The sequence below is a fragment of the Ylistrum balloti genome, unplaced genomic scaffold, assembly GCF_031769215.1.
Source record: "Ylistrum balloti isolate Yb309-2 unplaced genomic scaffold, AGI_CSIRO_Ybal_v1 Utg370294, whole genome shotgun sequence".
Taxonomy (NCBI): domain Eukaryota; kingdom Metazoa; phylum Mollusca; class Bivalvia; order Pectinida; family Pectinidae; genus Ylistrum; species Ylistrum balloti.
In genome coordinates, this window is record NW_026782222.1 from 622,597 (window position 1) to 694,685 (window position 72,089).

The window sequence follows — 72,089 nt, forward strand, 5'->3', positions numbered from 1 at the left end:
AATCAAGTTGAAATAATTGGATACATTTATCAATGTACCTAGTACATATAGACCATCATATATCCATTGTCACCAACTTCTGGTCAAATAATATCTGGTCATAGCCTTAAAAATCAAGGGTGTCAGAGAGTCAAACTGTCACCAGGTAAAAATACCTCGTTATCAATTGTGTTGTATAGTTGTCATATCTGTATGTATTTAGGTGATTTTCTATGTTATGTTTTAACAAAGCTTTGACTATATTGGATCCGAAAATTGAATTTGAGACTTTAAATTCTGGTCAATTGTAAAGAAATACCAGGTGATTCCAGCATTTTTCACGATTTGAGCAGGTCATGATATGGCCGATATCAGGTTAACCTGAAAAAAATTAGGTGAGTTGGTGACACTGCATATCAGGTACTTGTATTTTTGAACTCGTGTGCAATATGTAATTCAGTAGTACCCTAATCACCATGCAGTCACTTTAGTTCTCAAAACATGATTTGGAGATAAAAACAAAAGGTTTGAAAATAATATTGTTGCTAAGATTATCAGAAACCCTGCATTAATAACAACACATCAATGTATACTAATTGAAGCATGTACAATTGATTCCTCCTGGGAGTAACTGACTCAAAAAATAGAATTTAAGTTGTTACACAAATACTGCTAACATGACTACACATTTTACAAGTTCACAGAATCAAACATATTAGTGACAATGTTCCATCAATGTCATTATATTCTGCAACAATGGATACAATAATTGTTTTATCTATCATAAACACATTTATAAAACATACAAATCATTTCATATCCTCAAGACACTGGGCACAGCATTGCTAATTAAACTACTTTGGTACATATGTACCACAATCTGTGAAAAACACTTCGGTTGACAGAAAAACACCAGTGATAATGTCACTTGTGTTACCTATGGCAATAGTGAGAATAATATTAAAGGTGAGTTCCTGAAATATCAATCATTTGCATAAATTTGAATGATTACATATTAAAGGTTGTATTTTTGGAGCTGAATTGCTCACTCACACATGAACTTACCAGTTCATATTAACAGACTATAAACCAAATAAGATCAAGGAATATTTCTATGTTTACTTTTTTTTCAGAATCTACAATAGTAACAAACACTATCACAATCACTGCAGTGATAACTATTTTAGAAACTTCTGTCGTCTATTCTACAGATCATAAATGTATAGATAATTTGCAATGCTTCATTCAGACCTATAACACTATCTGACATTGATAATATGTCCCACTCCACACTAGAGGCTAAACTAGCCCATAACCAGTACCTATATACTGTGTGGTCTATATCCTGAAACACGCCCAGAGTGCCAACTTATAGCCTTCCATTCAAAATAAGGAGATGAGCTTTTCAAACGGTATTCAAAAAAATATTTCTACTTAAATTACTAGTTTAAGATACAGGATATTTAACAATGTCCAAAGTAATAACAAATGTGATTCATGTATGCTGCTAATATTTCATAGTCCTTTCTGAGTGCATAGCACATCTAAAGATCCCAAGCAACATGAGTGAAAGATATGTTATTTCTGAAACCACTGTTAAACATTCTGTTTATTACATTTAATTTGATTTGTAATTTTGTATCAGGCTTTTAATTGGTCAATTTAAAAAGATGAGATGTGTTTCCCATTTTCATTGGTCGAATATTCAAAAGTACTATAGTGAAAAATAAAATACATTGTAAATAAATCATGCTTCCTTGTTGAAGTATTTCACTGATGAAAATGTAATACACAAGACTTATCAGCAGGCACGGGGCCTTATAATTGCTGAATATAATAAATGGATGATGCATCAAAAAATCTGTAGTTGCATTTATTTTTTATTTTTTAATCAGGTCAATGATTAACATCAAGTTTGTGTGTTTTTTTATCTACATTAAGAGAACATTGGTGTGGAATCGCTCAAATCCTGCAAATTTTTTCATATTATTTCTCCATCATTTTCTGTCCAACTACAAGACACAGAGATATTGATATAAAACACAATCAGAAAAATTGTGAATCAATTACTTTTCCTTCAAACAAGATCTAAAGAAATTTTTGAAATTCTAAATATCAATCATATCGTTTTTCTTAATTAACATTGTAACAAAATTCAAATTCTATTTATCTCCAATTAAAAACTCCCAAAATACTTTAATAATGAATCCATATCTAATCAATATATACGTTGCTCTTTTAGAAGGAAAAAAAGGTAACATCTTGTGAAAGTGAGAAAGATTATAACATTGCCTAAATCAAGCTTGAATTAATATACCCTTGAAGTGATTTTTTACACAAACTGATAAAGATAAAGTAACAATAAGTGTCAATGACTGTGTGGGAGACAGTTGGCTGCCTGCATGTTTCAATAGAAATGGTAAATTAAAGGGAATCTTGAAGAATTCAATTAAAAAAGATGAAATTTTGAAATAATAATTTCTAAGTCTGGCTAAAGAAAATCCATGGTTGCAGGATTATATTATAGCATATTTTATTAAAATGTTTATGTATAACATGCTAATCCAGATTCTTCTTTTTAACGTCACTTATAAATATATAATTTCACTGGGTTATATTGTGTGGAAAAACTGAACCTTCATGTACATGTACTAATAATTGTAAGTTTGGAATAACCCTAAACGTATTCAACAGAATGGTGAAAGGGAAGTTTATCAGCCGTCTGAGCATGGAGTGAAGGTCTATTATGGTGAAGGAATCCTTAGGCCCCCTCTGTGTCGTGCCATTGGTCTATACCCAGGTCTCGAGGCGTCATGTCAGGACATGTCCTGGACATTCCGATCAGGATCTGTGAACTTTACTGTCAGAATGTAAAACAAAACTGGAAATGGCACCAATGCAATTAGTGTCCCATAGAACCTGGGGTCATTCAATTGTGTCATGGCAATTATACCATATGCATGAAGAAACCAATGTCCAGCAAGAATTGTCAGATTTCTCAAATTCAGGAATGCTTCTTTCAGCAATGGCTTCACTTCCTAGAATAAAATAAAAACCCAAATGATAAAAGAAATTACAAAAATGTATAAGTCATACAACAAAGACCTACAGAATATGTTAAATTCACTGGGACAGAAGGCTTGACGATAAGCTGAGATATTACTGTATCTAGCATCTAATTTGTGACACACAAAAGTAAATGATCTGATGTGTTTTGTTCCACAGGCTAAAATCTATGATGCAAGTAACAATATTAGTCACCAGACTAGAACAAACTCTTTAGTAGGAAGATTATTAACACCAGTCTATAAGAGGGATTTTGTGGCATATGGACATCAAGTTTCTGTCAATACATAATATAAATTCCTAACCAAATACATTTACCATGTACTGATAACTGATAGCAAAATGATTTTTACATTCAGTCACTTAAAGATAAACAGGAATATAGCAAAAACATTTCACAACTTAGATATAAATTTTAACAACTTTATCTTTATTCACTTTAAATGGATAAAGAATCAAAGCAATACATAATTTATTAAACACATGGTCCCATCAGGGTTCAGTGAAACACCATTTACTGATAGGGGAATTTAAAAAATATATCCAATTATACAGTACAGCTCTAGACTATCTGTTCCTACATTCTGGCAATCTTTATTTTCAGATGAAGACAAGACTTACCTGTTCGGAAATACTGGACAAAAACACTGCATTTGTGATTATAGAAATTACTATCACAATGTACGGAAAAGCATAATCTGAAAAATCAACAAGAAAAATGTGTGAATTATTCACTGTATTGTGCTTTTTTAATCTTTCTATAAAACAAATCATAAGTATCTATATTGTAGAAACACACTGTGGAAGATAGTATTTCTTCTAATATTTTTATTTGCTACAGTGCACAATAGCGTTATCTTTTATTTTCAAATTTATAAACATTTTATTTCAATCATTCTATAAAACCACATCAAAAGACCAAGGATTCCAAAAATTGAGTACCTAACAAATATCAAAGTTCTGAAACAGCATTACTTTTATACTAATAAATCATAACATATATATTTATATAGAATGGTAAATCTATCATAGCGAAAAGATCTTATACGAGCAATTTGAGCACTTACAGAGGAGTCCCCCAAACACTGCCTGTAATACGATGAGGATGGGAAGGAAGTACAGAGCAGCATATATTGACTTCGTGCCTCGACTCTGGACAAATGTGTAGGACACGAAAGGTCTCACCAACATCAGTAACAGCAGACAAAAGGCATAGTAGATCATGGATATTGTGTACCTTCAATTAAACCAAAGACGTTTGTAACAATCAATTCTATAAAATGGTTTCAATATGCATACATGAATAACTTGCAACAGATTTAAATTTGTACTTTTAGCAGTTTAAAGTTAACAGCCTTCCTTTTTAGAAGAAAGGTAGTGTATATGGTGATAGTATTTATTTCATGGTAATAACATTACAACAAAATGATTTCCAATTCAACTTCATAGTACAGTAAAACACAGGTAAGTCAAAATCGACCAGACCAAATGAAATACCTGACATCCCCTGGTTCAACTTAGCCATGTTTGTATGAACAATGTATGAACAATGTACAATGGAGAGTGGAGTTTGGACTCATGTTATCAGGCTGTCAACCAAGTCTTCTTCAAAACGTAGGAGGAATATAGGAATGTTTCTTAAGAAATATATGAGTTTTTTGCTAGTTTTGAAGCAAGATATAAGAGTTTTTTGCTAGTTTTGGAGGCAAAAATATAGGAGTTTTACGAACGAAAATTGTTTCATTCAATGGCATTTATACTAACAATTCTAACCTTCACTTACTGTTTATATTAATCAATGATTAAAAACTACCTTAAAGTAACCATTCGCTTCAACAGCATCACAATCCAGGCAAAGAACTGTTGCATAATTCATCATCATCATCATCTGAATGAACACCTAAAAGGCCAATATCCTGTTGTACTGCCTTGCAAGATGCCCATACAGGCAATAAAAAAATGCACTGAAGCATTTTCTGATGGCTGGTGATGCTGTTTAAGACTTAAGAATTCTCAAAAAATAAAAAAAAAATAAAAGCAGTATCAAAGAAATATTTACAATCTCTACATTGATCGGCGACAAATTTCCTGAAAAATATAGGAATATTTTTTTCAAAAAATAGGAAAATACAGGAATATAGGAAGCAGTTGACAGCCTGTGTTACTTACTAGTGGGTAGACTATTTCCTGTGTACAATGTAGGGTGGTGGTGTAGTTTGGACTCATGTTATGTTACTTACAGTGGGTAGACTATTTCCTGTGTACAATGTAGAGTGGTGGTGTAGTTTGGACTTGGGTTATACAGCATGGTGTACCAATCAGACAGCTCATGGACCATGCATGACCGGATATTGATGGATCCCACCGGATCAACAAGTAAAAGGGTGAGAATGGCCGCCAGTATACATTCTACCAATGCACTGGCATGTAGTATGATCAAGGTCCTGTAATAAAGGATGGTACTTAGTTAAAAACTTCTTCATGGTTAGTGTTTGGAACAAATGAAGTTTCATTTTAAACACTATCAATAGTATCACATTCACACAAGTTTAAAGAAGGTATATCTAAGTATTCATAAAAAATTCACTGTACATTTAAATTGACATCAAACATCAGAAACTTGCATAGATATTGTCTTGCACACTGAACCCATGATATCGTTATTTTTATGGTTTTTATATAATGGACATATTTAACCATATAAATATCATAGACCTTACACAATGGATTCTTGGTAAACATTCATTTATGTCGCCTAATGTAGTGTTATGTTTAATTACAATTAAACACCAACTATTCTAGTTGTACCACAGTATACCTCTTCCGTTTATTTGTGAAGTCTATGAAAAACCAATGGAAGACAAGAGACAGCAATGCCATGAAACCAAGGTACAGCCAGTCATAGAACTTTGGTGAGTCCTCACATCGTTGACAGATGGTGTCAGGATCTGGCTGGTAGCCTCTGGGACATGCCTACAAACACCCATCAACAATACACATCTACATTTCAGTACTGTACTATAAAATAGGGCTTCAATGATTCCAAATACTAACTCTTACATTTTATAACTGGTGTAAGTTACAATTGCCTTACCCCACTCTGTCATTTATTCAATACTTAAATTACCCACTTTGTACAACATTTTCCCAAAATGAAAACAAAAAAGGGAATCATTCGCAACTTAAAACACATTCCAAAATGATCTTACCAAAAAAAGTTGCTGTAAAATTTACCAAAAACAATTTGCTTATCAAAAGAGAATGTTATAGCTCAGTTTGGACTTGGGTCACTTTACTTACAGTAAGCAGACAACTTCATGTGTACAATGAAGGTGGTGGTGTAGTTTGGACTATGGTAATGTTACAGTGATTCAATTCTAAGTATGATATCGGTGTAGCCAATTTGCCCCACATTCTTGGTAGGTATGTGATAGCTGACCTATGCACATTCTGAGTATGTTACAGCTTACTCACATCACATTAAGAGTATGAGTATGTTACAGCTTACTCACATCACATTAAGAGTATGTTATAGGTGACTTACCCCACATTCTGAGTATGTTCCACCTCCTGTATCCTTCCGTCCACAATACATTCCAGGACATTTTACTAGTGAAACTAAGGATTAAAAATAACAAAATTTGAGAGTACATTTGTAACAGATCAAGACTTAAGTATGGTACTAAGCCATAATTTAGAACTGTATTTTGATTTTTTTCAAAAGAAAACTATTGTATGATTCTGAATGCAAAGGTAAACTGTTTCAAATGGAAAAATGGAAACAAAATTACAAATAAATATACTGGGGAATAACTTCTAGTGCCTGATAACAAGAATCCAATTTGTCCACGAGAAAGAGCAGCTTAATCAAAGAATTTGTTTACAGTTTTGTTATACATTTTGAGTGAATGAGATTTTTTTCATGCACTTTTCTAATTCTTGCTTTTAGACATGTGCAATCTCCCAAAATGAAATTCAGTATAGTTGGCAGGCTGGCAAATATATATATATACCAGTATATATATATATATGAGTGTTATAGAAAAGAGAAATGTCTTTCCCACATTGGAGCTTGAAAAAAGTTTTAACTGGGTTTTCATAGCAAGGTGACTAGTACTTTCAAATTGCTTTCACATATTCTGGGTGATATTTGTGAATACTGAAGATTTTTTTATCCCTTATACCATTTTATTAAATATCTAAGACCTAAAAATAACACCTATATTTCCAAAAGCAAGATTGATCATAAATATTTGAGCTTAACCTTTTTTTTAAGTTTTCAAAAGAGACCATCAACTAAAATTTCCCTCTCTATTTACTGGAAGTGTATATCTTCATCAGTAAAAGCTATGTAATTAGAAATGAAATGCCATCCAACTTTTTCTAGCATGTTATCAAGAACCTGCAATATATTCATAGGCCAAAACATCAAAGACCAATTGAAGTGGTCAACATCACCATATCTGTTACACAAGCATTCTAACGAGAAATAAAAAAAATCAGCTTTACAAATAAAACGTTGCACCAATAAAACCATCAAAGTATGCAGAACACAATATTTATAGATTTTCAATTGCCGCTAACAATTTTTGATGCAATGAAATATTCAAAAAGGGTATATATGTAATGAAATTTGTAATTATCGGCACTGAAGTCATATTGTTGTCTTTAGATAATGGATCCTGGTGGAAAAATACATATCCAAGTCTGAGGGATTCTTGTGTAATCTTGGCTTTAAAACATAATTTATATTTTTAGGAATGCCTCTTATTTTGTTGAGCCAAAATTATAACATTTCTCAAATTGTACATACAATAATTGTATTTCAGAATGTGTTGTAATCTAATAACAAACAGTATATGTTAAAATGCCATGTGTTGTTTAGTCTGTTATACAAGTATGCTATAAATTTTGATTAGTTTAACCTTACTGACAGTACAGGCCTATTAGTTATTATGTACCGTTTAAGGGATCAACTTCAATATGCTTAACTGTTTCATTATTGTCTTTATAATTATAGTTTAAAAATTACTAATAATTGTCATGATTGCAAAACCCTTGTGCATCCTCTTAAAACCAAGAATGTTCTTAACTGCCTGAACATGAAGATATGTTTGTAAAATAAAACAAAACAGGAATATCAACTCAACAAATTCCAAGTTAGGCCTAGTTAAAATCTCACCATGTAGCCACATACCTTTTTCCGCAAAAGAGATACCAAATACCGCCATAAGGAAACATGATTTCAGAAATTCGCTGTATGGCCTACTTTTGGCCACTGTATCTAATGACATTATGTCATTTTCTTCTTTTTCCTCATCACCGTCGTTTCCTTTTTCATAAGATTCTTCGTAACTTAATTATATAAATGCTTGTAATTTCGACATACAGTGTTCACTACAAATAAAACATTCGTCTGATTACGGTTTTTATTTCGAACTCTTCTACTTTGGAGGTTTTTTATGGTCTCAACTTCCGGTGGCTTCCAATGGTCGTTGATGCTGGTGAAATATGACATCATCAGCATTAACTAAAAATAATTATGATTGTACTTCATAATGACTAGTAATTTTACGCCTACGTGTCCAAATCACAGCGACTTGAATCCACACCTTGTATGAAAACAGGTATTTTGGTCCACTCCAATCATTTGAGGAGTTGGGCCTGGATGCAACATTTTATCATGAAGTCCATAACAACAGTACTGCTGGTGCTGATGGTGTTTGGCCTTCTGCTATCATTTTCTCCAAATATATTTGATGTTTTGGAAGAAAATGCGGATGGGATCGCAAGGAACAAACGCAAGCAAGCAACGTTAGGGACTGCAGCTGATAAATTGTTTTGGTTTGTGCAGGTAAGTGATAACATGTATATATCTGGTACATTTGTAATTGGGATTAAAATTCTGACCTGCGGCAGTTAAACACCTCCTAAGTATATTAAGAGGGACATATGATTTACAAAACATAAAATGACAACAGAATTGACATGAAATTTGTACATCCATGCACTGTACCTAATATATTGCTACTGTATAGTTATTATTATAGTCCTTGTATGCTTCTTGAGAGAATTGCTTTACATATTGATCAAAGAAAACCAAGAAAACATATTCATTTTATGCATCTATCCCTTCGTTTTCACCATTCCTGTGATTGCACGATTTTTGTATACTATACTAACAGGTATCGGACATCCACATCAGCAAATTCTATGATGCCAAAAGAGCACCTGATCTGCTACAGTTTTGCCAAGAGCAGTTGACAGTAATAAAGCCAGATTTTGTTATAGCGTCAGGTAATGTTACATGGAAAAGCTTACTATGACATAAGAGGCCACTGGTCAGCCAATTGTCTGATGTTATTGTGCAGATTGCATCAAGGCACCTGTCATACATTTCTTGCCTTGAAAACCTCTAACACTGAAGGAAAAGTAAAGATATAAAGACAAGAGCATGTTTCCAATCACCTGTAACTACCTATTTAAAATACATATGAAGATAAATCAAAGTATTCATTTAGTGTAGTGTTAACACATGTCACTGGATTGGTTTGATATCACACTAATGACAATGAGTCTGATATTTAGGTTGTATCCTGGAATGAGCAGAAATCAACAGGATGCCAGGTATCATAAAAGTTCAGCTTAACTGGGAAGCTGGTCTAGATTTGTTTCTGAAACATGTTCATATATATACCACATATACATAAATAATGTTTATATCTTGTAGGAACAATACTGTTGAGATTGGTTATTACAATCTAATAATATCTATTGTAGGAGATCTGACTGATGCAAAATTACCTGATGGCAGAGGATCAAAGCAATATGCAGAAGAATGGAAATTATATCAGGAAACTGTGCAGAAGTGTCATGATATTGTTGGTAAATGGTTGGATATCAGAGGAAACCATGGTAAGAAAACACAATATAGCTGGTTACTTTTGCATGGATGATATTTTCACTAATTTGCAGTACTGTAACATTTTTATGAGTTATGTGTGTATTTGATGTTATTCTACATTCACATAGTAACTTTTTATGTATTAAATATAATTTGACCATTTTTTCACTAAAGCAGGAAAATATTGATCCATGAAAATGACATATCTATCAAACTGGAAGAAATTCAGCAGAAAAATCTTATTCCTCTGAGAGGTGCTTTTATAGGTTCCTATTGTGAACAGAAGTAGTTATTCTGACTTTAGTGTTAAATGATGATTAGTACCACAGCTTAGGTTGTTATGTTGGAACCTGCCAAAAGTTAAAGGAACAGATGATAAATAAAAAATGAGAGTGGAAAACTTGGAGTGCGTATAGGTCCAAAATATGAATGATATGCAAATGTTCAGTTAGGGAAACATACCTGATGAAAGACCATCTACAATAACTAGAAAAAGGACACAATATAGATTTATTTCAATTTTGCTTCTTTCATATTTCTAAATTTCAGTTAGATTCTCTGATATACTCTTTTTTCTTCTGCAGATGATTTTGATGTGCCATCAGAAGATGACAAAAAGAATTATTTCAGGTATATCATTTGATTAGCAACAACCAATTGCTGAAGAAAAACTGCAGATAAAGATAAATGCCATAGTGCTATGCTTTTGAGTGGAATATTTTTGTCTTTTCTAATATTTAGAAGAAATAAACAATAAGATATTCTTGTCTTTCCATTTACTGACAAGATTAAACTCCCTGGTATACTTGTCCAGAAAAGAAAAAAAATATTTGCTGTAAATTTATCAATAAACTTGTTTAGAAAATAAGAAAATATACCATCAACAATGTGTCAAAGTCATTGCTGATGTGTAATTTGCTGGAAAAAAAAATCTTTATATGATATTTTTCATCAGGAATTACTCAATCCAAGGACCTAAACATCCTAACTCCTATTTGTATCACCACAACAAACCATGGGGTAGATATTCATTCATCGCTATGGATGCCTGTCCTGAACCTGGACCAAGGAGGCCTTTCAACTTCTTTGGCTATCTCAAAAATGTATGTCCATTCTTGATTCTTGCCCTTATTTAAATTTCACAAGAAATCGAAATCTAATCTAGTTAAAAATATAGTTTTTTATTTTGAAATCCTAGGTTTGTTTTCCTGAAAATTATATAGCACTGCCACCGGCTCTGGTTCAATTATGATAAGAAAGCAAGAACATAACATCAAGATTTACTTAAAAAAAAGACCTATTAATTTCAAACTTCCAAATTTCATGTTATAAATGTTAATTTGAAAACAATGGAAACTATCGATGAACAGAACGCTAATTTTAATGCAATTTCATTCACACACAATTTTCTTTACTTATCTTAATTAAAGAGGAAGATCAAGCGCCTAATAGAACATGAGAAAGAAACAAATGGAAGCAACATGACAGTGTGGTTTGGTCACTACCCAACCTCCTTGATAATCTTGGAAAATGGAACAAGAATTAGGTCTCTCATGAGGTAAGCTGAACAAATTTTTATTCCATGAATGTGTTTGTTTATCACATCTATTTCACAGGAATATTTTTTAAGTTTGAGGGAGTAGGTTAACTCAGTGAATATGTGTATTTTTAGAGTTCTAAGACTTTCTAAGTATCATGAGCTATTGAGAATACTTGATTTTTTATTTGTTACTGATCTTTGTACTTAATGTCGTTTTGATTTCTTATTATGTATTCTTAGAAATGCTACAGCATACCTGTGCGGGCATCTCCACACCATGGCTGGACTTGTCCCAAAGATGCATGCTCGACACAACACTGGCATGCTAGAGTTGGAACTGGGTGACTGGAAAGATAATCGACTGTAGGTTTGTTGGAAAAAAACAAGAGCAACCATTGCATGCAAAAAATCATTTTTTTTACCAGTGTTTTCTTTCAAACAAATTTGCATGTGATATATACTATTCGCTAGTAAACAGTTGATATTTAACAAAGAATTATGTGTCATGGTATTTCATGAATATGAATCGTCATTATGGTTAAATCTATGTTTATCTTGGGTTAAAGTCGCTAAAAATAAAATATGACTATATCAAAGAACATGATGATTTTTATGCCATTTTGTTTTGTTGTGGGGATGAGTGTGGGAAGAGCATATGATGTTACCCATGTTTGTCCATGAGTCAGTATTAGATTTTGAGACCCTCTCATCAGATTTCATTATTTTACCTCTTGGTATGATAACATCATGTTTCTAGCCTTACAAAGGAGTTAGAGCATTAATGTCTCACAGATCTTTTGGAATTGACAAAATGCTAGCAAGCTGCAGGTCATTTAAGATCTGTTTTGGTTTTCAGCTGAACATTTTTAATCTTAACGAGCTGTGTGATATTGATATGATGTTGAACCTTTGAAAGTGAACTTTTTGTTAGTGAATTGTTGTTACATTTCAGTATTTCTGTGTTTCTAAAACAATTAGGAATGTTTATGTCTGTCACTTTGATATAGGGTTGCAAAAGTTGTTCTGCTCCACATTGTTCTTGTTTTGACTAGTGAACTACTTCAAAATCTCCATTTAAGACACTATTATTGAAGACATATTGTAACAATTTTTAATGAGTATTTAATAGTAAACATCATATTACTTATTTACAGATACAGAGTCCTGGCTATCGACCATGACATGATCTCTTTCACTGATGAGAAAATTGGCAATTGGCCTGTGATATTGGTGACCAACCCCAAACATGCAATGTATATGTCTGACAAGGAGGCCCTTGATAGGCCAGCCAACTCAACACACATCAGGTACAGTTCTATGTCATACAGGTAAATCACTACTCATAATAACATAGAACAGACTGAAAACATTTACATCCACATCAGAGAAGTCTTAGCTTTAAAAAACAAACCTTGATGTGATATTTTTGTATTAAAAATGATATAAGAATTCAGTTTACTGATTTAGTTATAAAGGATTTGTTTTATTTTTATCATCATCATCAGATGGTTGACCACTCGAATTGCCCTATGTTTATTGTCTGTTTTTTTGTTGTCTGTCCACTGTCTGTCCAAAAGCTGACGGGAGGCAAGAAATCATAAATTTTGCCAATGAATGATGGGTTTGATAATTTCATGGGAAGTACTAGATGATTTTTTCTCAAATTCAAAGTTTGTATGTTATATGGACCATGGTCCATAGTTATGGCCTTTTTGATTTTAGGACTGATCAGAAAAACACAATAGCTGACAGGCAGACATCTTGGATTTTGACAATGAATGTTGTTATCATATTTCTTGGGAAGTAATGGATGAATCTTTATCAGCTATCTTATGTAGGTTCCCCTTGGTGGCTTGTTGAAAAACATAATCACTGACAGGCAACCATCTTGGATTGTGACAATGAAAGATTCTATTTTTTCATAGGAATTTTTGATTTTCAGTAATTAGGAGCAAAAACAGGGGAAAGGAGAGAAAGAATAGAAAATATCACTTTTAAAGAATGAGTAAATATCAAACAGACAATGATGTGCACTAAGATCTCTCTGGGATCCCTTGTTAATTTGAAATCCAAAAGTTCCAGGACCAACAAATGATGGTAATGGAACAAACCCAAAATGAATACATTGTATGTATAACAAATGGATCAGAAAATGTATCACAGTTTAGGTAATTTATTGGGATAAAATTGTAAGTATTGGAACAATTACACATCAATTTTGCTTCACTAAAGTGTCAGCATTGAAATCATTTTTAAAGAAATTATGGTTAACTCATTTCTCTGAAAGTATAAATATCAGACAAATGATCAAAGTGACAAACATTGGAGATCCCGTAGGTGTAAAATAAGAAAGATCTGTGGATTTTGAAAAATGGTCAGTGCATCTGTCAGTTATGGAAAGAATCCCTATTTTCCAGATGTTGCAAGTAATCTATATATATCTATTAAAATAAAGTGATAATTAGTTTTGGGTGCATTGATTAGCATTTTAAGTTGTCTGCCTTTAGGTTTCGCACACCAGCAATGTCATAATTATATAATTCTGAACATTGAGTGTGACAAGATTACAGTGTGAACTGATTACAGATCACCTTCATCAGACAAACAACCAAATAGCATACAAAGAGTGTACAAGATGGTACGGAATTGACAATTTTTTAGGCTGCACTATAATCCTATGTACGCTAAGGTCGAAAAAGAGTGTGACAAGATGTAAACTGATGTGTACATAGGATTATAGTATAGCTGAAAAACCTAATGAAGGTGACCATATTGTCATTGAAACATCACACTGTAATCTTTTACTGGTTGTGTTATATGAAGTTCTATTCTATTGAAGTTAGTAACCTGAAGAAAATGTTCAAAAATATACTTTCTGACAATTATTTTTCCATTTGTCCCATTTCAGAATTCTGATTTTCTCCCCTGATGATATAACCACAGCAGATGTATATATAGATGGTATGTTCGTGGGACCAGCTCACCAAGTGCAAGGACCACTGTTTGTGTTACCATGGCAACCTAATAAGTACAGGAATGGTATACACAAATTGAGAGTGGTTGTACAGGTATCTACCTTATAAGTCTTTAGAGTTAATAAAGCTATGAATGCCACAAGTGATATTTATGTTGAAGTTTTTAATGATCTGTAATAAATATCTTTTTATTTTAAATTTGCATTTTACTTTATGGCTATTTTGATGAAATACATTTTTTTTTTTAAATTGATGTATTATTATGAATATTTTTTCCCTAAATACCATCAAATATGTTTATAATCATAGTGTTACTAGTATCACTATCAAATAAGGTATTAAGCTCAATAAGCTGAATGTTAAACTTTTTAAGGATGCTGCTCAGAGAGGTCGTGATGTGACCCAGCCATTTACCATTGACTCTAAAGGATTAGAACTCCCTTCCTTTCCAGCCTATATACTGACAGTCAATGTCCACAACTTGGTAGGTAATTTTCAATAATAGATGGTTTAAACATAAACAGGTCATTCAATTTTGTATAAAGTGTACGTAATTCAGAAAAGGGGAAAAGGAGCTAACACCTTGCTTTTTCATGGTGGTGTATTGGGTTTGTTATCTAGGTGTGGATACCTTATAGTGTGCAGGGTGATTGCATACGACTTAGACATACAATTAATGAAAAGGAAATGTTCAGAAGACTTAGAGCTGGAGTCAGGTATTTATACCTGCACTTACAGGTCCCATACTTCAGAACAGCCAGCTGCCAACAGTCTCAGTTTTAATGATACACATTACCTTCAATAACAAATAATGGCACCTATCTACACCATCTTATTTATGGACTACATTGAAATCTACCTTCTCAAAATGGTTCGCAAAATACTCACAGTATGGCGGAGATATTTAGATATCTTTCTCATTTGACCACACTCACGAGATGATGTAACATCATTCACCCCGGCATCAAACCAATACCATGACACTGTCAAACTGGTTACACAGATTAGTGAACAGAAGTCAACTTCTTAGACACTACTGTTTTCATAAAAATGGGCGTTCAATAAATGATGCCGACTCATTACAGAATTTGTTAATGTAATGGTTGTTCAGAACAGGTAGGTATGAAAACAGCTCTAAAAGTTGTGTTTATATATTTTCAGGCGAAGCTTCTATTCTGGTTTTTGTCATGTACCTACATCGGAGTGCTAATACTTCTCAGAAGTTGTGATAACATCAGAACCATCTATATCAGAGGTTGGATATTTTTTCAATGTTTTGTCAATTTGAACAGATATGATATTTGAAAGCTGAGGAAGTTAACAACAGTTAAATAAAAATATGTATAATAATATTGGCATTCACAAGAGTGTATTTTGATGTGAACTGCACATGAAAATTGTATTGTGTTAAAATATACATACATTTCCATTGAAGAATTCACATCAATTTATCCATTAATATGTTAGATCATTAATTTGATTGATTTGAAGTGATGTACCTTTATTTATTTCCATTTTAGGTAGATATATCCTGCCTATGTGTGGACCAGTGGTCAGTTTCATCAATGGTTGGTTACTGCGGATCTGGCTTGTCTCTCGCATCTCTCCTCTTTTCTATCCATTGGTCAGCTACACTCTTTACATCGGTATTGGTAAGTCGGTGATGTTTTTTGTTGTCTATTAGCTGTTCTTCTTAATTAGTACTAACGATCTTTTAGATAGTTACCTACATGACTAACAGACAGTTGACTATCTAATCTTTGATAAGTTGTTCAGTCACTGTTTGGTTTATGGACATCACTACATTGATTGATCATCAATTACCATAGCTTTGAAGATTGTTTGATTTGATACCAATAGTGTTATACATGCAATGGTTACATTTTAACCGGTATCATTATGTTTCACGATGTAGTAATTCTTTCAAAATAGGTGAGTAAGAAATGCAAGGAAATTACTGTAAAATTGAAATATTGAACAGCTTGATTAGAACATTCATTAAAATTCAACAGTTTTCTACTAATTTTAGTATAGTAATGTATTACCAATACCCACCCATACGGGTACTAGACACACAATCTAGTGATGGACACACAGTTCCAAAACCACCAATTGTTCAGTGGCCATTAACACATTCCTCCCCGTTTCATAAAAGACATATGGATTTAAACTTTTCAAAGTCACTGATTTCAAACAAGATATAAACTGAATGAACTGATTTTTAAACATGACTGGACACACAGACTCAAAATTACGAATTGTTCTGCACTGTTTTGAGTAGGCGTCTTGTCTCGTGTGCAATGTGGATAAAACATATTGTTGCAGATCTCCCCGTCATGATTGGATAGCTCCAAATAAAACTTAGTAACTCCGATGGTCATTACTGTAATAAAACAAATCTAAAACAGGATGATTTTATGTGAATTTCAAAGAGATATAATCCAACTCATTGCAGTTTGTCTCCAGTTTTATCCACATATTCTAGATTACAAGACTGCATTAACAGAGTTGAAGAATAAAAAGAATATTTTCTGGAGATTTTTCTGCTATTTGCAATTCTCTACTGGCAATTCTTCCCACCCAATTCAAAAAGTTAAAAATATACATGCAATATCATGAAGAATTATCATTAAATGTTGACCTAAACCAAGATGAATTGATTTTATTTGCACCCATGTCTTTGCCTCTGGCATTTACAGGTCCTTGGTTTGTGGCTGAAATACTGGAAGGACACTTTGGAATGGTTTTCATCTGGGGATTATATGTTAAAGGGGCATTTATTCCAGGCTCACTAGCCTACTTGTATGGTATATTTCAGGTAAGTGACATGAATTGGTCCACACATGCTATTGCCATCTTCATGCACATTGCAAAATATTGAGATATTTGATATTGTATGTCTGTTCAATAATTGTGATAAAACAGAAATATGAAGGAAAATTTTAGTGCTCTCTAATAATTTTGAAATGGCATGTTTATATTTCATTTACCTCTGATGATGCATGGTAAATTGTCACCATTCTCCAATCAAGGGTAAATACTGCACAAAGCCCTTTAAGTATATTTGAATTCAGTTAGATTTTGGTATATGTTGGATTATCTATTCTCTCCCCAGGGTTTACAATTTTTAAGCGTGATAAACCTATGTTAACCCTACATATATCTATTAATCTTACCTTGTCATTTTTCAGTAAATGTTTTATATCATAGTGTTATGTCATGTGTTTCATTCGTGCATTTTAATATTGTGACCTTACAATTGGTGTTTCCTTCCTTCAGATTGTTGTCTTCAACATTCCTCTATTGCTATTTCTTGGATACCTGATTCAGTTCTTGCAAGAGGAGAGGCAAGGACGGAGGTCTGGCAAAAACAAGCTGTGTTGTATATGTGTTCCTCTGACGGTGATGCTGTTACTGTCTATTTACATGGCTCTGGTAGAGTTTCCTGTTGCATATGGAAGTTCTGCCATGATAATGGGTCCTGTGAGAACGGGCTCAATCATCTTAATGCTCATGCTGGTCTTCCAAGCCAAGAAGCATGCTTTATCTAATCAATATAGTTAATGTTGGTAAATTTGTTAATTTATGTTGATTTTTTATCAGTTCATGCACTATAATGTATTTAAAGTGAGTTTATTGATTTGAGAAACCATGCCGCAGTTTTGATTCTAAGGCATCCATTTGTTCAATCAATTATCAGATACAAATGTACATCAATTTTTAAATGATCATTTGTTATACATATATTGTTATGTATATTAAGTATGTATCTAAATTTTATTTGTTTACATTCTGAAATCAAAAGTCGAAAATTCATTCAGTGAAAGTCCCAAAATTTTTACAGCAATTATTTTTTCATTTGTATTTTCTCTTGATTATACAACAATTATAACCAGTTGCTCTACTTTGAACTAAGTGATGTAATCTGATAAATGCTAATCAGAAATAACATGGACCAATTCAACTATTTGATCTTATTTACTTAATGTATATTTTCCATTTTTGTCATATACTCTATTGCACCCTCATGAATATCATGAATTTATTTTGAAACTTAATGTTAATACTATCAATTTTGTTTCTGAATGCTGAAATATTGAACTTTAGGTACTAAAGCTTTACACTCGTAATCAGTTAAATGTTTTTATCACTTTCACAATATGGAGTTGATCAAGTCTGTTTTCCACACTATATGCAGTGCTATGCCATTTCAATCAAATTTATTTTGCAGTTAATTGGTAAAGTTTTAAAGTTGGGTCAGCAAGTTATGGGCTTTCAGCATTTTATCTTGCTCAATCTACTGATTTTAATCTTTTTATTTCAATTTGAAATTTAATTCACCAAAATATTGATATGGTAACCACTAATTTAAAACTTTTTTTTCTAATAATATTTTTAGTGTTGGGTAGTAATGTCCTTCTACATAAATAAGTGAGAGCAGCTTCGTCTTTAAGAATATAACTGATGTTGCTCAAGTACGTTACATACATGTGTAACTATCAAGACTTTCAGAAAAATGTGTGCAAGTCTATGCATACACCTCACATACACTGTATTCAGACAGTCTTTAAACATTCCATGCCACTTTTTTCCTTACAATTGCATTGAATGTCAAAAAATCGTTCTGTATCTTTATTAAAAAAAATGAGTCACAATAATGCAATTTTTTTCAATTTCTTACAAAAAATATATCGGACCAATCTGACTTTCGTAATCAACACAGATGATAAGATTATACATACAGCCTCTTCAGATAAATTTGGTCTTTTTAGTGTTTATTAAAGGAAAAAAATTATATTGTTGTGACTGGTAAGAAGATGAATCTTACATTGGCGAACTGAGTATTTCTCTGTTATCAACATCACTCTTTCATATATTATGTTACCTCGTTGTGAGGTTTCATTTCATAGATTCAGGAACCAAAATGCATTAGTTGATATCATGAATCATTATTTAACCTTGCTGTAATTAAATTAAATACCAGAGTTAAAATAATTGCTGAGGGTTATACATAGACGGTATTATAAAGTTCTAAACATAGGTGTCTGTCTTGAAAAGGGAGAAAAAATATATTGTAATTACACATCTAATTTATTTCCTCATTTTTCCATGTGAATACCTGTGATATGATGGCACTGGTTGTATTACATTAACTTACGATACCTCAAAATACTGTAGTTTTTCATAGTCAGGTTATTTATTTCAATTTTATTACGTATACTATGTAATTTTATTTGTGTATTCAGTGTTACGTTGATCTCAATATGTTACTCAGTCTTGCCTGTGTTTGGAACTACAGTGGAAACCGCTTGATACAGGTTTTCTCAACTTGGTTATAATGAATCAAATTCAGTTTTATCCAGTGTACTCAGAAATATTATGTAAAATTTGATAAAATTGTCACCTACTTCTAATATATATATAAAAGATATATTAATATTCATAAAATGCCATACAAAAAAAAATACTCTGAAAGTTTTACTTTAGCTATAACAATATAGTAATGAACCAGAATACAACAGACTTGTAGCTAAAGTCACATACAGATACATGCTGGCACTTCTTCAATATTTAACGAAAATAATTATTCTTCAAATAAACCTAAGTAATGTGAAATTTTGTGATTTGTAAAATACATATTATATATATTTAAGAAAACATGTATCAAACTACCACATCATGTACAGCATAGACAGACTAACAAAAATAGATAATGCTAGAATAAATATATGCAAAGACAAAAACGTCATACAAATACTCTGGAATAAGGAAATTAGATAAAATACACCCATACTAAGTTTTTGGTTGAAAACTTTATAAGAATGAAGGCAGATAGTTACTGAGGGAGGTGTCAGAGGATTGCTCCACCACAGGTTTGACACCCATAGATTTTCAATGCTTGTAATCTTCAATTCCATTCTTTACATAATAATTAAATTATTGTGTCTAAAAATGCATACAAAATATTAAAAAGTGGCAAACATTCCGTTGAAATTTGATAGTTATCTGTAACTTGAAAATTCCAAAGTAAAATCTATATTTATTTATAGATACAAAATAAATATGTTGGAGACTTATTGATGAGAATCTTACCCATTTTTTACCTAGTTAAAAGGTCTATATGTGTATGAGAATTACAATAACATTCCAGGACCTATATGTAAAATAGATACGATAATTGTCTATATACATTACCATTAGTCCTTTTAACGTAGCATATTTCTGGACTTTAAGAAAGTATGATAATAACCACAGAACAAGGCTTGTTTTTATTGCTAAAAAATACATTAAGGATTTGATTTGAAGTGTTAAAGAGAGACATATTTTGTTCACATCATTCAATCTTTAGCACATCATCATCAGACAGTGGACTATTCAAATCGCCCTCTGTCCATGTCTGTGGTCCATTTTAGTAAACAGTTCTTGTTCCTTTTTCTTGAGAAATACCAGAGGAATATTTCTCTGATTTAATATGTAGGTTCCCCTTGGTCCCTAGCTGTGCACGTATGTAATTGGACTTCTCAGAAAATACAAAATGGCTAACAGGTGGCCACCTTGACAATGATAGTTTGTATTGCTTTTTCTTAAGTAGTCTTGGAAAGATTTTCCTCAAATTTGGTCCTTTTTAATTTCCTTAATGTCTTAAATAATAAAATAGCTGACTTGCTACCATCTTGAATTTTGACAATTAAAGATTGTAATTGCTTGTCTTGACAAGTACTGAATGGATGTTTCTCAGATTTTACGAGTATATTCTCCATGACCCTAAGTTTTGCCCTTTTGATTTTGAGACTGGTCAAGAAGCAAACAAATTGTGTCCGATTGATTTTGAGACTGATCAGAAAAGCAACCTGGCTGACATGCAGCCATGTTGGATCTTCACATTGAAAGTTTGTTATTGCTATTTCTCAAGAAGCACAGGATGTTTCTTTCTCAAATGTCACATAAAGTTCCTCCTACTCAGTAGTTTGCACTTTTGATTTTTGGGACTGATCATTTCAAAAAAGAATTATGGGTGACTATCATTTTCAATAAGGAACAATGAAAGATCAAATAATAGATGGTGCCAAGATCCCTGAGTAATTGGTGATTACCGAGGATTTTTATTTTTAACAGTGCCTGTTATTTGTGATAAATTATCTTGCTGCATATATGTTTTATCAATTGTGAGGTGAAGTAGTGTTCAAATAAAATTTGACATTCTAAAACTAGATTTGGGTACTTTTGTGTTATTTAGACATGGTGATCTACTGAAACACTAGCAATGGTGAGTTAATGTGAGTTCAAAATGCTAAATAACATTAAGACAGAAAACTTCGTAGCAGATTTAGGCCTCTGATGGAGAGTATTACCCTTGACTTTTGACTTGAATCAGTTTTAAAAAGAGCTGATTTTAGCTCATTTCATCCAAAGATCTACTGTCCAACTGTTCTTCTGTTCTGTTCTTTCTGGAAGGCCTAAACTTGTAAAATGTTGAATTCGTAATTCAACTCACTATTTGAATATAACAACACAGTAGTCACAAGATATCTATGCTGTTCATATTATCAGATTTGAATGCAGGAAGACCATTGTGATCAATGTTCATTCAGACAACTTGACCGAAGACATTCAATTGTACTGGACCCCATATGGAATTACTCAGCCATGTGTCCTCCTTGTACTCACAGAGATGGTCCGGCAAAGGACATTTGGCATGCTTTCTCAACATACAAAAGTTGCAGGTTGCTGTGAGGATTGGAAGGGTAATCAGCTGCTTCATGAAATTGTGAACATCAGTGTCATGTAGATAGGCAGTCTACAATTTGAGAAAAATAACTGAAATTGATGTAGAAATCCCATCACAATAGTTTTATTTATATTTTCATGATCAATTAGTGTAAGCTTATCTCACTGCCTCTTTGGGTAACTACTTGAGACCAATGAAAGACACAACCTTGAATATGGACATCTGATAGTACCGTTAGGATTGCTGTCCACAAAGCAGATTCAAAGTTGACATCTTTCTCCAATCTGAATAATGGAAGGGTACTGAGTACTGCACGTAGAACCTAAAATCAGAAAAAAGAATGACAAAATTTAAATTTTCATTATTCAATAAGCTGACAAGTAGCGCTGATTGTTGGTGATTTTAAATTACATTGATTAATTTTAGTGTATTGTAAGTCAATTCATCTTTGGCTGGACATACAAATCTTGGAATCATCTTAAATTATTTTCAACTTATTGACGTGGATCAGTTTTCTTTATAATTTACCTTCTTGTAATCTACTGTTTGCCATCATGCCTTCAATAACAACACCAACGGATCCTTTTTAGTGCTGCTCACAGACCTCATAAAGACATGGATGGAAAACATCTGGGTAAATGGCTGAAGGACAACTTTGAAAGTGGCATCCAAATACCAGGTCTTGACTTTGGAAAGTATGGCCATCTAGTGGGAAATACAAGATGTCTTAACCCCACTACTTCTAGGTCTGCCAAGCAAAAGTCCTCTGGGATATAATTGTGATCAAGCTGTAATTCGAAGTAAAACTTTCATTTATACATCTATAAAAGGACTTATTAACAAGAAATTTTTATATCACAATCAAACAAGCAGCTGATAAAGTATTGAAGTATGATTAATTAAACAATATCAAATAGATATATCTAACATCAATCAAAAATTAAAAAGATGTTGTCAAACATATATATCAAACATGTATCAAAATCCAATTTACTGGTACGTCAATTTCTAGTGTAGCCATCACTTGTACTACCAAAACTCTCATTATGAGAACACTGACCACCCTTCACGTTTCATCTTCTCTTGTTGTGAAAACATCGGTTCAGTTGCAGATGCAAGGAGTGGGCATGTGCCCACATCACTAACAATAATATTTCTTTATCAAAACAACTGTTTATGAAAAGATAACATGGTTTTACACTCTCCAAAAAGTCAGTGAAAATAGGCAGGAGCCTCCCAAGAAAAGGTGGCATCAGTCTGTTCAAACACCATTGGGCTCTTCAAAGGTAATTCGTACATTTCAAAAATCTAAAATTATGTTTGTTCATCTCTAAAACATTCTTTTAACTGATACTATTTTATACAATAACGCAGGGAAAACAGGTATTTTCTCTGCAATTGGTACCAGTATTTTTTGTTGGGGTCAAAACATCGTTTATGAATTTTCATTTTGGTGTAAACTGTCATATATGGAAGTAACACGTCATGGGGCGAAACGTCTGACATTTCATAGAGACTGCATTGGTCAGAGACAAATTTATCATGGTATAAAAAGTCTCCGTTCCAATTTGGGGACTGTGGAGCATCTAGAGATATTTGCCATAAAATCACATTATATTTCTTGTTTTGAGGGAACTGAAATGAAACAAAAATCATCCAAAGCACATATTTTATAACGTACTTTACAAAACTCAAATTCTATAAACTAGGATTAAAATCACGACCTTGTAACCAATGTTCATGCTAAAAGTAATTTGTCTATCAGTTAAAAGAACCTTAGAGTTATCGTTCAGCGTTTTAATATTGCAATTAAACGTCTGACCACACTTTTTAAGAACGTTAATAACAAGAGTAAACGTCATTCTTGAATCACTACATGTTCTTGGGAAGAAATTTCTACTTTCACTTTGTGAAATCCATCGTCTGCTAAAACCACGTGTTCCGCCTGTAAACAATATGGAACTCTTCTCTTTTGAGAAGACAAAAATTGTGTCGTCAAAATGGAAAGCGAAGTTTCAGATTTACGAAAGCAATTACAAGAGAAGGATAAGGAAATAGAAAGATTAAAGAAACTTCTGACGATAAAGGTAAGCTGATGCCATGTTCATTGGAATTTACAGACTAAGCCCATGTGGTGACATATTCTACCGAAGCTTGCCAAGGACACGTTACGTGCGCGGAAACAATTACAAGTTCTATATAGCTACTTATCATAGACTGAATTATAAACAGTGTATTAGGCTGTTGATGGACCGATATCACTGGATAAAGAGGATATGTAGTTTGCAAGGGCTTGTCTAAATTAATAAATTGCCCGGTGACTAAGAACAGAATTGTGTTGTGAAAAGCATTACACTATATGTTGATATGTTTCGAGGATTCCATGTTGCTGTTCGTGTCCTGCAGATTAATCCTCGTGCCTCTCCCATAATTGCCCATGTTTAAATTCTCATCAGTTATCATTAGCTCAATGAGCATCACAGATCTTTCATGTTCATCCCTCGGGCAGGTTATCACCATTTCTTGCGGAGGTCTGAATTGATTCATTTAAAATTTCAATTTCATGTGTAAATGTAGATTCCCCTTAGTCCCTAGTTGTGTTAATTTGATAATGGGATTGATCAGAAATGAAAATGGCTGATAATATTGTCTTGAATTTTCGCAAAGAAAGATGGTTATCGTTATTTATTGAGAAATACTAGACAGATTTTCCTCAAATTAGATTTGTAAGTTACCCTTTTCACTCTGGTTGTGCTGTTTTTAGTTTGGGACTGATCAGAAAAACAGAATACCTGACAGGCAACCATCTTTAAAGAATCATCATTCAAAAATTAATGATCATTATCACTATTTCTTGAACAGAATTTTCAAGTTCCTTTATTAAGAGAGAGAGAGAGAGAACAGAATAAGGAAGGAAGAAGATAAAACTTGTTATTGCATGTTCCTTTTGAGATTGATTAGAGAAATAAAACTGACAACAGGTAGATATCTTGGTATTTGACAGTTCCCTTTGTCCCTAGTTGTGCATATTCAATTTTGGGATGGATTGGAAAGAAGAGAAAAAAAGGAAAGATCCAGATGACTAAAACCTTAACCTTAACCTTAAATATAAAAAAAAAAAATTAGATTATGGTTTACAGTATGCAGGAATTCATCTGAAATTGTTATCACCATTTCTTGAGAAGCATTGGAAGGGTGGTATTCAAATTTTATATATAGAATACCCTCTGTCCCTTGTTTGATTTAGGTATGAATTGAAAAGATGAGTAAAATTGAAATAAATAATGACCTCTGTTGCATTGGTGCCCATGTAGGGACCCGGGAATAGTATGTCCCACCAGCATTGGTGTAACCCCAGAAAACTTGAGGATGAGTTATTTCCTGGAGGGAGAGTATTTAACCCTGGTAAAATACTAGCCGCAGTATACCACTCGGCTAGAGAGAACTTCTCTTTAGCTCGATTGGTTGAGCATCAGACTAGTAAGCCAGGGGTCCCGGGTCCGATTCCTAGCGGAGGCATTGAAATAGATAATGACCTCTGTTATAGTAATAAAGAAAAATATTGCTATGCATCAACAAAAACATCTTGAAGAAAAACCAAATTTACACATCATCTCTCCATCTTAAAGCTGTCTCGACTTTGCTAAGTCACACTGCAAACTTTTTACTTCTATGATATGAGGGTTATAGGGTTTTAAGAAAATATTGCTCATGAATGATATTGGCATATACAAGGTTTCTTGATTAATGCATTATAATTTTCAATTCATTAAGACACCTACAGCTGTTGAAGAGAAAGATATTTGTGTACAACATCAATCTGAAGCAAGAGACAAGCTCAGTAATGCCGAAATATCACGCTATAGTCGACAACTTATCTTACCTGAAATAGGAGTCAAAGGTAAAACATTACAGTTTCTGCATGTCATTCAATTTATTATGTATACTTAATTGTCTTGGTTTAATGTTATATTATTAATTTGATAAGCAATGTTGATTTGTGATAGTAAGCAATGTAAGACACTCACTGCTAGTAAGTAATGTAAGAGATCATACTGTTAGTAAGTAATGTTAAATATTATGGTGCTAGCAAGTGATGTTTGAGATCATGGTGCTAACAAGTGATGTTTAAGATCATGGTGCTAACAAGTGATGTTTGAGATCATGGTGCTAGCAAGTGTTGTTTAAGATCATGGTGCTAGCAAGTGATGTTTGAGATCATGGTGCTAGCAAGTGATGTTTGAGATCATGGTGCTAACAAGTGATGTTTAAGATCATGGTGCTAGCAAGTGATGTTTAAGATCATGGTGCTAACAAGTGATGTTTGAGATCATGGTGCTAGCAAGTGATGTTTAAGATCATGGTGCTAGCAAGTGATGTTTAAGATCATGGTGCTAGCAAGTGATGTTTAAGATCATGGTGCTAGCAAGTGATGTTTAAGATCATGGTGCTAACAAGTGATGTATAAGATCATGGTGCTAGCAAGTGATGTTTAGGATCATGGTGCTAACAAGTGATGTTTAGGATCATGGTGCTAGCAAGTGTTGTTTAAGATCATGGTGCTAGCAAGTGATGTTTAAGATCATGGTGCTAACAAGTGATGTTTGAGATCATGGTGCTAGCAAGTGATGTTTAAGATCATGGTGCTAGCAAGTGATGTTTAAGATCATGGTGCTAACAAGTGATGTATAAGATCATGGTGCTAGCAAGTGATGTTTAGGATCATGGTGCTAGCAAGTGATGTTTAAGATCATGGTGCTAACAAGTGATGTTTCAGATCATGGTGCTAGCAAGTGATGTTTCAGGTCATGGTGCTGGCAAGCTGTGTTAAAGAGTATGCTGTTAGCAAGCAATAATAAAGACCATGCAACAAATGTTAAAGATCATTGTGATAGCAAACAATATTAAAGACCATGGTGCTAGAAAATAATATGAAAGGTCATGGTGCTTCAAGCAGTGTTGAATGAGACTAGCAGGTAATGCTAAAGGTCATGGTGCTTCAAGCAATGTTGAATGGTGCTACTAAGCAATGTTTAAGATCATAGTGCCTCAAGCAATGTTAAAGGTCATGGTGCTACAATCGATGATGAACTGTGCGAGCAAGAAATCTTCAAGGTCATGGTGCTACAAGCAATGTTGAATGGTGCTAGCAAGAAACTAATGTGAAAGATCATGGTGCTTAAAGCAATGTTGAATAGTGCTAACAAGCAATGTTATAGTTTATGGTGCTACAAGCAATGTTGAATGGTGCTAACAAGCAGTGTTATAGTTTATGGTGCTACAAGCAATGTTGAATGGTGCTAGCAAGTGATGTAAAAGATCATGGTGCTTCAAGCATTGTTGAATGGTGCTATTAAGCATGGTGCTACAAACAATGCTGAATGGTGCTAGCAAGCAATGTTAAAGTTCATGGTGCTACAAACATTGCTGAATGGTGCTAGCTAGCAATAAATGACACTAAATGTCAATACCTGTTGTGCTAAATGCATATTTTCATATGTCTTGTTGTTTTCATATTTAAATATGCTTCTGCAGATTATGTAGCACAAGAATTAATATTTTCATTTAATATAAAGTATATTAAAATAATTCTGTAAACTAACAGTGTGCTATATATGTATTTTAATTATTTATTATAATCAAATTGTTAGAAATGAAACTGTACTGAGGGATAATCTTTCCAGGTCAGTTGTCCATCAGCTCAGCATCTGTGTTAGTTGTTGGTGCAGGTGGATTAGGATGCCCATCCAGTATATACCTGGCGGCAGCTGGAATAGGTATGGTATTCTTTGTTAATTGGATAACAACACAAACATATTATTCAATACTTTCATGTATTGTGAAGTATAAACACTATGGCATGATGTCAAGCATTTTTGTTCTGAACTGAAACCTAAACAGTTTTGTTTAAATCGGAATCAGTTTTTAAGAAATTCAAGATTGAATGTTGACAAGTAATACCTGCAATCTTCAGCATTTGTTTACATATATTAAAATATTTAAAAACCTGTGAACATGAGTTTGTTGATTACTAGTACACATTCAAACTGCTCAAGATCTCTCTTACACCCTTTCTTGAAAAAATGTCCAAAAATATTGGTTTGGCATTTTTAGGACGGATAGGGTTAGTGGACTATGATGAGGTAGAATTGACCAATCTCCACAGACAGATTCTTCATACAGAAACCAAAGTCGGTGTGACCAAATCTGCATCTGCAGCACATGCATGTAAAAGGTAGGTGTTTTTGTATTGTCTGATGAATGTCCACCACTGCTATGTATCTCTAAATCTACCCTATACAGTAACTTTGTGCCATCTCTTGGAATATGAATATATTTATACCCATCTTGAGTTCCTACCTAAATCAGCCCTTTATGTGCTCACAGTATACATACTGTCCTCATTTATCAACACATTTATTGGATTATTCAGTGGGTGTATATATTTACAGTTGACGCTAATATCTGTGCCCAAAATTTTCTCTTGCTTATTACTTGAAAGTTACCAAAATATGATATCCTTTGTGGTTGTCAGTCTTTGGTATGGTGAGTTTTCCTGATATTTTAAGTACCAAATCTTTTAGTACCCACATTGTGCTCGATATCTGAAACATATTGGCTCTTTCATATTTCATTAGGAATAATTTCCTGGTTTGCAATCTTAGTTTCCTGATTGACCAGAATGCTTCAGCTTTTAAATGTACCTCATTCCATCAGTACCTGAAGTTTCCACAACTTTGAAATGGTTAGTGACCACGTTCTGAGCACTTCCCATATTTATACTTACTTTTATACACAATATATATTCCAATGCATTGTGGTATTTAAGTGAAAAAATTTAAAACTCATACATACAATCTTTTTTTCTACCAATTTGAATATCTTAAATACAGAACTAAAAATATATCAGTCATTTTATTGTAAATACTAACTATTTCACTGACAGGTGCATATGAAGATATCATGACTTGTTTTGTGAACCAAAACTTATTGTATTTATGGTTATATTTCAGCTTGAACACCCATGTGGAGTGTATTCCCTACCATTTACAACTGAACAGTTCCAATGCTTTACAGCTCATACAACAGTATCCTTTATCAACGTCTATTTGTGATGTCTATGAATTGTTCAATAACCATTTAACTTTCCTGATATTCATTATGTGTGGTCACCAGTCTTGTATATACTTACTAGCTTTCCTGATTTTCTAAATGCTAAATCTTTTAGTAAATGCAACACTTTACAAATCATACAACAGTATTCTTTATCACACTTTGTGATGTCTATAAATCATTAAATAACCATTCAGGTTTAAAAGTACAGCTAACACAGCACCGAATATTGATTAACTGAATTTAAGGCAAACGTAATGCACAGATTCATTGCAACTGTATATACTTTGTAGTACAAAATTACCACTCAACAGTGTACCATTAAAGGATAAAAAAAAAAAAAGATACAGTAGATGACTTTGGGTTATCATGATAGGCAGACTGCTTATTGTTTAAGTTTTTTCCTTGACTAGATGCTCTAGATATGATATAGTATTAGATGCCACAGATAATGTAGCCACTAGGTACCTTCTTAATGATGCCTGCATCCTAGCCAACAAGCCATTGGTGTCAGGCAGTGCACTCAGGTTTGAGGGACAAGTAAGTAATGTGACAAATTACTGGATTCTGATTGTATGATATATATTATACACGTAAAGCTGTCTATAACTGTATCTTTGCCGGTTTCTGTAAGTATCACATATCTTTTCGACAATTATATAGTTCCAAACATCACCTGCCTAAAATCTTAATTGCCTTTAATCAGTGATAAAGCATGTCCTTATATGGGACTTATAGAATTTCTGAAAATACAAAAATTTTACATTGTTTTTAACAATAAAGTTTAAAAAACTTGTGGAAATAGATTGTAGATTGATGGCTGCTTTCACCCTTTCGGGGCCGTAGGCGACTAAAGTTGACATACAGACAGGCCACAGTAGGCGACTTTGGTCGACAAAGTTAATATCTTTATTATTAGCCAAGATATGCTTGTTTCAGTAATGCTGCCATTGTTTTCAGATATTTTCCGGAAAATATTTGGCGCTGAGCTGTACATTGTAAGAGATAATTGGCGCAGAAAGAGTTAATTATCACCAAACCGATCCAGCTGTTAATAAAATTTATCTGCTAATATCTACCCAGGAAACGATTTAATAGTAAAAACTGCAATATCAGATTCCTTGGGGTCACCTTAAAATAGTTATCCAACAATAAGCCCATGGTAGAAGGACTAATGCAACTAAATAAATCACTATGTTATTACTTATCATTTAAGCTGCTAACATTAATATTTACACATGTAACAACTGTCTAGATTCATTGAAACATACCTGTCAAAGGTTACAAATAGCATTATTTAGTAGGTGGAATTGCATCTCGGACTGTCATTGCTTTCAGAAGTCAACAACCACAAGTTTACAATTGAAACAAACAACCCACTAAGGGAAAACCCCTGACACCTGTCTGAATCAGCCCTAGATACATTGAAATGTATTAAAACTGCATTTTTTATGAAGCACAATAAATGCAGATTTCTCTCATATATCATAAATAATAAATTTAAACCCCTAGAGGCCACAGTCTTATACCAAATCTCAATTTTGGTAGGGACTCTTTAACAGGATAAAACAGAATCCTAGTCGCTCATTGGCTGATTAAGTTGCATGATTTAATTGATTAAATATGTAGGTCAGTGGAATTATCACAGGATAAAATACAGGTGATTTTTTTATGAATAGTTTTCATATAGCTGTAGAGCTTTATAGTTAGCCAGCTTAGTTTCTAAAAGAAAAAGGTTGAGATATGAGTGGGCAACAATATTTCAACAAGTTGCAAGAGAAGACTTCGTGGAAAGAAACTGCTGTATAAATCCTTGATGTTCCAAATATTTTTAAATGACAATATATAAAAGACCTTACAGATATAGATAAGGGATTAGGTAAAAAATCAATTAGAAGGATATCAATAATGTTGGCCAAAAATAAACCTCAGCATTAAATATCACTTGCAGCGTGACTGTTTGACTGCTCTGTCATTTATAACAGATTTTATCTTGATTTATAGACAGTTATGACCAAACGTAAATTATTCTTCCCGGACATGAAACAGCCATTTCATTTGACTGTACACTACAACCATCTCCAAGACAATGATATGCATGTCATAATGTCATTGTGACCAATGTAATTTACAGTACCTTGACTTATCTTTTTGACTTACTCTTTTGTTCCCCAGCTTACAGTATACAACTACAATGGGGGACCATGCTACAGGTGTCTATACCCCAAACCCCCACCCCCAGAGACTGTCACCAATTGTTCTGATGGAGGTGTCCTGGGTGTAGGTAAGAGAAAAGCATTGTTACATCAATGTGCTACATTCTGTCAAGCAATCTACATCATCTTCATATGATTTAGTAAAAAGATATTGAAGTTACATGTGCAAGAATTTACTTTATCCTTAGTGAGAAAAGTTTACTAAGTTATATGCATAGTAAAACCTTACAATCTTTACAATATATTATAGAGAATAGTATTTCTGTCATGAGATACAAAAAAGTTCTATTTTGCATCATGTTTTACAACAGTTTGAAAGTAGCTCTTCAATGTTATTCCCACCTACACTGGTATTCAAAATGATCAATGATATGACAGGCAAACTTGACTTGACATTTCAGTCCCTGGAATCATTGGGTGTCTGCAGGCTTTGGAAGCTCTCAAAATAGCAGCTGGTGTTGGATGTATCCTTTGTCTGTCTGGTACATGCAACTTTTTTTATGATGTTACATGAAATACAATTATGATTTGTGGTTAATATGTACTTAATGTGTACAAAATTACTTTTGTTTGAATACGCTAACACTGAAACCTTCAAAGACAAGACAAACATGTATACTTTCAATATTCTTCACAATGAACACTCACCAAGTTGCACACAAGAAAGACACATAAGCTCACTACTGCATTATGAACTTACCAACTTTATTTAAAGTCTGCCTTGACGAAAGCCAGCTTCATTCTCACAAGTGATGCTTATGTTTGATGGACTGGATGGTACATTTAGAAGGATCAAGCTCAGGGGGAGACAACCCTCATGTCCACTGTGTGGCACAGAACCTTCCATTACACAATTGATCGACTATGAACAGTTCTGTGGGGCCAGGGCTAATGACAAGGTAAGAGATGTAGTTTGAGGATTTCATTGGATTAATTATAGACTATGGATGTATCTATCCTATAAACCATTAATAAATACATAGATTGGTTCTGATTAGAAAGGGGAGGGGTTAACAATTGCAGACAAGAGGAACAATTCTGAAGAAGTAAGACTTTTAATTAAGAGGGCCATGTCCTACACTGTAAATTTGTAGATCAAGGAGATGTTGTGGTGATAGATGTAAGTAGGGGAGGTTAGTACAGTGGTGGTGTTAGATGAGGTATGAGAGGTTAGTGGTGGTGTAAGATGAGAGTAGGGGAGATTAGTTCAGTGGTGGTGTTAGATGAGGGTAGGGGAGGTTAGTACAGTGACAGTGTTAGATAAGGGTAGGGGAGGATATTGGTGGTGTTAGATGAGGGTAGGGGAGGTTAGTACAGTGACAGTGTTAGATAAGGGTAGGGGAGGATATTGGTGGTGTTAGATGAGGGTAGGGGAGGTTAGTTCAGTGACTGTGTTAGATGAGAGTAGGGAGGTTAGTACAGTGGTGGTGTTAGATGAGGGTAGGTGAGGTTAGTTCAGTGGTGATGGTGTTAGATGAGGGTAGGGAAGGTTAGTACAGTGACTCTGCTAGATGAGGGTAGGGGACAATAGTACAGTTACTGTGTTAGATGATGGCAGGGGAGGATAGTGCAGTGACGATATTAGATGAGGGCAGGGGAGGTTAGTACAGTGATGGTGTTAGATAAGGGTAGGGGAAGGAGATCAGTGGTATAAGATGAGGGTAGGGGAGGTTAGTTCAGTGGTGGTGTTAGATGAGGGAAGGGGAGGTTAGTACAGCGGTGGTGTTAGATGAGGGTAAGGGAGGCTAGTACCGTGATGGTGTTAGATGAGGGAAGGGGAGGTTAGTACATTGATAGTGTTAGATGAGGGTAGGGGAGGTTAGTACAGTGACGGTGTTAGATGAGGGTAGGGGAGGTTGGTTCAGTGATGGTTTTAGATGAGGGAAGGGGAGGTTAGTACAGTGATGGTGTTAGATGAGGGTAGGGGACAATAGTACAGTTACTGTGTTAGATGAGGGAAGGGGAGGTTAGTACAATGATGGTGTTAGATGAGGGTAGGGGAGGTTGGTTCAGTGATGGTTTTAGATGAGGGAAGGGGAGGTTAGTACAGTGATGGTGTTAGATGAGGGTAGGGGAGGTTAGTTCAGTGGTGGTGTTCGATGAGGGTAGGGGAGGTTAGTTCAGTGGTGGTGTTCGATGAAGGTAAGGGAGGTTAGTACAGTGACAATGTTAGATGAGGGAAGGGGAGAATAGTAAAGGGCAGGTAGATTAGTAAAGGAATGGTGTTTGATGAGTTTGTCTGCTGACATACAATTCTGTAGCTACCTAATTCATTTTTCTTATTATTTTTGACAGGACAAATGTCTGAAGGTGTTAGACTCAAAACAAAGGATTACAGTGCATGTAAGTGTTTTGTTTTTCCTATATGCCAGGTAGTAGGGAATGGCATGAATTTTTTTTATCTCTATGGTGTTACTCACAAGGAATACATTTTTAAGAGGATGTCTTAAACCATACATGCCTTAACTTTCCTATGTCGAATGATGTGATCAGTTTGCATTTTAATGAGTTTAATTGAACTTCTGCAAAATCGTTAATTTTGGTGGGGTATTTATTTCCATTAATTTGTGGGTATTCTCAATTCACAAATAAATATATACACCAGCTATTGAACTTTGTATAGTTCAATCAACTTACCTTGTTGGTGCCTTCAATTTTACCATGACATGTTCCAGGGGTGCAGAGAGTGAATGTGATTGTGACCCCTAGGTTATCGAGGATGAAATTATCTGTGATAATGAGCTTATATATTCTTGAAAAGAAACTGTATTGTGGTCTAGATGTTGGCTAAGTGACCTTCCATGTGATCAGCCTTTTGAGGATGGTAATAACTGGAACGGTGAGAGAGTGGAATCAGTTGTTTCATTTCCTGCTAAATATGATAGAATATCTGGCAAGAATCTGTTAGTTATGTCAACTATTGAAAAATTAAATTTGAAAAAAATAAGTTTTTTTTTTATGACAACCATTTCAGTAAAGAAGGAAAAACATTTTGGAACGAGATTACTTCTTAAGTAGAGACTGATGAATTGTATATTCTACCTTACTTCAGTATCTTGCTGACAGCATTGTAATCTATGTTGTTTGTGTTGTCATGCGAAAAAGCTCTATCTCTGAGACAGACAGCTATCAAAGATCCTTAAGCTTATTTTCAACATTCCTGAATGTATCCTCTGATAGCGTAAGAGGCTATCTGCCATAACTCCTGTATACAGGGAAACATTTGCTTAATCATTTTTTTAGCTCTCACATAAACTGGTAATTTTTTCCCAGCGAAAAAATGTTCCAGCAATAATTTTAAAATTTTCACTCAACGTTTGGTTTTGACCTATCGTCAATAGGGCAAAAGTTTTCCTTTATAAAAGATGCAAGTTTTTAAAATTATTTTTTATTTATGTTTATCAATTGCAGTAACATGTGGGCAGTTAATTTGTAGTATTTTGCAATGGAATATGTTGAAACTAAAACTATGAAATGAAGTATGATAGAAGTTCTTCTCTCTCTCTCTAAAATAAAGAAAGTTTAATTTAGCCTTACTTATTTTGCTGAAAACAATGGTTTTAAATGGCAGTAACTTGGAGGTTAGGTTAGAAACAATAATCAGGGTATACTATACAGGGAAGACAAAAAGTCCTACTGGTTATCAACAATTGAATTAGTGGAAAGATGATAATTGCTACCTTTGCTATATTTTCTCACCTATTGAAACATCCACAACTTTTTTTTTTAATCAGGTCCTATGTGTATTTCGAAAGATATGTACAGTTTCATTCTTATTGTACTTTTATATTTCATAACTTGATCTTGACACACTATCTCCCAATGTAAAGTGTAATTATTGTAGAACATTTTTTTTACTTGTAAGTTTATTTTTGTTGTTTTGAGATAATTAAAAGTTAAAAATTGATGTTGATTTTTTTAGAGCTAAGTGGATTTATAGAATGCTGCTTATCAAAAAATAAAGTGCCTAAGAAATGATAACTCTACAAAAAACCAGGAAATTTGGTCCCCACAAAAATACATGATTTTGCAGTATCTATACTCAGTTATCAAGTGAAAAACTGAGACTAGCTTTTCAAGGTCAGAGTGTGATTTGATGAACACAAGAAAAAAGTTGATTCACAGTGAAATGCCTTCATTTTTTAGCTTTATCTGGATGATATTCCTGTTATCTACTTGCCTGTTGATTGTTACTATCATCACTTAGTGATATCATCATTTACCATTGAACAGGAATACAACAAGATGTTAGAGACAAAGTCAAATCACATCCTGGTGGATGTCCGGACAGAAGTAGAGATGGACATATGTCAGTTACCCCATCAACCAATCAGTATCCTTTTTTATTTATTTACGATATAAAAATATTCAATAATCGTTCGGGATGGAAGATAAGAAAAACGGACTGTCATGACTGGCATGTGTTAATGTAATTAATTGTTGGTTTCAGCAGAGTATCCTCAACTTCCTTGGAAATTCAAACTTATTCTTGTGTAAACAACGTGTGATTGACTTTTTTATTAGAATCAGAATGAAATATAGTTGTTAGTTACTCCTAATGTCTGACAAGCAGGAATGTGCCCCGTTGTGTTCCGAGTAATTCACGGTTCAACTTTGCTGAATCAAAATCTCAATGTAAATTGCTTTTGTGTATTTTGTACAATGTCAAACGATGTATTGAATGTGACTGGCAAACCCTGATGAATAAGGTCCAACACCCACAAAATTAAACACCGACAGTACGATAGCTGTTTGTATACTACATGACATTCTTTTTACTTAAGGTTAATATATGCATAGGAAAATCATATTGTGCACATCTTCCAAAACATGTGTCATTACTAATTTTTAAATTATAATCCTATAAGTTGTCCTTAGATTTCTCAAGACATTTCCTAGCTGACCAGTGATACCGACATTTTGACACAAATATTTACATGAATTACCGCAGGTGACATGTACTGGTGATAGGTACACTTTTATCTATACCATCAGATATTGATTTTATGTGCTGTGAAATCTCATTTGTAGTGATTGGTTGATCCAAGTGATCTTGTCTGTACAAGGGAATAGTAACATGACATCTAAGTGTGTGAGGGATTGGCAAACGATTGACAAGCTCTTATATCTAAATAAAAGCCTGGTTTTTATACACGAACATCATTGATAACACACACTGTCATCCTAAGTACAGACACTGACTCCCACATGTTATACTTCTTTGATTTCGTTGTGCTCAGAATGAATTTGATTTCCAAGAAAAATCAATAAAGATTCCATCGCTGAAGAGAGAATGTTTTGGTGAGGTGTTCACCAGTATTTCCTTGTGCTGTGTGTGGGTGGTACTTATATACAGTGTGCATGGGGACAATGTCTCCAATATTTGTGTGTGTTGTGTGTGGATGGTACATGTTCACAGTGTAAAGGGGGACAGTGTTACTATTATTTGTGTGTGTTGCATGTGATGGCCATACATGTACAGTGTGGAGTGGGACAGTGTCTCCAATATTTGTGTGTTGTGAGTGGAAGTTTCATGTTCAGTGTGAATTGGGACAGTGTCTCCAATATCTGTGTGTTGTGAGTGGAAGTTACATGTTCAGTGTGAAAGGAGACAGTGTCTCCAATATTTGTGTGTTATGTTTGGATGGTACATGTTCAGTGTGAAGTGGGACAGTGTCTCCAATATTTGTGTGTTGTGTGTGGAAGTTACATGTTCAGTGTGAAAGGGGACAGTGTCTCCAATATTTGTGTGTTATGTTTGGATGGTACATGTTCAGTGTGAAGTGGGACAGTGTCTCCAATATCTGTGTGTTGTGAGTGGAAGTTACATGTTCAGTGTGAAGTGGGACAGTGTCTCCAATATCTGTGTGTTGTGAGTGGAAGTTACATGTACAGTGTGGAGTGGGACAGTGTCTCCAATATCTGTGTGTTGTGAGTGGAAGTTACATGTACAGTGTGGAGTGGGACAGTGTCTCCAATATTTGTGTGTTGTGAGTGGAAGTTACATGTTCAGTGTGAAGTGGGACAGTGTCTCCAATATTTGTGTGTTGTGAGTGGAAGTTACATGTTCAGTGTGAAGTGGGACATTGTCTCCAATATTTGTGTGTTGTGTGTGGAAGTTACATATTCAGTGTGAAAGGGGACAGTGTCACCATTATATGTGTGTTGTGTTTAGATGGTACATGTTCACAGTGTGAAGGTGGACAATGTCGCCAGTATTTGTGTGAGTGGATGGTACATATACACAGTGTAAAGGGGAGGGACAATGTCACCAGTATTTGTGTGTTGTGTGTGGATGGTATATATACGTAATGTAATGGAGAGGGACAGTGTCACCAGTATTTGTGTGTGTGGATGGTACATATACACAGTGTAAAGGGGAGGGACAATGTCACCAGTATTTGTGTGAGTGGATGGTACATATACACAGTGTAAAGGGGAGGGACAGTGTCACCAATATTTCTGTGTGTGGATGGTACATATACACAGTGTAAAGGGGAGGAACAATGTCACCAGTATTTGTGTGTGTGGATGGTACATATACATAGTGTAAAGGGGAGGGACAGTGTCATCAGTATTTGTATGTGATATGTTTGGCTGGTACATATACACAGTGTAGGTGGATAATGTCACCAGTACTTATGTGGTTTGTATCTACTTGTTTACAGTGTTGGGGTGGATTGCGTCTTACAGTGTGGAGGTGAACAGTGCAAATTCTTAATTACCACCTAAATATGGAATTGACAATGGTTATTGTGACTATCAGTTACATATATGTTACATAGTAGTCATTGTATTGATTACACAAGGAAGAACTTGTCTGCACTCTTTATACACAAGTATCAGTAAGCTTTGATATCCTAAGTCACTTACAAATAGATCAACTAGTGCTTGTCAGTAGTTTTGTCTAGACAGCAGAACCATGCCTTGTGATCTCTTACCAATTGATGACTTCTACCTGAACAAAACTATCATCTTTCACGTGACAGACAGTATAAAGGATTTGTACAACTGGTTCCTACAGTTGTGTATATATCCCTAGATCTGGACTTACTTTTCCTTAATACACACCACAGATATACCAATTAGTAGAATTGGACATGATGAGAGCATAGCTTTGTTACAGAAACAACTGAAAACATCAGATGAGAAACCTGCAGTGATTGTGGTGTGTCGCCGTGGTAATGACTCACAAATCGCAGTAAAAACACTTCTCAAATGTTTTAAAGACTCAGAAGTGGATATTAAAGACATCCGTGGTGGCCTGTACGCCTGGGCTAAACACATAGACACAAACTTTCCTGTTTACTGACCTACAACATAAACTAATTAGTAGATTGATGCTGGGCATCACTCAATTTACCCTTGTGGGTGTCCCAAGTAACTAATGTTACACCACGGGGCTGCGACAGTCCCACTTAAAACTTCTGGAAGATGCACTGAAGAACTGATTTATTATACACATTAAAAAAAAAACTCTTGTTCAAGATTATGAGGATTTTGTTATAAACCAACATATTGAATCATTTTGTTTCAATCTTCATAGAAGAAAAAGTCAAGTAGTGAATAAATCAGTACATTTCCAATAAACAATTGAATTAAAGGACTTCTTTATCATTTGTTTTGTTTTTATACACCTGTACAATAGTAATTGATACCATCACAGACTTACGTTCATGATACGATAAGATATTCTAGAAAAGTAGAGGATTCTTTGCAGATAGTGTTTTTCAGCGAGGAAAAAAAATAAAGTTCACATGAATAATATATTTTGTATATCAATACCAGTAAGGAATGGTGTATACTTTACAATACACTGTCACCTTCAATACCTTTAATACATGTAATATATTTACAGAACAGAAATATACAATGTATTGGCAAAGGCATTTACAATGACTGCATTCGATTCATTTATTTCAATATTTGAAATCCAACAAATTAAATAATTCTGCATTTAAGTATTGGAATTTATCGTGTTGATATCAAAATATATTGTATTTTATTCAAATTCTGTACAGCGTACATTAGCATTTATAATCTATATTACATCGACTGTGTGTGAGCCGTGGGTGGGATCAAGGACCTACACCCACGATCTGCCAGAACGGTCTGTCACGCCCCCGCCAAACGCACCACTAGTACTAATAGGAGGTATTTGATTGGTCAGTAATGTGAACTTTGCACCAGTCGTAGTCCTCGTTATACAGGCACTTGAAACATCCGTTGCACATGTAAACAGATGGCTACTGGTGGAGTGCTGCTCTCCGTAGAATTTGAGGTTATCGGCAAAGTACAAGGTGAGACAGACTTTGTGATTTGCATGACTGGTAGTTGTTTGATACATTGTTATAATTACATGTTAGATTGGGGGAGAGATACACTGATAAAAAGTGCAACTCGTGTTACGTAGGCCCACATTACTTCTGAACAGTAAGGTTCTAGGCCTATTTAAGTTTACATCAGAAAAAGAACTTGTCACATTTATTGTGATGATCGTCGGTGCGTCGAGAATCACTCTGTAATCAGGTATCAGACGTTTTGTACGTTAAATAATTACTATTATAGTATCACTTTTTATTTACTGTTCATGTATGAAACGCCAGATCCCTTTCTTGTATATTTCTGGGATGTCGTGTTTGTTGCTGATTGTTTGAATTCACCTTAAACTCTATCGCAATAGACAATTAACACTCTGCCATGTCTGTTCCTGATCATTCTCTTATGTCTACATTTTTACTTCACACTCAGATGGTTTTTTAAGTTCATACAAGATACCAATTTCATTTCATTTTTTTTCTCTTGACAAACAAATCGTTTTGCTACTGATTTTAATATATTATTAGTACAATGTAACAGGAAAAGAAAGACATTCCTGCCAAGCACTTTGATAGGAATGGAACTTGGATCTGCAGCATGATAGTCCATGACTCCATCAGCAGAGTGACAAGAGACAGTATTAAGACAGCTATTGCCTATGTTTTTCTTTCTCAGTCTCTGTCCGTGATTCTAAATACCACAACTTGAAAGATGCCATTGCTATAGATCACAGAAAAAATTATCATTCCTGCAGAATACTTTTACAGGTATCAAAGTTATATGCCTCTGGTGTGATTACATACAGCTCTACCAGCTGAGCCAAAAAAAAACATTCTGTTATCCAAATAATAGAGACTGTATTTAACATTATATGCAAGACACTCTTACTACACAATTTAGTGAAAAATACACAACCGTTACAAAACAAATATAAGGTCATTATTAGTTCTGTCTTATCATTCTACTAAATAAGAAAATTGTTAGAAAATTTATTGATAAAGAACCTTTTTATAATGTGACTGAAAATGAAGGAGATTGAGATGTTTCTTTGGAGATATGAACCTGGGTTGTTTATGTCTTTGGGGTCAAAAATTTAGTGAAGGATGGAAGAATGTCAAAATTGAGAGTTCAAGTCACCTTATTAGCCTGAATTTGTGGGAATTTCCCTTTTAGTTTGAACCCCAGCAGTGACAGGGTGATTTTCATTACTCCTTCCTATTACAACTTTGTGAAAGAAATGCAGAAAAATAGACATTTCTGCTGATTGCTGTGACAGGAATTGAAACTGGGTCTCTAGCAAGGTAGTCTATTGCAATACCAAATGAGCCAAAGAAGCATGCTCCATCAACTGAATGACAGAGACCGTATTCAACACTATTTGCAAGACACACCAACCTGAAGCTTTTGCAATTGAATACTTTCCTTTTTTAGTCTTGAACTTTCATATACTACAACCAATTGGATTTGTTTGGGTGCCAATTCAATGTGAAAGAACTGAAAAATGCACATTCCTCTTGGGTTCCTCGACAGAAATCAATCTCAGCCAGTCTCTAATGTAATAACCCATAGCACTACCAACTGAGCCAAAAAAGTTTTAATTCTCCAACAGCTTAGAAACAGGGTGACCATAGTTAACTCTCTTCACAGTATTATTACCTGCTGAAGTGAAATTTGATTACTAACTTTCTGCATTATCCTTTTCAACAATTGTAAACTTGCATTCAATTTTTTACCCCGAAAATTGAAAATTGAGGAGTTGCAGATGTTGTACCCGGTATATCAAAGTCAATGATCGTTTGAAAACATATAGACCAGCTGACCTTTGCTTATTATTTCATGTTAGAGGTCATCAAATTGGTAATTCCTGTAGGCTTATTCAGATCTTTATGAAATCAGGTGCAGAAAACAATTTGAAATGAGAGATCTGATTTTAACTACCCAGTAGATATAGTGTATTCCTATACAGCATTTTTTTTATTCAGCATTTGTTTTTGAAGAGTTATTGCCCTTTGTATGTATTTCTATTCACATTTTATGAACATTCCCATTAAAACAGGACAGGCGTCATCACCAAGGCTTATAACACTGTCTACTTCTGTAACTTACGTATTTAGAAAAAAGTAAATTTTGATTCTCTTGATTTGATGGAACAAAATCACTATTACTGGTAATTTTTTATACTTAATAAATCTGATATTCTTTCATGTCTCATGATGGATATTGTATTGTAAATTGTTGTTTGCTGATGTAAGGACTATTAAACTGTTCAACATTTCTGATGACTTTCTCAAACATGGTTATTGTATTGTCAATTAAATCTACTGTCAAAGTCAAAGGTGTTTCTAACTTCTTACTGTTTTTTATTAAAAAATCTTTTTCTATCTAGATTTTGGATGAGTTTTTCAAGCATGGAGATTGGTATAAATTGGTACCAATTCATTGTTTAAAACAGTTACATAAAATATGTAGGTATAATCTCCAATTTGTTTCCTTGTTTTCATGGCAACCATCTCAATTTAATAATTTAATTAGTGTTTCATTACAATCTTTTTCTGTTACATAATTTGGATGAAGATATTTTCCTACCTTTCAGGGAATTAATGAAAAAAAAGTTTGATTACACCATAGAATGATTTACTGTTTGTCAGAAATAAACATTTGAATCAATGATAGAAAATCAATATTTTCGTCTATGTCAAGAAATGAGTATTTCCATCTAACCTAAATCTTTATCAGTGCCTGTAGAATTTTTCTGATAATTCTACACGGGATTAAACACAGACAACTGAAACTGAATTTATACAAGTGATATGTGTATACGTAAAGTAAATAAACATATAAGGATTCACCATAAGTTACACAAATCTGTAATGTTGGAGAACGTTACATGATTTTTCTATACGGAATTCTTTCCTCTACACTTAAGTCCTCACAAAAGTAGATCAATATATCATGTGGATGGTTAAGATCAGGACGATCCTGTTCACTACCACAATCTAAGGAATGACTGGGCCACACTTGCAATTTAATTGACAAATGTCTTGAGATGATGATAGCATGTATGCAACAGGAAAAAAATACACACTGCTGAAAGATTTCTAAAAAATTTCATTTCCCTTTTTTTTCCTGTCCAATTAGATGTCTGGTATCTCAAAGAAGCACCAGAGGGACGAGAAAAAGCATCACACTACAATGTGATGACTGAATAATCTGTCGCCCACGCTGCAATAAACATTACTGCGCTGTTGTAAAGTAACAAATAAGTGTGTGAATTAGGAAGGTTCACTGTCAATAAGAGTAGGAGGATAACATTAAATATCTACTCCAGGGTTTTATATGTATAACCTCATTAATTCAGAAATACATGAATCTTTTGAAATAAGCAATGTATTTACTGTTGGTATCATAATTTTGAGCTGACATAAAATTCCTTATATACCTTCAGTCACCAGTATTACAACAATATACTGACAGCTACCATGATATCACTGGACCACACATCAATATATCTACATGGTAGTGTCACCTGTCTTAATAGACCACCATTAAGGACTACATGTCAGTACATCTACATTGTACAGTGTCACCTGTCTAAATAGACCACCACTCAGGACCACACATCAGTATATCTACATTGTACAGTGTTACCTGTCTAAATAGACCACCACTCAGGACCACATATCAATATATCTACATGGTAGTGTCACCTGTCTTAATAGACCACCATTAAGGACTACATGTCAGTACATCTGCATTGTACAGCGTCACCTGTCTAAATAGACCACCACTCAGGACCACACATCAGTATATCTATATTGTAGTGTCACCTGTCTAAATAGACCATCACTCAGGACCACATATCAATATATCTACATTGTACAGTGTCACCTGTCTAAATAGACCATCACTCAGGACCACACATCAGTATATCTACAATGTACAATGTTTATGTTTAAATAAACCACCACTGCTTTGCACATGGAAAGTCTCATATTTGTCTGGATGAGTATATCTTGGTGACATTTGACATAAACCAACCTAGTTAAGGCTGAAAGAAATTATTTTTGGTTGAATTTATCACATCATAAACAGCCAGGCATTTTGAGACTGGCCTTCGTGTAGTAGCTGGTGGTTACCTCAATGAACAACATATGGAAGGCCTGTTGCATGTCATCCAAAGCAAATGGGGTAAAATGTCTTGCCAAAGGACACAACCATGACAGCACAGACCAGTCCATTTCTCAGCTACCTGTGAAACATGAACATAAGATTAGAGAGCATATAACCACACAACCTCCACCTACACAGAAGGTTATGTGGCCAGCAAAAGGACTGAGCTATCACAGCCTCTTCGGAATAAAGATATCCTGATGTGATTGGCAAATGGTATCATGTAATACCTTAAAAAGGAAGGCAAGAATTATGATGTAACCCTCTAAGGATACTTACTGTTTTTTTTTATGTTATTATTCGCTAAATATGTATGTAACAAGTCTGTATAAGTTTAGTTTCTGTATGATCTCAACAATCATTGTATGTGTTACAATCAATATACAAATTATTGAGAAAAGCACAGCTTTAAATCTATGTTTCAATTCTTTGTTCTGTTATATTTACACACAATGAAATTATCTTCATTTATTGTTTATATTTCAGGTGTTTTCTTTCGCAAGGTAAGTTTTTTGTTCATTCTTTCTTATCATTTTTTATTATATAATTAATTAATTAATTAATTAATTAATTTAATTATAATTTTTTTTTATATCTGATATGTAACTTTCAGACCAGAAACTAATAAGTCATTGTTATATAATGTCAGCTTAACTGGAAGAACTACATGTATAACATGACTTGAAATTGTATATTGACATTTGAAAATAAACAATATGATAAATTATTCAATTTCATTCTGATCAAAAAAATATTGATTACTGGTATTTATTTGACCTTTGACCTGTGACCTTTGGTCACCTATATATTGACAGTAAGCAAAGTGGTGTAGAAATGTGAGGTACCAACATCATGATGTAAATGTCTGGGAGTCTAGATATGATGAAAACACATGCCTGAAAATGGACGGAAATAAGGCATTCCAAGACAAATGGAATGACACACACACACAAATCCATCTTCATTTCATATCAATATTAAGCCCTTTAACCATGAAATGAGTTCCATCTTGACTATTGTGTTCCCAGATGTCTGTTGAGTAATTGAGTTAGTTTTTCTAGAATCCTGTAAGGCGATGTTGTGCTTAGTGCAGTCCTCATATCAATGACATTACCTCTAATAGGCTCACAGTATGACGTCAGAGTGTAATCTTTTACATATCCCAAAGGTCTTCAGCTGCAAATGTCACCAATTTTTTGCAAGCAGAGCATTCTCTTAATGAACTACAAACATTTTAGAATGTGAAGGCATTTGAAAAAAAAATGCAGGATGATACTGCACAATGCATGACAGTGGGAAAGTTCAGTTCCCAATTATTGCTTTGTAATAAAGCCATCGGTATGGAAACATTGTATTGCTATTCATCAGTGATGAGTTAACCTAGACAAGGTGCCCAAGGATAAATTAGACAGGGTAATGAGTATAAACCAGACAGTGTATTCCAGTATAAACTAGACAGGGTATCCCAGTATCAACTAAACAGGGTACCCCAGTATAAACTAGACAGGGTATTTCTGTATAAACTAGACAGGATATCCCAGTATAAACAAGACAGGGTACCCAGGATGAAATAGACAGCTGTATCCCAGTATAAACTAGACAGGATATCCCAGCATAAACTAGACAGGGTATTCCAGTATAAACTAGACAGGGTATCCCAGTATAAACTAGACAGGGTATCCCAGTATCAACTAGACAGGGTATCCCAGTATAAACTAGACAGTATCCCAGTATAAACTAGACAGGATATCCCAGTATAAACTAGACAGTGTATCCCAGTATAAACTAGACAGGGTATCCCAATATAAACTAGACTGGGTATCCAAGTATAAAATAGACAGGGTATCCCAGTATCAACTAGACAGGGTATCCCAGTATAAACTAGACAGTATCCCAGTATCAACTAGACAGGGTATCCCAATATAAACTAGACTGGGTATCCAAGTATAAAATAGACAGGGTATCCCAGTATAAACTAGACAGGATATCCCAGTATAAACTAGACAGGGTATCCCAGTATAAACTAGACAGGATATCCCAGTATAAACTAGACAGGTTAACCCAGTATAAACTAGACAGTATCCCTGTATAAACTAGTCCTGGTATCCCTGTATAAACTAGACAGGATATCCCAGTATAAACTAGACAGGGTATCCCAGTATAAACTAGACAGTATCCCAGTATAAACTAGACAGGGTATCCCAGTATAAACTAGACAGTGTATCCCAGTATAAACTAGACAGGGTATCCCAGTATAAACTAGACAGGGTATCCCAGTATAAACTAGACAGGGTATCCCAGTATCAACTAGACAGGGTATCCCAGTTTGAACTAGACAGGGTATCCCAGTATAAACTAGACATTATCCCAGTATCGACTAGACAGGGTATCCCAATATAAACTAGACTGGGTATCCAAGTATAAAATAGACAGGGTATCCCAGTATAAACTAGACAGGGTAAACCAAACAGGGCATCCCAGTATAAACTCCCAGACAGACAGTATCCCAGTATAAACTAGACAGGGTATAACCCAGTATAAAATAGACAGTATCCCAGTATAAAATAGACAGGGTATCCAAGTATAAACTAGACAGGATATCCCAGTATAAACTAGACAGGGTATCCCAGTATAAACTAGACAGTATCCCAGTATGAACCAGACAGGGTATCCCAGTGTAAACTAGACAGGGTATCCCAGTGTAAACTAGACAGGGTATCCCAGTATCAACTAGACAGGGTATCCCAGTATAAAATAAACAGGGTATCCCAGTATAAACTAGACAGGGTATCCCAGTATCAACTAGACAGGGTATCCCAGTATAAACTAGACAGGGTATCCCAGTATCCCAGGATAAACTAGACATGGTATCCCAGTATAAACTAGAAAGGGTATCCCAGTGTAAACTAGACAGGGTATCCCAGTATCAACTAGACAGGGTATCCCAGTATAAACTAGACAGGGTATCCCAGTATCAACTAGACAGGTTAACCCAGTATAAACTAGACAGTATCCCAGGATAAACTAGACATGGTATCCCAGTATAAACTAGAAAGGGTATCCCAGTGTAAACTAGACAGGGTATCCTAATATAAACTAAACAGGGTATCCCAGTATCAACTAGACAGGGCATCCCAGTATCAACTAGACAAGGTATCCCAGTATAAACTAGACAGTATCCCAGGATAAACTAGACATGGTATCCCAGTATGAACCAGACAGGGTATCCCAGTGTAAACTAGACAGGGTATCCCAGTATCAACTAGACAGTATCCCAGTATCAACTAGACAGGGTATCCCAGGATAAACTAGACATGGTATCCCAGTATAAACTAGACAGGGTATCCCAGTATCAACTAGACAGGGTATCCCAGTATAAACTAAACAGGGCATCCCAGTATCAACTAGACAGGGTATCCCAGTATAAACTAGACAGTATCCCAGTATAAACTAGACAGTATCCCAGGATAAACTAGACATGGTATCCCAGTATAAACTAGACAGGGTATCCCAGTGTAAACTAAACAGGGTATCCTAATATCAACTAAACAGGGTATCCCAGTATCAACTAGACAGGGCATCCCAGTATCAACTAGACAAGGTATCCCAGTATAAACTAGACAGTATCCCAGGATAAACTAGATATGGTATCCCAGTATGAACTAGACAGGGTATCCCAGTGTAAACTAGACATGGTATCCCAGTGTAAACTAGACAGGGTATCCCAGTATAAACTAAACAGGGCATCCCAGTATCAACTAGACAGGGTATCCCAGTATAAACTAGACAGTATCCCAGGATAAACTAGACATGGTATCCCAGTATGAACTAGACAGGGTATCCCAGTGTAAACTAGACAGGGTATCCCAGTATAAACAAGACAGGGTACCCCAGTATCAACTAAACAGGGCATCCCAGTATAAACAAGACAGTATCCCGGTATCAACTAGACAGGGTATCCAAATATAAACTAGACATGGTATCCCAGTATAAACTAGAAAGGGTATCCCAGTGTAAACTAGACAGCTGTATCCCAGTATAAACTAGACAGTATCCCAGTATAAACTAGACAGGATATCCCAGTATAAACTAGACAGTGTATCCCAGTATAAACTAGACAGGGTATCCCAGTATAAACTAGACAGGGTATCCCAGTATAAACTAAACAGGGTATCCCAGTATAAACTAAACAGGGCATCCCAGTATCAACTAGACAGGGTATCCCAGTATAAACTAGACAGTATCCCAGGATAAACTAGACATGGTATCCCAGTATAAACTAGACAGGGTATCCCAGTGTAAACTAGACAGTATCCCAGGATAAACTAGACATGGTATCCCAGTATAAACTAGACAGGGTATCCCAGTGTAAACTAAACAGGGTATCCCAGTATAAACTAGACAGGGTATCCCAGTATAAACTAGATGGTATCCCAGGATAAACTAGACATGGTATCCCAGTATAAACTAGACAGGGTATCCCAGTGTAAACTAGACAGTATCCCAGTATAAAATAAACAGGTTATCCCAGTATAAACTAGACAGGGTATCCCAGTATAAACTAGACAGGGTATCCCAGTATAAACTAGACAGGATATCCCAGTATAAACTAGACAGGTTAACCCAGTATAAACTAGACAGTATCCCAGGATAAACTAGACATGGTATCCCAGTATAAACTAGAAAGGGTATCCCAGTGTAAACTAGACAGGGTATCCCAGTATCAACTAGACAGGGTATCCCAGTATAAACTAGACAGTATCCCAGGATAAACTAGACAGGGTATCCCAGTATAAACTAGACAGTATCCCAGTATAAACTAGACATGTATCCCAGTATCTAGACAGGGTATCCCAGTATAAACTAGACAGGATATCTCAGTATAAACTAGACAGTGTATCCCAGTATAAACTAGACAGGGTATCCCAGTATAAACTAGACAGGGTATCCCAGTATAAACTAGACAGGGTATCCCAGTATAAACTAGACAGGGTATCCCAGTATAAATTAGAAAGGGTATCCCAGTATAAACTAGACAGGGTATCCCAGTAAACTAGACAGGGTATCCCAGTATAAACTAGACAGGGTATCCCAGTATAAACTAGACAGGTATATCCCAGGGTATCCCAGTAAACTAGACAGGGTATCCCAGTATAAAACTAGTATAAACTAGACAGGGTATCCCAGTATACTAGACAACTAGACAGGGTATCCCAGTATAAACTAGACAGGGTATCCCAGTATAAACTAGACAGGGTATCCCAGTATAAACTAGACAGGGTATCCCAGTATAAACTAGACAGGGTATCCCAGTATAAACTAGACAGGGTATCCCAGTATAAACTAGACAGGGTATCCCAGTATAAACTAGACAGGGTATCCCAGTATAAACTAGACAGGGTATCCCAGTATAAACTAGACAGGGTATCCCAGTATAAACTAGACAGGGTATCCCAGTATAAACTAGACAGGGTATCCCAGTATACAACTAGACAGGGTATCCCAGGGTATCCCAGTGTAAACTAGACAGGGTATCCCAGTATAAACTAGACAGTATCCCAGTATAAACTAGACAGGGTATCCCAGTATAAACTAGACAGTGTATCCCAGTATAAACTAGACAGGGTATCCCAGTATAAAATAAACAGGGTATCCCAGTATAAACTAGACAGGGTATCCCAGTATCAACTAGACAGGGTATCCCAGTATAAACTAGACAGTATCCCAGTATAAACTAGACATGGTATCCCAGTATAAACTAGAAAGGGTATCCCAGTATAAACTAGACAGGGTATCCCAGTATAAACTAAACAGACAGGGCATCCCAGTATCAACTAGACAGGGTATCCCAGTATAAACTAGACAGTATCCCAGGATAAACTAGACATGGTATCCCAGTATAAACTAGACAGGGTATCCCAGTGTAAACTAGACAGGGTATCCTAATATAAACTAAACAGGGTATCCTAGTATCAACTAGACAGGGCATCCCAGTATCAACTAGACAAGGTATCCCTAGACAGTATCCCAGGATAAACTAGACATGGTATCCCAGTATAAACTAGACAGGGTATCCCAGTATAAACTAGACAGGGTATCCCAGTATAAACTAAACAGGGCATCCCAGTATCAACTAGACAGGGTATCCCAGTATAAACTAGACAGTATCCCAGGATAAACTAGACATGGTATCCCAGTATCCCAGTATAAACTAAACTAGACAGGGTATCCCAGTATAAACTAAACAGGACATCCCAGTATCAACTAGACAGGGTATCCCAGTATACACTAGACAGTATCCCAGTATCAACTAGACAGGGTATCCAAATATAAACTAGACATGGTATCCCAGTATAAACTAGAAAGGGTATCCCAGTATAAACAAGACAGGGTACCCCAGTATCAACTAAACAGGTCATCCCAGTATAAACTAGACAGGGTATCCCAGTATAAACAAGACAGGGTACCCCAGTATCAACTAAACAGGTCATCCCAGTATAAACTAGACAGGATATCCAAGTATAAACTAGACAGGGTATCCCAGTATAAACTAGACAGTATCCCAGGATAAACTAGACATGGTATCCTAGTATAAACTAGACAGGGTATCCCAGTGTAAACTAGACAGGGTATCCCTTGATAAACAAGGCCTCCCAGGATAATTTGCACAGGACTCTCCAGGATAGAAAAAAACAGTAATAGCAAGCTTAGATTTTAAACACTTCAGGTTGGGAAATTTTTGAAATGATGTAATTGATACATGTATTTAATGATCATAAAGGTATCCTTTGACAAATGAATACAAGTTTATTATTGGTGATGGTGAATTGCTGTTTAGATCAATTTCAAGGAGCTGATACTAGTATATATTTCATAGCATTTATGCATTTACTGTCAACTTTTCCTGAACACGACCTTGTCAAAAATTTTCAGCAACCAGAAAACCTAGTTAGAAATTTATTGGTACATGTATGTACAAGCTTACAAGATAATATTTTGCTGATGGCTTAATCAAATGATTTCTTTCTTAATTATGTCTGCTGATTTTGAGTAAAATATTGTAGACTTGGTAATAATATTTAAAACAGGGAGTGTTTGTTTCACTGTCCTCATTAACTACAACTTTACTGGATGTGTCAGCTTAGATGTTCAATAAATTTTCAGCAATCATCCAGAATTCTTCAGAGAAGAGAAATATTGTTCTCTGTTAATTTCTGTGATCATGTTGCAGAATGTTACAGTCACAGTTTTACTTAAATTGTGCATATTATGTTATATAGTTCAAATCCGGTGTCAACCTTTGTTTCAGTACACACAGAAGAATGCGACAAAGCGGGGACTTGTAGGCTTTGTTCAAAATACGCATCGTGGCTCGGTTGAGGGCAAAATGCAAGGCCCAGAGAAGGAGCTCAAGGACATGTGAGTGTTCAAGATTATAGAGTTAAAAATACAATCATGCTGGCAGTGTTTTCAGGAAAAATCAGTTCTTTGTAAAGTTAAGTGTTTGTAATGAATTATAGGATGTTTAAATATTGTTATAAACGGTCTTTAATTTTTAAAGAGAAAGACTGAAAAAGGTCATAAAAACATGAAACAAACAATTAAAATTTGTAAATCCAAGACTGTGTGTTAACTTGATAAAACCAGAAATAAAAGACTTTAGTAATTTTCAAGAAATAATTGTACATATATTGTATGTCTCGGTTAATATTGTGAAAGTAGGCCAAATAGGTATCACATTCTATTGATTTACAGATAACTTCATGTCAGAATCCCAATTGTGTTTTGTCACTTGTCAACTCCAGTGATTTCTCAGCAATTCAATTAATTATTATGTAAGAAAACAGTTGTGAGAAGTCTCACTTTGTCTGAGGCCTCCAGACATGACTGGAATGGAGCAATACAAAAAATAACAAACACAAGGGGCTTAAGAGGGGGCCTTGAGAAGGTATAAAATGCTTAGATCACATATGTCATGTAAGAATGGGGACATTAATGATTGTAATCCAATAGATACATACAAAATACCAATTGACTGCAGAAGAAGGGTGGTCCTCAAACACATGTTTCATAGACAGGTGTATGAGAGGTTGTCTTCAGTACACATTACATATACAGGTGTAGGAGAGACGTGGTCCCCCAATATACATTACATATAAAGGTGTAGGAGAGAGGTGGTCCCCCACTATACATTACATATAAAGGTGTAGGAGAGAGGTGGTCCCCCAATATACATTACATATAAAGGTGTAGGAGAGAGGTGGTCCCCCAATATACATTACATATAAAGGTGTAGGAGAGAGCTGGTCCCCTAATATACATTACATATAAAGGTGTAGGAGAGAGGTGGTCCCCCAATACACATTACATATAAAGGTGTAGGAGAGAGGTGGTCCCCCAGTACACATTACATATAAAGGTGTAGGAGAGAGGTGGTCCCCCACTATACATTACATATAAAGGTGTAGGAGAGAGGTGGTCCCCCAATATACATTACATATAAAGGTGTAGGAGAGAGGTGGTCCCCCAATATACATTACATATAAAGGTGTAGGAGAGAGCTGGTCCCCTAATATACATTACATATAAAGGTGTAGGAGAGAGGTGGTCCCCCAATACACATTACATATAAAGGTGTAGGAGAGAGGTGGTCCCCCAGTACACATTACATATAAAGGTGTAGGAGAGAGGTGGTCCCCCACTATACATTACATATAAAGGTGTAGGAGAGAGGTGGTCCCCCAATACACATTACATATAAAGGTGTAGGAGAGACGTGGTCCCCCAATATACATTACATATAAAGGTGTAGGAGAGAGGTGGTCCCCCAATATACATTACATATAAAGGTGTAGGAGAGAGGTGGTCCCCCAATATACATTACATATAAAGATGTAGGAGAGAGCTGGTCCCCCAATATACATTACATATAAAAGTGTAGGAGAGAGGTGGTCCCCCAATATACATTACATATAAAGGTGTAGGAGAGAGCTGGTCCCCCAATATAAATTATATAGAAAGGTGTAGGAGAGAGGTGGTCCCTCAATATACATTACATAGAAAGGTGTAGAAGAGAGATGGTCCCCCAGTACACATTACATATAAAAGTGTAGGAGAGAGGTGGTCCCCCAATATACATTACATATAAAGGTGTAGGAGAGAGCTGGTCCCCCAATATAAATTATATAGAAAGGTGTAGGAGAGAGGTGGTCCCTCAATATACATTACATAGAAAGGTGTAGGAGAGAGGTGGTCCCCCAATATACATTACATATAAAGGTGTAGGAGAGAGGTGGTCCCCCAATATACATTACATATAAAGGTGTAGGAGAGAGCTGGTCCCCCAGTATACATTACATATAAAGGTGTAGGAGAGAGCTGGTCCCCCAGTATACATTACATATAAAGGTGTAGGAGAGAGGTGGTCCCCCAATATACATTACATAGAAAGGTGTAGGAGAGATGGTCCCCCAGTATACATTACATATAAAGGTGTAGGAGAGAGGTGGTCCCCCAATATACATTACATAGAAAGGTGTAGGTGAGAGCTGGTCCCCCAATATACATTACATATAAAGGTGTAGGAGAGGAGGTCCCCCAATATACATTACATATAAAGGTGTAGGAGAGAGCTGGTCCCCCAGTATACATTACATATAAAGGTGTAGGAGAGAGCTGGTCCCCCAATATACATTACATATAAAGGTGTAGGAGAGACGTGGTCCCCCAATATACATTACATATAAAGGTGTAGGAGAGGTGGTTCCCCAATATACATTACATAGAAAGGTGTAGGAGAGGTGGTCCCCCAATATACATTACATATAAAGGTGTAGGAGAGAGCTGGTCCCCCAGTATACATTACATATAAAGGTGTAGGTGAGAGGTGGTCCCCCAATATACATTACATATAAAGGTGTAGGAGAGCTGGTCCCCCAATATACATTACATATAAAGGTGTAGGAGAGAGGTGGTCCCCCAATATACATTACATATAAAGGTGTAGGAGAGAGGTGGTCCCCCAATATACATTACATATAAAGGTGTAGGAGAGAGCTGGTCCCCTAATATACATTACATATAAAGGTGTAGGAGAGAGGTGGTCCCCCAATACACATTACATATAAAGGTGTAGGAGAGAGGTGGTCCCCCAGTACACATTACATATAAAGGTGTAGGAGAGAGGTGGTCCCCCACTATACATTACATATAAAGGTGTAGGAGAGAGGTGGTCCCCCAATACACATTACATATAAAGGTGTAGGAGAGACGTGGTCCCCCAATATACATTACATATAAAGGTGTAGGAGAGAGGTGGTCCCCCAGTATACATTACATATAAAGGTGTAGGAGAGAGGTGGTCCCCTAATATACATTACATATAAAGGTGTAGGTGAGAGGTGGTCCCCCAGTATAATTACATATAAAGGTGTAGGAGAGAGGTGGTCCCCCAATATACATTACATAGAAAGGTGTAGGTAAGAGCTGGTCCCCCAATATACATTACATATAAAGGTGTAGGAGAGGTGGTCCCCCAATATACATTACATATAAAGGTGTAGGAGAGAGCTGGTCCCCCAGTATACATTACATATAAAGGTGTAGGAGAGAGGTGGTCCCCCAATATACATTACATATAAAGGTGTAGGAGAGAGCTGGTCCCCCAATATACATTACATATAAAGGTGTAGGAGAGCTGGTCCCCCAATATACATTACATATAAAGGTGTAGGAGAGAGCTGGTCCCCCAATATACATTACATAGAAAGGTGTAGGTGAGAGGTGGTCCCCCAGTATACATTACATATAAAGGTGTAGGAGAGGTGGTCCCCCAATATACATTACATATAAAGGTGTAGGAGAGAGCTGGTCCCCCAATATACATTACATAGAAAGGTGTAGGTGAGAGGTGGTCCCCCAGTATACATTACATATAAAGGTGTAGGAGAGAGGTGGTCCCCCAGTATACATTACATATAAAGGTGTAGGAGAGGTGGTCCCCTAATATACATTACATATAAAGGTGTAGGAGAGAGCTGGTCCCCCAATATACATTACATATAAAGGTGTAGGAGAGAGGTGGTCCCCCAATATACATTACATATAAAGGTGTAGGAGAGGTGGTCCCCCAATATACATTACATATAAAGGTGTAGGAGAGAGTTGGTCCCCCAATATACATTACATATAAAGGTGTAGTAAGGTGCTGTTTCACAATACTTGTAACATTGAAAGGTTAAGGAAAGGGGTGGTCCCCAAGTGCATACAGTATAGAAAGGCATTGGAAATGGTCCCTCATTATACATTACACTGAATGTTGTAGGGTAAAAGTGATCACCCAATACGCATTACAAAGCATAAAGGAGATGTGTGGCCTTCCAATATATGTAATGTAAATGGTGTGGTAGAGGGGTAGGCTCACTGTACACTTGCACAGAAAGGTTCAGGGAAAGGCCCCAAATACATATAACATAGCAAGGTTTTATAGAGGGAAGAAGGATGAAGGCAGAGAGATATGACATTTTAGGAACTGTGTGATGCTGAGCACAGCCCTTGTTGTGAATTTACAATGGATGTTTTACCTTTTGCAGGAAAAGATGGCTGAAGAAAACAGGAAGTCCTCAGTCAAGAATTGATAGATGCATTTTCAAAGATGAACAAACGATAACACAGAAGCAATATAAAAGTTTCGAAATCATTAAGTAGACATGATTTTGGACATCATAATTTACGTGGTGGATTATTATTGAGATCAAACATACCAGACTGCAGATTGTTGAGTTGGCTTACAACATAGATACTCTGAAAAGTGTTCAAGATACTATCATATAATGGTGTTAACCAATGTCTCTTGTTACAAAGGACTTTTGACCAGCCGGTGATAACATGATGTTGTAAAAGTAGGGAAGTATATATGTTGAAGCAATATTAGATCTGTATCTATTTTATCCCTGTATGATTTATGTTACTTTGTGAAATAAATTATTCTTCATTCAATATCTGTTTATCTGTGTGTCTTTTAATCTACGTGTGTTACCCAAACAAACTTTTTTTTTCTTTTCTTAATTAGATATGTAAGAGGGACCTTGCCTGTCCAATATGTATGTGTTTACTTCAGCTTTAATTCAACATTACTGCCTGCTAGGTCATTTCCCAACGAAATATGTAAAAGGACAAATAGGAAGGTACATAAATTTTTGAGAAAGATCCATCAAGTACTTCTCTGGAGAAACAGAAATTATATTTTCATAATTTTTTTAAATTACCCATGACAGTTTGATTTTTTCCTGTGAGTTTCAAAATTCAACATTGCATAACCAGGAACGAAAGAAAACCTGTATATGTTCACAGGTATTATCCTCCCTCCCTCTCTCTCTCTCTCTCTCTCTCTCTCTCCATTTCCACACAAGATACCATTTACTCTAAAGTGCGTTATATCAATTTGTTCGAAACTGATCTATAGTGACTTTCTTCCACCGTCCGCGAACTTCATTTGTGTCAGCCGAAAACAAACACCTGTCATGATCGTCAATGTCTCGAGGTTATTTCCAACATGTCAAGTTAAACCAATCTAAATAGACACACCTTGACATTCATACTCAGGAGTCCTAGATCATACATCATATCAGGGACGTATAATACACGTCCCTGATCATATCGACAGGGTGCAGTTAGAAGTTAAATTAACGAATTTAAAGACAGAATCACATACTTCATATAGTTTAACTTTTTGTACAGTCAATAACGGAAAATTCATTCACAAATACCATGAAATTTCGACACAGTTGACATGCGCCCACAAGAACCCGCAATAGCTTTTTTTTTTTTTTAAACCTTCAGTATAATAGTGTAATGCAATTAGCACGGCCGCATTCATAGAATCGAGTAGGTCCAGAGATTAGGAGAAAACCCTTTCAGGGAGATTTGTTCATGTGACAACCGAGGCTTGCCAGGAAAATCACATTTGTCTTCTATTTGAAGACGTTTTTTAAACACGCTTTTGTGACACCCATAAAAGAAATGCACCAAAGGGAGACGGTGAGCGTGATTTTGCTTTGAAAAGGGTGATTTTAAAAGGCACTTTGTCCAAATTGAACAATATATTTAAATGAGTTATTTGAATATGAAAATGGGATTTTCTCGACATTCACTTTTGATCAGGGCCTACTTATTATTAAAGTAATCAACACAGGCTAGACAAATTAGTGATTAAACCGGTCGGGTGATTGGAACATCGAGAAATGCAGACTTACTTATTACACTCTCACTTTTTATTAAAGGTTTTATCATCGCAACGCAGTAAAATGTTACAGTGGACTTGTTTATTTTTTATTCAATTATATTTAACTAGCCAGTAATCATTCACGGTTTTATTCCAAGATGAGCTTTTGTAACGATAAACATAATTCATAGAAAATGTGAAACACACACTAAATGCGTTCAATCTTGGAACCAGCAGTCAAATTAGAAAACACAAATCTCTTGTAACATTACAGTATCTATATAATATGGTGGCTGATTCGGGACATCGTAATATCGCTTCGTTTAATGGGAAGCGATATTGCAATATCACGATAGCACGATGCCAGACCACGCTATCGTGTTATCGCTTCTTGCTATCGTGGTATCGCATCGTGCTATCGTGATATCGCATCGTGCTATCGTGATATCGCAATATCGCTTCCCATTAAACGAAGAGATATCACGATGTCCCGAATCAGCCACCATAATATTACGATTGTGAACAAAATCGCTCATATTGCTTCGTTCGAAACTACAGACCATAACAATTCGAAGTTATAAGATTAATTTTATTTTTGTCATTATCCATTTCAGTGATTGAAATTAAAATTCATACGAAAATGGAACACTAGGTTTAAAATAAATGAACACAAAACAACAGCACATGCACAATTGCTTCGAAACGAACAAGAAAAGCATGCACTCTGTATTACCAAATGAAACTTAAACAAATGACGATATAAATAATATAGGTAAGGTTGTCGGCAAACGCGTGCGGAGTCACTGAACCGTGACACAGGTAAGCCACTAAGGGGCCGACATGGTGTCAACTTCACACTAAAATTTACAAAATTAATGAAAAACTATCAGTAGTCAAAAAATCCGCGTGAGCTATTGATGACATAAAGCCAAAAATTAAGTAATTAATAAAATTATGGCAGATGCTATGAAAATACAAATCTGACGGGCGAGTAACTCTCACCGGCAAAAATATATCACTATATTAAGTACAATCAGTACACAACAAAAACAATATTGCAAGATAACGCACCTCATAAAGTGAAGAAAGTATAGATACAAACAAGACGTTATTCATTTGGAATAAAAAATAAACAACTGGACACACTAAAATACAATAATATGTATACAAGGGGCGTAAATACTGGAAAAGAGAGATGGCATGGAAATATTGAATGGGGGAAAATGGCAATACATTCCGCATTCCAACTGACTAGTAGTCATGTCAACATCCGATGTCATGACAAAGTACCGATATAAAACATAAAAGGTAAGGTTTAAGGTAAGAGAAATGACAACACAGTGCAGTCATTTATATTATTTAACTATTTTTTTTTATTCATTGAAAGCATACATAGTGTTGTATATATATATATATATATAATGGGTGAAGTGATGGGAGATAATTGCTTGGTCTTATTGCTCCTTCGCTCACTGGATTAGGTATGATTCAGCATTTAGTTTTACTTATATTGGAACTCTTTTGTATAAAAAGTTTCGAAAAGGAAATTAAAGAAAATTGGAAAGAGGGACTCAGCACTCTGGACAGATTTGTTTATCGTCATTTGTTACCCTACCGAATTCCCCGATCACAATAGGCAGTTGACTGCAACCTTGTGGCTTTGAAAAATTGATGATTTTTTTTTATCTAAACAAGTGTATAAGACAGAAGACTTCCACAAGGTCATTCATAACTGGTCGGGAAACTCAGCTATCTATTTCACGGGAGGCATTTCAACTATCTTTTTTTTATGAAATCAGAAACAGGGTCACTTACTTATGTTGAAACAGATGCTTCACACTAGGTATAGATCAATGTCAGCTAAGGTCATCTCGTTTAGGCCGACGTTGCAAAACTATATCTTTCCGTTGTCAAGAAATTAACATAAAGTATCAACGAACATAATGTGTTGCCTAGTATACGTTCCGACTTTCCGACTGCGTTTTGAGTCAGCTTTCATCTACATTACATTCCAATGAGTTCGCCAAAAATGCTGCCTCCAATACGAGACCATGTGGTGTTTGCGATGTTACAATAACTTATCGTTACCTATTTATTTCAAAAAGCATTAGCAAAACTTATCAAAACTAATCCTTACAACATTCTTTAGATTGACAAATCTGTGACAGAACACTTATATCTTTGTGGAATTGACGCACGACAAACGTCACATTCTCAAACCACAACTGAAAGAAATACTGATAAATAAAAGCAGAGACGTATATAACATAATATGTGTTATATACGTCTCTGATAAAAGGAAGAAGGCACGGCATCAAGCGTCATTTACAAGATATGAATCCCTATTATAGATATATACCACATAATGTGTTAGTGGGCATTGGTAGGATTCAAATCATGTACATTCCTGTGGAGCTGTACTTTCTGCTTTTATCCAAAGTTTTTTTTTCAAACTTGTTTTGATAAAGATACGACATTCTTTTTTGTTATTCCCAAATGTCATAAGTTCGTTTTGTTTTTTTTTTTATTATTATTATTATTATTATTATTATTCCGAAATGTCACGGGAAAACAAAAAGCTATAAAAAAATAAATAGTTTATTTGAATACTTTGATTGAAACTAATTGTAATCGACCTCATGAATATTCTTACCTTGTTAAAGTTTTGTTTAAATATGTATACCATTTTACCGTTTGATTTTCGATTTACTTTTCGTTGCTGAAAGACTTTCAAATCTGGAAGTTCCAAAATGTTCTTTGAACAATGCAGATGTATTAGGCTTGTTCAATTATTTATGTCTGTATTCGCAATAGCAATGAAACAAAAATAAGAAATGTATTGGCTGCCGCAAGAATCAGAGAAGGTTGATGACGTCATTCTTGATTGATTGATGGGTCAATGTTTATCTGACAGCCGGGTCACATATCTCATATACTCAATACATAGAATAAACATAAGGATTACACTGTTATAACCCCTTACCATAAATGTTGTGATTAGTCGTGTGATGTATTAAATTACCGTCAATTACCTACGTGCGTAATTATGTCATTCAAGTCGAGTGTCATTGAAATCAAAATACACGCGTAGGCCTGTTATTAACTTGTACTCTGATTGTCTAGGTAAAAGCAGAACAGAACCCATAACATGATGCAGTGCTCAACGCCAAAGGTAAAAGCTAGGTTGCCAATTGAGGAAAGTATTGGTAAATGAATGTTCCTATCCTATGGTCATATTGATCATGGGCGGTGTACTTTTTCAGATTATTATATATTGTACATCATTCCTTTTCAGAGTGAAATCCGATTTCCTGAATTTTCCATTACAATTCCAAAGTCACGCCGTCCGTTTTCTTCAATATAGTTTACAAGTTCAAAAGTTCGTGAAAATACCTGGCATAAAAAAAACCATGTAGTACTAAATATTAAGAAAACGAGTCGTAAAGTCTCGTGGTATTAACGAGAAGTCGTGGGAATGAAAAGAAATGTGGTCGTGTAAATAAGAGAGACAGTGAGCTCTGGGAACGAGACAGAATGCTCTAAGACTGAGACAACAAGCTCTTGGAATGAGACAAAGTGTCGTGGGAATGAGACCGTGGACTCTGGGTATGAGACAGAAAGTCATGGGGAGGAGTCAATGAGTACTGGGAATGAGACAAAATGTCGTGGGAATGAGACCGTGGACTCTGGGTATGAGACAGAAAGTCATGGGGAGGAGTCAATGAGTACTGGGAATGAGACAAAATGTCGTGGGAATGAGACCGTGGACTCTGGGTATGAGACAGAAAGTCATGGGGAGGAGTCAATGAGTACTGGGAATGAGACAAAATGTCGTGGGAATGAGACCGTGGACTCTGGGTATGAGACAGAAAGTCATGGGGAGGAGTCAATGAGTACTGGGAATGAGACAAAATGTCGTGGGAATGAGACCGTGGACTCCTGGTATGAGACAGAAAGTCATGGGGAGGAGTCAATGAGTACTGGGAATGAGACAAAATGTCGTGGGAATGAGAATACGACCATCTGTCGAAAGTGGCAGAGTGCTTCTTTTCGTAATAGATGAGATGCGGATGGCATCAGCAAGCATCAATAAAAGGCACCTCATGCAGTGTTCAGGTGAGTTGGTAATATTTTCTCAAATTCACGATTTACGCTGTTTAGTTTAGAGTTCGCAAAAAACTATATAGATATCTATCCGATAAGTATTGGTGTTTTATGTAACTTTAACATCTGACTAAGAATTCAGGCTGGCAGATGTGATTTCTTTATCGCCTTCTGGAACTCTGTGCAGGAATATATTCACCGATACATGTTATCAGGTTATTAATCTTGCTGGTCAGTACTACATGTACAAAAACATGTTTATATCGGTTCATTAGTAAATGGTCAGTGTGTTTTCATCACCAGCATTTTTTATATATATATATATATATATATATATATATATATATATATATATATACACACACAGCACTTTTAATAAAAACTGTATAACCAGTTGTAATTTTTTATGATTAGTTCAATATTTTCCCTTGTAGATCTTCCTTGATGATGAAGACAATGGTGCAGTTAAGGCAACATCATGTCAATGCCCGAGGGGGGAATATAAATGCCAGCACTTTCGACTTTAAACAAGATTCTAACATAATATTATAACGTGCACCTTTTGGAGAATAATGTCCAACACTCTTGTTTAAAAAATGTGTTTATTATACATAACTATTTTTGTATGAAGGCTGTTTTTTTCAAAATAAGAATGTACTGAGAATAAACGCTATGTTTAAAATAAAAAGTCGTCAAAACACATTATCTTTTTCTCACTTTTATTTACTCCTCGTCATCAAATTGAGGTATCCTTCTCTAGGTTTTATAACGAGATTTCGTTACTAAGTCAAAGAAGGATTTTGGTCGGAATTAGTTAAACGGGTCTTATAGTTATCAATGCTCATCATTTTCTGAACAGAGAAAATAATGCAAGGGAGATAATTCATTCTATCCTGTGGTGGGTTGTCTGGATTTATGAACATCCCTTTCCTTCGTGACAATTTGATAAAACAACTTAAACAACGCAATGCGTTGGCTATGCAAATGATCTAAATCGTTAAAAAAAGACGGAAAATTGAAAAACAAAATTGAAAGAAGGAATACAAAATTGGTGACACCCCTCCCCCTATCCACCCTATCACACATACCCTCAGACATACACACACAAACACTTGTTTCACTTTTGCATTGCACATGAAATCAGACGTGTTATTGTCGTACACCATTTTAACAGTTTTCTCCACAATCCCCTCGCCACATGTATCAGACGCCTTACGTTGAAGTCAGTGAACGAACTATACACAATTTTACTATTTGAGTAATGTAAAGCAACTAATGAATGTACTTTTCTTTATGTCAGCTATATCTGTATATCTTACGCCTGATCATTCAAAAGCCCTCTTAGACTCTCGAAACGGTATTGTCTTCGATGTGCAACACAGATGTCACAGGAAAAAGGAAAACCAACCAGTCGTCCTCCTCCTTGTATTTATTTATTTATAATCGGCGGACGCACATGGAAGAAACCCCTTCCAAGACCTGTACAATGTCTGGTCAAATGTATCAAAGTCCAGTTTTCATTTCAATATGGTACCAAGCGAACTCCCGAGGATACGTCCCCACCCTGGTCCACGGCCGACTGCGACAAATGCGCGGTTGTAAATATGGACAAGACAGGACGTACACGGGACGTACTCAGGACGTGCACACAGTACCATCGTGGCACAACACGTGGATACACTAAAAATGGAAACAGATGTTTTCCCCGTTCCACTACAGATAATGAATATATATGTACCTGTCACATATGCCTTATTATTTCATGTACATGTATTTCTTTATTCTACGGCCCTTCTAATTTACCAACCCTTTACTCTGTTGCCTATTAGGCCATCGTTTACATCCCATGTTTAGCTACCAATTCATACTTGTTATTATTTATGTATTTCTGCTTTGGCATTACCTAATGTCTGTCAGTTTTGCGCGAATTTGTGCCTTTAACAATTGTGTACAGACTTTAAACATTTTGACCTTTTTGACCGTCCTTGACATTGTATATGGTTTTTTTCCCACGTTGGTCTACTATTGTATCGTATCTCTTTCTACATAATTTAAACAGAAGACATCATATCGTATTCTGTTTAGTAAAAGTTTGCTTTTTTAGGGTTTTTCCTATATGTCTTTACTCTGATTCAGTGGCAATTTAAATGATCTAGTGACATTGAATCCAACCCATGTCCCTCATCTCTACGTTCTTACAACTCGTCGGTGTTCTCAAATGTCAGCGACCGTTTCCGTTCTGACAGTAGCTACTCGTTGGTTCATCTTAATGTTCCAGGTCTTAAACAAAAAACTCTACACTTATCTCAGCCAATAAGTCCCCCCCACCCCCTCACGTTAGCTGACTTGTTTTTGTTTTTATACGAGGTTTATTATCTATTATCAAAAGGTGTCTTCACTGACCATGTCCATCGTATATATCCGCCAGAATTTAATATCAGAGACACGACAGACTCTTCTACATTAGCTGTTTATCTAGATCTCCAAACAAACATGAACAGCTTTGCACCAAGCTATATGAAAAACGTGATGATTTTAATTTCCTTACCATGAATTTTCCGTTTCTGGATAGCAATGTGTTTACATGTAACAGTTGATTCGATATTCATTAATACGATTTTCGTGCAAGAAGTAACTGACGGACAAACTCGTAACACAGGGGTTCAAAAGATGGAGGCTGATGAAATGAAAATGATGGAGAAGTTTTATGGTCGCCATAGTGATCTCATTAAGAAAGATTCTATTTCTTTCTGTCACGTGAAGCTGGACGTGTTTGATGCTTGTTAGTTTTCCTGTTGGTAACATTGGCGTATACCTTATTCTTATTTGAAGTGACATTACTGACTTGGATTGACCAAGGTTTACAGGGCGGGTGTCGTTGATGAACACCTGGTCACATTCTCCTTGTACTTTTTCAGGAGTCTCCGTGTAAATCTTTCTTTTGGTTCGTAATTTGCTACAGTTTTATGACATCTGAGTTGGGATTATGATTATATTACCATATTGGTGTTTTCTTGATGTTTATTGTACTGATATGTGACTTTATTGCTAACTTACCATTTGAAAACCAGTCGTCCCACTTGCGAAATATACTTAAATTCTTTAACTTCACTGTTAAATATAGTATGTGTTAACGTTTTTCCTCTCATTAGTAAATGTACTGTTGAAGAAAGCTTTCTTGATCAACCTGTTAGATAGCACTCTCCTTCTTACTGTTTATTTAACATTATTGAGTCGGTGCAGAATGATTTCAAGTGTAACGTTTGGGCTCTTTGATAAAGACAATCATAGTTTATTTAGAAAGAAATCGAATTATATCAACTGAAATGAATTGATTGACGTTCATAATATCGATGATTCTGTTAAAATAATACTGATACTTCGCTTGATATTGCTAAATGCTAGCATTCCAAACAAATTATAATCATATGAGCTAACTAACCTCTTGGATGCCAAATGAAATAGAAAGGTTAATTCGGAAACGAAAACATCACCACATAACCGAACCAAACGTACATTTATTGGTGGTTAACATCATTATACAGTTAAAATCGTGTATATTAATAATATCTGTACATCACTTAGGAAATCCCGTTAATCTCGATGTGAAGAAGTGGTGGAAAACAGTTTACTCTTAATTACCAAATGTTAGGAAGTCCCCAATAACACCACTTAAGCATCATGACATTGTTATTTCATGTGATTTTCTAAAAGCTTGTCTATTTAAAAACTTTTTTGTTTGCTCAATCAACTTTTGATCATTCCAACACTGTCCCTTCAGGATTGAATTGATAGACGTTGACAATATAAATGATTTTGTTAAAACTTCTGTTGATACTTTGATGTTGCTAAAAGTAAGAGCTAACGTTGGATGTCAAACGAGAAAAATTCAAACGAAAACGTGCACATTAACAAGCCAAACGTATATTTACTGATTCTCACTGAAAACTTCGTAATAAATACGTAAACACCATTACACAGGCAAAAACGCTTATATCAATTATCTCAGTAGATCACTTAGGAAGCCCTCTAATCTCAATGTAACTAAACAGGGACGAGGGGCACAGACTCTGACACATCAATGGCCAAGTGTTACTAACAAAGCATGGCCGGATTGACTTGAGTACATTGTAACCATATTGTGCAATTGTTATGCCCTCGGATCGAACCTGTTTTGTGTGTTCATTTGTCTGTCTGTTTGCCTGTTGTCAACTTAAACCTTGCCCATAACTCTTGCACTGTAAGGGGTAGGGCTTTCATATTTGGCATGTGCTTTCTCTGTGATAAGACCATTCCGGTGGTACCAAATTGTTTGGCCAAGTGAATTTGACCGTAACCTTTAATTTACATTTGAAAAATTTAACATTGACCATAACTATTGCACCGGAAGAGGTAGGGCTTTCATATTTGTCTCACATGAGAATTTTGTTGCAATAATGGGCATAGTGTTTCATAAACATATCTTGCTCGTTCTGTATATAGGATTAAATAAAATACTGTCGAAAAAGCTGGTCGATTTCTTACCATCTTGCACACTACGTATGTCTGTGCTAGTACGCTCCAAATCGTGGTCGTTTTCTGATGAATGTGACCGTGTGGTCATCGAAGAGTCACATTCAAATCTTCCGCTGGTTGTGTTATAGGAACTTTTATTCTATTTACATTACCAACCTAAAGAAAATGTTTGTAACACGTTTTTAGGACTCTGACACACTGAAGCAGGGATATGTACATGTATCATGACAAGCACCAAAGTCATTGTTTATGGAGAATTACGTGTTCATATCCATGGAATAATTTCTCCACAAATACGTATTCATGAAATGCATGAATTGAATCACGGAAATTTAAATTACTTCATTTATATCCATAAATAGTGACTTTTCCCACTTTGGACACGGAACACGTAAACAATTGCGTTTCGTTTCTTTTTACACTGCGATTTGTAAAATAGCACAACTTCCATGTGCGTCCTTTGTCGCCATCTTGTTTACGATCCGCTGGTGGGAAAAGAAGCTGCTCAGTTGAAAGCGCACATTCCACCCTAATCACGTTATTGATGTGCTGTATCATAGTATACCGATAATTTGACATCAAAGGTGAACTGCAAACATGAGTGATCTGGATCCGAACAAATTAAAAGTTGCAGAGCTACGAGAAGAATTGAAGAACCGGGGACTGGACACGAAAGGGACAAAAGCTGTTCTTGTAAAACGACTGAAAAAAGCACTGAATGATGAAGCAGGAGGGGCAGGTAATCTGCTGCAATGCCCGATGCCACAAAATAGCATGTTTCGTTCTCTTTTCTCGACGCATTTCTGCGCCACATTTCTCTGCATAGTTTTCTAACACGTGTGTGTAACCGGCTTGTGTACATAGTACAGACGACCTTGACCCTTGTAAACTCGACATGATGTACCTTATGGCGTAGGACGATAGTTATTCAACATATCTTACACTACTCTTGCACCATAAAATACATTGTTAACCACTCAAGATGCCTTTCTTTTTGTTTATACAACACTCTCTGTTTGTTCTCTTTTGAACGTAATAGGTATTGTTTTGATACACCATAAAGGTTTTTGCGACGTATCATTCATCTGGAGGAAGTAAATTACATATTGAAAACACACATACACATCAGTCGTCCGAAGTCTATGTTTTAATAGTAGCCTGGTTCCCCATATGAAAGCATGGATGAAGTGTATCATTCCAACATTGATTTCACACTATTTACTTGCATGTCAGTATCTCAGCAAAACTCCAACGGAGGGTCATTTACACAAAGTTTTTTTTTTTTAAATTGACTGCCATGATGGAAAACTTTATCATCTTCCAAAAATTGCCCAAATACACTATTCCTTCCCTGATGACTAAAGCTACCAATGGTGGGCATGTCAATCTCTCGCCCACCCAGCCACTGTGGCATTGATTTCATCATGTTTACAAAGGGGTGTAATTATTCTCACAACCTGCTATCGCCTCAGGCAGTAGACTGGTGTTGCTTGTAATTAAGGGGCCATGGGTGCCCAGGTGGTTGTCTGTCTGCACCCTCAAGCAATCACCCTATACTCCTTGAAAATAATCATTTCCTTGTCGTTAAAATTAGGGGCCATCACTTCAAAAACAAACACTCTTTATATCTGTCACTAATTTACTTACACGAGAGGCTCATCCGCTGAAAGACCAGAAGGTCGTAATAGTGGATGTAAAACCTGTTAAAATAAATTATGTGAGGAAGATGTTTAACTTAGAAAGACCTAGGCAGTCAGACTGTCTTTTGGTAAAGAGGAATACACACAAGGTGCATAATAAAAAAAATGGAAATTGGTTTTAAAAAAAAAAACAGGATATTTAGCATAGACCATAAAGAATGCCAAATGCCAAGAAAAAACATGTTGAATATATGTAAAAGCAGTATCAATAACTCGGCCAATTATTAATTTTTAAAGCTGAAAAAGACATTTTAAAAATGAGAATTATTTCTTTTTTATCTTATTCATCATTTATTTTTGTATTTCAGTAAATATTTCTTAAAATAATTCTTTAAAATAATTGAAAGTTGTAAATTAATTATTGAACTCTTTCTATTTATCTGTATTTTCATTGATTATTTATCCGTTTATTTATTTGGAAGCTTAAATAATTTTAAAAAATTGACTGTTGTCAGTAATATTGATGTTTATTTAAATAAAGGTTTCTCATCTTTATTACAATACTTACTTATTACTTATGAGTTTCAGGAAATGAAAAGAATATCTTGCAAATAAATTTTTGCAACTGTAAATGAAAGTACTATAAAAAGCAAAAATAACATATGATGATAAAGCTGTCCTTTATCAGTTATTACTGATTGTACCAAATAGATGGGGCTGAGGATATGAAGGAGTAATTGGCAATTGTGTCACATAGTCATTTGAAAATTTAGATTTTAGCAAATCAAAATTTAGAGCCAGACATAGCCCCGTCTTGTACTTTTAGATTAAACTTTACATTCTACTCATCATTTATTGACTTATGCAAAGTTTTTCTCTGTATTGTATGCCACAAGTGCACAAGGTTATAATGTATTTACATGCCATATGCAGACAGTATTTGAGACAATATCCCACATTATCGGCCACGACTGGCATTCACTGTTTGACATTTTCATGCACACAAAATAGACACATTTGGATATTTTAGTAACAACATGATCTAATGTTTCAGATGTTAATATTATGAAATATCTCCATCGTAGACATGATTTGTGAATTGGTTGTTTCAGCTGCAGATGAATCACTAACAGAAGAAACTTCCCATGATGATTCCTCACAAGATGGTGGTGCGGCGCTGGACGAAAGCTCTCAGGATATCACAGATGTAAGTATTTTGTCATTCGGACTTCCAATATAAATAAGAAGATTTCAGGTAATAGAGCCAACACCGTTCTTTCAGATATGGATGGATACTAGGTTCTTTACTCCTCTGATCTACAAGAAACAAAAGGCAACTGAAAGATTTTCTTTGTTTTTAAATTGCCATTTTTTTTCTCATTAGCTCTCTAATTTTGTTATTTTACTGCAAAGCTAAAGGTAACTATACTACAGTATATTTAGGCAGTAAAAATGAGTATTTTTAAAAGGTATGTAATGTGGTTATTTTATAAATATAGTTCTGAACAGTCAATATTGAACATTAACATGGTGCCATAAAATATTCAGTTTTTATTCATGTAACTTTGACATATCAGTAAGTAAGAATTATTGAAAGTGATGCTCTAAGAACCAGTTATAGTGTTATCATTACACAAGCCTTCATACATATATTTTGATAAAACACAAAAAAAAAGGATTTATTTTTAGCACTGATTGAGTTTGATTGTTGTCCTGGTTTCTTTCTTTTTAGACCTCAACAACTGAAGCTCCACCACCAGTGGATGAGCCAGTGCCAGAGCCAGTGCCAGAGCCAGTGCCTGAACCAGTGGCAGAGCCAGAACCTGTTAAAGAACCTGAACCAGTCGTAAAGGAAGAACCAGAAGCAACTAAACCAGAACCAGTGCAGAAAGAATCACCAGTAAAGGTAACTTCTCCTGTTAAGGAGGAGCCTGTACCAGAAGCTGAACCAATGGAGCAAACTTCTACTGAGGAGGTTAACGAGGAAGAGGAAAAGAAATTATTGGGTGAAACAGATGAAGAGGTTCCTGCTGTGGAAGAACTCACAACAGTTGATGAAGCCACATATGAAGATGATGACAATAAAGGTGAATATTGACCCGACTTTGTTCAGATTTACTAATATACTTATTTTGTTGTATATTCACATATTTTCTGTGAATGGGTTGAAAAGTTTCAGTTAAAAAAATAAACTGTTTTCTTTGCTATGTATTACTGAGCACTTCCTTTATCATCATTTTGTGCCATGTTTCCTTCTCTCTGTGTGATATTACAACAATGTATACATCTAGGAAATTTGTTGTGTGTATATTATAAATATAAGGAAACACTTGAAGTAACACAAGTTAATTACTATTTAGAAATTGACTTTTTAGTTGAAGTTGTGCCTTGAAATGATATTAATTGATAAAATGAAGCATCCCACTGATTTGCACATTGATGTTGATTTTGTTAAGAAGAAGATGGAAAAAAATCCAGCGACAACAAAAGAAAGAGATCCCACTCACATGATAGACACAGAAGTCGATCCAGATCACCACGAGATCGAAGAAGGTCAAGGTCACCAAGAGATAGAAAGTAAGTCCCATCATTTTGAAACATGGTCATACTTATGAAAAATGATAAAGAAAATGATTCTTTGTGAACATCCATGAAGAATTACTGTAAAGTCATTTATTTTCATTGTGGGTTTATTGTCATTGAATTTATAGGTACTTTAAATCCACAAGTTCATGTGTCTACATAATGATTATTATTTTATTATTATAAGAATTATTATTTTAGCATTAATGAATTTTTTTGAGTCCATGAAAATATCTACGGAAATATTTTTTTTATTAAAAACCATGAAATTGGAGCTCCACAAAAGTGCAAGTTTGTTCAGTATTTCAGCATCACATATCTTCAAAATATTTCCATGCTTGATTTATAAAGTCTTCAGATGTAATTTCTTTTTCTGCATATATTTTGAAGAAAACTGGGATTTAATTTCATAGTCTTTGTAGTTTTCAAGTATTAATGGAAAGTCAGAAAACCTACAGGTAGGTAAAAATGAAAAGGGTCACAAGTACTTTTTGCTGGACCTAAACCACCAATATATCAAGATAAAGCAATTCTATGATTTTGATTTGAAATAAAAATATATTGTTGGTTTATGTTTGACTTGCAGGCCACGGAGTCCCAAGAAAGTTGTGATGGAAGATGACTCCTGGGAGTCTTCTACACAAGTGCTTCTTGATAGATGTAAGAAATTCTGTTTTCATATTTGAAATAGTATAGGAAAATGAAAAAATGTTGCAAAAAAAGGATAGTAAAAACACATTCAAAGCAGCATAGTTTGATGGCTGACAAAAACCCATTGTTGGTGAGGTATCACTGGGAAAACATGTAACATGTAGAGATAAAATATCTATTGATTGATGTTAAAACACCAGCAATGGTGTTATGATTTATTAATGTTCCTGTTCAGGTAAATCATCATTTGAATGTATGTGAAAATAAAAACTGGTGATACCTTTTTGGTTGATTGATTTGTGTGTGAAAAGGTATGGTTATCATTTTGTTCCTCATTTTGAATTCAAACAGACAACTGTGATCTCAACTTGAAGATTGATGAAACTAGTCTGAAGGCAGAGCCCCTGACTCATGATGGATTTTCCATGATGTGGGGTGGAACCAGAGCAATGTTTGGTGTATCTAAAGGAAAGGTCGCTTTTGAAGTCAAGGTAGGTCTGTTGGTCAATCCGTCAATTTATTTCAAAAGGTCCTCGTCACTCTAAAAAGTTAATGGTGCTATAGGTTAAGGTATAGAAATATAACTTGAAAATGAAGTGTGTTTACTAGATATCCAAACTTCATGGATTTACACGGTCATTTTTACATGTTACCAATGATGCTATGAGGGGAACTTGTGATAAAAACGCAGTGTTCAAACATTTGCAGGAAAGTAATAGAATAGTATTCATTACCTTTCAACATAATCATGATTTGACATTTTTTATTTGCTCAAGGAGTCAGAAAGTCTTTATTTTCTTCTTGATTTGATTCTTTGAAACCATTAGACATATGTCTAGCTGTTGTATTTTTTGGAAGACTGGAAGAACGTTACAGATGCTTTGCTTCAAAATTTTATATTTCATATGAAGTGGATATTGAATATGGCAGTTTTGTTTTAGTGGTTTATTGATTTGTGTATGTTTTTGTTGACAGTTACTTGAGAACATGTACTTGGATCACATAGGACAAGAGGAGACAAATCCACATGTAGCCAGGGCAGGCTGGTCCATGGACACCACATCGTTGCAACTTGGTTAGTAAACAATTACATGTCTGATTCCTAGTTATTCTGTAACAGTCGAGATTAAATCTGCTCAAAAGAGATTTTATCAATTTGTGGAAGTGTTTATATATATTGTATCTTCAAATGAAAGAGTTAGAATGAATTTTACAGTTTTCAACCGTTCATCAACTTAAAATTGTATCAGTGTGGAAACTTACTAGTCAAGTATACTTTTGAGGTTGAACTGTGCTTTGAAATTAGAGGTTATTTAGTACTTTATTACAACTTGTTACTTGTATTACTGATGTCTTGTTACAC

At 35.1% G+C, this 72,089-nt stretch overlaps 5 protein-coding genes across 6 annotated transcripts in view; 4 read left to right on the forward strand and 1 right to left on the reverse strand.

The window, feature by feature from the left end:
* Positions 1 to 2,060: 2,060 nt before the first annotated feature.
* Positions 2,061 to 8,364, reverse strand: LOC132553066 (JNK1/MAPK8-associated membrane protein-like). Its single transcript, XM_060217273.1, has 7 exons — positions 8,243 to 8,364; positions 6,590 to 6,663; positions 5,864 to 6,018; positions 5,286 to 5,489; positions 4,113 to 4,282; positions 3,667 to 3,743; positions 2,061 to 3,017 (listed from the first exon to the last, which is right to left on the reverse strand). Exons 1-7 carry the CDS (start codon positions 8,337 to 8,339, stop codon positions 2,796 to 2,798), a joined length of 999 nt encoding a protein of 332 aa, XP_060073256.1. The 5' UTR covers positions 8,340 to 8,364; the 3' UTR covers positions 2,061 to 2,795.
* Positions 8,365 to 8,561: 197 nt separating this feature from the next.
* LOC132553065 (transmembrane protein 62-like) lies at positions 8,562 to 18,133 on the forward strand. Its single transcript, XM_060217272.1, has 14 exons — positions 8,562 to 8,899; positions 9,231 to 9,342; positions 9,826 to 9,960; positions 10,534 to 10,579; positions 10,905 to 11,052; positions 11,380 to 11,507; positions 11,730 to 11,852; positions 12,644 to 12,796; positions 14,398 to 14,557; positions 14,838 to 14,948; positions 15,626 to 15,719; positions 15,985 to 16,116; positions 17,164 to 17,282; positions 17,744 to 18,133. The coding sequence occupies exons 1-14, from the start codon at positions 8,663 to 8,665 to the stop codon at positions 18,026 to 18,028; spliced, it is 1,983 nt and encodes a 660-aa protein (XP_060073255.1). The 5' UTR covers positions 8,562 to 8,662; the 3' UTR covers positions 18,029 to 18,133.
* Positions 18,134 to 24,193: 6,060 nt separating this feature from the next.
* LOC132553071 (adenylyltransferase and sulfurtransferase MOCS3-like) lies at positions 24,194 to 39,076 on the forward strand. Its single transcript, XM_060217282.1, has 12 exons — positions 24,194 to 24,280; positions 25,968 to 26,094; positions 27,878 to 27,970; positions 28,308 to 28,428; positions 29,207 to 29,281; positions 29,729 to 29,846; positions 31,482 to 31,590; positions 31,924 to 31,986; positions 32,258 to 32,421; positions 33,818 to 33,865; positions 35,756 to 35,855; positions 38,599 to 39,076. The coding sequence occupies exons 1-12, from the start codon at positions 24,194 to 24,196 to the stop codon at positions 38,832 to 38,834; spliced, it is 1,341 nt and encodes a 446-aa protein (XP_060073265.1). The 3' UTR covers positions 38,835 to 39,076.
* A 688-nt stretch (positions 39,077 to 39,764) lies between these two features.
* LOC132553077 (acylphosphatase-1-like) lies at positions 39,765 to 55,959 on the forward strand. The gene is made up of 4 exons (XM_060217286.1): positions 39,765 to 39,822; positions 44,498 to 44,514; positions 51,321 to 51,430; positions 55,603 to 55,959. Exons 1-4 carry the CDS (start codon positions 39,765 to 39,767, stop codon positions 55,715 to 55,717), a joined length of 300 nt encoding a protein of 99 aa, XP_060073269.1. The 3' UTR covers positions 55,718 to 55,959.
* Positions 55,960 to 66,324: 10,365 nt separating this feature from the next.
* Positions 66,325 to 72,089, forward strand: part of LOC132553052 (heterogeneous nuclear ribonucleoprotein U-like protein 1) — a 12,544-nt gene continuing 6,779 nt past the window's right edge. The window contains exons 1-7 of one of the 2 annotated variants that reach the window (XM_060217257.1): positions 66,325 to 66,591; positions 68,605 to 68,699; positions 69,225 to 69,579; positions 69,949 to 70,069; positions 70,662 to 70,735; positions 71,078 to 71,217; positions 71,702 to 71,801. In XM_060217257.1, the coding sequence (XP_060073240.1) occupies positions 66,450 to 66,591; positions 68,605 to 68,699; positions 69,225 to 69,579; positions 69,949 to 70,069; positions 70,662 to 70,735; positions 71,078 to 71,217; positions 71,702 to 71,801 (1,027 nt within the window). In that variant the 5' untranslated portion in view covers positions 66,325 to 66,449. The remainder of the gene's footprint in view (positions 66,592 to 68,604; positions 68,700 to 69,224; positions 69,580 to 69,948; positions 70,070 to 70,661; positions 70,736 to 71,077; positions 71,218 to 71,701; positions 71,802 to 72,089) is intronic. The other variant, XM_060217258.1, reaches the window with a different exon arrangement.

What these genes read in the sequence shown, in the direction of transcription:
- LOC132553071 (XM_060217282.1), top strand. Translation starts at nt 24,194, where the DNA reads ATGGAAAGCGAAGTTTCAGATTTACGAAAGCAATTACAAGAGAAGGAT. An exon ending in AGAAACTTCTGACGATAAAG is followed by an intron (nt 24,281 to 25,967) that starts GTAAGCTGATGC and finishes CAATTCATTAAG; the next exon opens with ACACCTACAGCTGTTGAAGA. An exon ending in GCTTTACAGCTCATACAACA is followed by an intron (nt 29,282 to 29,728) that starts GTATCCTTTATC and finishes TAGATGCTCTAG; the next exon opens with ATATGATATAGTATTAGATG.
- LOC132553065 (XM_060217272.1), top strand. Translation starts at nt 8,663, where the DNA reads ATGAAAACAGGTATTTTGGTCCACTCCAATCATTTGAGGAGTTGGGCC. An exon ending in TCTTTGGCTATCTCAAAAAT is followed by an intron (nt 11,053 to 11,379) that starts GTATGTCCATTC and finishes TCTTAATTAAAG; the next exon opens with AGGAAGATCAAGCGCCTAAT. An exon ending in CACTCTTTACATCGGTATTG is followed by an intron (nt 16,117 to 17,163) that starts GTAAGTCGGTGA and finishes TGGCATTTACAG; the next exon opens with GTCCTTGGTTTGTGGCTGAA.
- LOC132553066 (XM_060217273.1), bottom strand. Translation starts at nt 8,339, where the DNA reads ATGTCATTAGATACAGTGGCCAAAAGTAGGCCATACAGCGAATTTCTG. An exon ending in TATCTCTTTTGCGGAAAAAG is followed by an intron (nt 6,664 to 8,242) that starts GTATGTGGCTAC and finishes TTTAATCCTTAG; the next exon opens with TTTCACTAGTAAAATGTCCT. An exon ending in GAACATACTCAGAATGTGGG is followed by an intron (nt 6,019 to 6,589) that starts GTAAGTCACCTA and finishes GGGTGTTTGTAG; the next exon opens with GCATGTCCCAGAGGCTACCA.
- LOC132553077 (XM_060217286.1), top strand. Translation starts at nt 39,765, where the DNA reads ATGGCTACTGGTGGAGTGCTGCTCTCCGTAGAATTTGAGGTTATCGGC. An exon ending in GAGAAGGAGCTCAAGGACAT is followed by an intron (nt 51,431 to 55,602) that starts GTGAGTGTTCAA and finishes TACCTTTTGCAG; the next exon opens with GAAAAGATGGCTGAAGAAAA.